Source organism: Podarcis melisellensis (assembly GCF_964234715.1).
Source record: "Podarcis melisellensis genome assembly, chromosome: 17".
In the NCBI taxonomy this organism is placed as follows: Eukaryota; Metazoa; Chordata; class Lepidosauria; order Squamata; family Lacertidae; genus Podarcis; species Podarcis melisellensis.
In genome coordinates, this window is record NC_138534.1 from 34,566,654 (window position 1) to 34,630,453 (window position 63,800).

At 47.2% G+C, this 63,800-nt stretch overlaps 1 protein-coding gene across 2 annotated transcripts; it reads left to right on the plus strand.

Moving 5' to 3' along the window:
* Positions 1-6,197: 6,197 nt before the first annotated feature.
* On the plus strand, positions 6,198-58,381 carry LOC309359883 (stimulated by retinoic acid gene 6 protein-like). 2 transcript variants are annotated; one of them, XM_081894190.1, is made up of 18 exons: positions 6,210-6,626; positions 24,653-24,761; positions 26,147-26,244; positions 27,530-27,657; positions 30,410-30,530; positions 32,204-32,249; positions 37,550-37,678; positions 38,783-38,853; positions 42,311-42,422; positions 45,213-45,369; positions 46,475-46,550; positions 48,099-48,198; positions 49,228-49,276; positions 49,383-49,500; positions 50,819-50,938; positions 53,019-53,182; positions 53,584-53,736; positions 56,976-58,381. In XM_081894190.1, exons 1-18 carry the CDS (start codon positions 6,613-6,615, stop codon positions 57,161-57,163), a joined length of 1,953 nt encoding a protein of 650 aa, XP_081750316.1. In that variant the 5' UTR covers positions 6,210-6,612; the 3' UTR covers positions 57,164-58,381. The 2 variants fall into 2 exon arrangements, with proteins under 2 accessions (XP_081750317.1, XP_081750316.1); XM_081894191.1 differs by lacking the exon at positions 53,584-53,736 and having other exon boundaries at positions 6,198-6,626.
* Positions 58,382-63,800: the final 5,419 nt, after the last annotated feature.

The window sequence follows — 63,800 nt, forward strand, 5'->3', positions numbered from 1 at the left end:
CACCCTTAAACTACAGTTCCCATGATTTTGGGGGTCTGTGTAGGCAGTGGCATAGTGTGGGTTTTTGGCACCCATAAGTGGGTGTACGTTAGTAAGCAGGGGGTGGGGCGTGGAGGGTGAACAGAGCCCTCCAGGGCCAATGACACCGGATTCTGAGAGGACACAAGAGGGTGCCCCCAGGCGCCCCATGACAGGCACCCTGTGGGGAAGCAAGTCGTACTGGGGTCGGGCCTTTGGGGCTGGAGTGGGGCCTCTGTCTCCTACATAGAGAGGAGACAGACCATGGTCCCACTTGGTTCTGGTGTGTGGGGAGCTCGGACGGCCAATGTTTGATTAATTTTTTGTGAGCCGCCTTGAGTCCCAGTTCTGGGGAGAAATCAGAAAAAAGTGGTACCTCAGGTTACAGATGCTTCAGGTTACAGACGCTTTAGGTTTCAGACTCTGCTAACCCAGAAATAGTACCTCGGGTTAAGAACTTTACCTCAGGATGAGAACCGAAATCATGGCACGGCGGCAGCAGGAGGCCCCATTAGCTAAAGTGGTACCTCCGGTTAAGAACAGTTTCAGGCTAAGAACGGACCTCCAGAACGAATTAAGTTCTTAATGACCTAATTTGTTCCACAGGTCTGTTCTTAACCTGAAACTGATCTTAACCTGAAGCACCACTTTAGCTAATGGGGCCTCCTGCTGCTCCTGCGCCGCCACTGCACAATTTCTGTTCTCATCCTGAAGCAAAGTTCTTAACCTGAAGCACTATTTCTGGGTTAGCGGAGTCTGTAACCTGAAGCGTATGTAACCTGAGGTACCACTGTAATAACAATAGCCATTGCATTCTCTTTCTATGCTAGAAAACATACCAGTGGCTACGATTGGGTGCCTTTTGCAGAGGTAGGATCTGAACCCAAACTTCCTAGTCTGGTTTAACACTCTTACGCAGTTGTAAATTTGTCTATTTCTGAAGAGCGGCTTCACTCTATTTCCGCAGGCACCACAAGTGTGTTGTTCTCCAGCATTCCTCTTGACTTTTCTGGTCCACTGTAACTCTAGCTGCTTCTTTACATTAGATGATATTTCCGTGACATTTATACAAACCTTCCTCCTGGGTGTGTTCTGCTTTTTTGTTCTGTCCTATTGAAAGGAAGAAAAGAAAGGTTGTTCTGCTGGTTGTGGGATGGCAGGGTAACCACCCTAGGAGTACAGAAACTCCAGCGGCTAATTCATACTCTATTACGCTTTAAAATCACTTTTTGCCTCTGACTCAGTCCTGTCAGCTGGTCTGTCTGTGCTATTATGTGGGCAAAATGTATTAATCATAGAATCATAGAGTTGGAAGAGACCACAAGGGCCATCGAGTCCAACCCCCTGCCAAGCAGGAAACATATAGGTATTGCCGTTGGAAATAATAGAGAAGAGTCTTTGGATAAAAGATTTATTTGTTTGTTTGTTTATTAGATTTCTTATCTGCTCTTTACCATAACATCCCAGGGGTGGGTTACAACAGCAAAATACACAATTGTAAAATAAATAAAACAGTTACAACCACAAAGCACGGAAAGTGTAAAAACAATTAGAAACCGTTTCATATACAGATTCCAAAAACAATACAAGCATTTAAATTTAGATCCAATGTTGACAGGAATCCACAGGGACCTTTAACAAGGACTAAAACAGGGAAGAAGATGAAGTCCTGACCAGAGAAGAATGTTGATGGATTATGGCGAAATGGCTAAAATGACCAGAAGAATCAGAAATCAGGAAGACCTAAATTTTAATAAGGAATGTGGAAAATTTATAACGTACCCTATTTTTCGCTCTATAGGACGCACCCGACCATAGGACGCACCTTGCTTTAGAGGGGGAGAACAAGGGGAAAAAATTCTCCTCCTCTCTGCTCAGCACCCCTTCAGCGAAGCGGCAGGAGAAACGGAACCCCTTCCATTTCTCCTCCCGCTTCACTGAAGGGGCACTGCGCAGCTCTCCCTCTCTGCTGAAGCCAGGAGAGTCTTGCTCTCCCGGCTTCAGCAAAAGGAACCTGAAGCCTCCGGAGTGCAGCGGAAACTCGTGCTATGCTCCGAAAGCTTCAGGCGGCTATCCCTGAAGCCTGGAGAGTGAGAGGCGTCAGTGCGCACTGACCCCTCTTGCTCTCCAGGCTTAAGCAAAAGAAACGTGAAGCCTCCGGAGCGCAGTGGGAGTGCTCCCTCTGCACTTTGGAGGCTTCGCGTTGCTATCGCTGAAGCCAAGGAACCTGCATTCGCTCCATAGGATGCACACACATTTCCCCTTAATTTTTGGAGGGGGAAAAGTGCGTCCTATAGAGGGGAAAATACGGTATCTTAAAGACCATTGTAAACAGCTGAAACCGTTAGTAGGATTGGAACATCACTTGTAGTTTAATGGTGAATTTTGGATACAATGGAGAGATAAAAGATTTGGATTTGTATTATGAAAGATGCAGGAGGAAATAATTAACAAGAGGACCCACAAAGGGGAGGTGGGAAGAGATTCCATGGAATCTTGTTTTTATGTTGTATGTTGGACATGTGGCTGTAAAATTTTAATCTGAAAAATCAAATAAATAAATTTTTAAAAACAAACAAACACAAAACCAGGGACTTTCAGGCTCGGATGTGATGATAATGGCCCCTCTGCAAAAGCCACCAAGCAGCACAGTCTAAATAAGCGCTAAAACACCCTGCCATGAGGGGAACGAAAGGGGAACCTGAGACGCAATATGAAACAAACCAACAACACTCAGCCCATGAACGACACAGCACACAGTCAAGAAAGCCAAAATGGCGATGAGCAAGGAGAAGGCGGAAATAAATAAAACCACTACGACCTCACAAAGCGAGCGAGCAGGCAGTACCATCGCAACCAGACCTGAAGGAACTCAAACAGAGAGCAACAGAAGCTATCTGAGGCTCCCTAATGGACTTGCTGCACCAAGGTGGAAGGATTTAAAGACCCTGCTGGAACAACAAGTCAAGGTTGAGTCTCTTACTGGCACCCTGGAGAAGAGGAAGCAGATACAGTGGTACCTCGGGTTAAGAACTTAATTCGTTCTGGAGGTCCGTTCTTAACCAGAAACTGTTCTAAACCAGAGGTACTACTTTAGCTAATGGGGCCTCCAGCTGCTGCGGTGCCGCCAAAGCACGATTTCTGTTCTCATCCTGAAGCAAAGTTCTTAACCCAAGGTACTATTTCTGGGTTAGCGGAGTCTGTAACCTGAAGCGTATGTAACGCGAGGTACCACTGTATTGACTTTCCACTCCCACCTCCACAGTTATTTAATTCAAACTCTTTTCTACTGCATTATACATATGTCTATTATCAAAATCCCTCTAATACAATTACTTTATCATTTTTCTTCTTCTGCTGCTATCTCAAATCCTGTCTACAATTTTATTTGTAGTGCTTTCCCAAATACCACTTTAGCTAATGGGGCCTCCCGCTGCCGCCGCACGATTTCTCTTCTCATCCTGAAGCAAAGTTCTTAACCCGAGGTACTATTTCTGGGTTAGCGGAGTCTGTAACCTGAAGCATCTGTAACCCGAGGTACCACTGCACAAGAGAAACAAATTAACCCCTGCCAGAAGGAAAACAAAACACACAGAAGAAACAAACTAGCAGGTCTTGAAAATTGCAACGGACATTGCAACATATATTGGGAAGCTGACCCTTACACGACCACCACATATGATAAAAGGTACCTTCCTTTTTTTAAAAAAAAAAACATTTCCAGCAGGTATTTGCACTTGTTCCATACATTTTTGCTAACTTAGTAGGAGTCAAATACCACTGGTACATCATTTTCGTATAAATTTCCTTCAGCGTACAAGTGTCTTTGTATACTCAGCTGGAAACTGCACAGAATGGCTGGAGCAGCCCAGTCAGATGGGTGGGGTACAATAAATAAACAAATAAACAAATAAATAAAATTATTATCTTTCACAACTTTTCTGGGACGCAGGTGGCGCTGTGGTCTAAACCACTGAGCCTAGGGCTTGCCAATTGGAAGGTCAGCGGTTCGAATCCCTGTGACGGGGTGAGCTCCCTTTGCTCAGTCCCAGCACCTGCCAACCTAGCAGTTTGAAAGCACATCAAACTGCAAGTAGATAAATAGGTACCACTCCAGCGGCAAGGTAAATGGCGTTTCCATGTGCTGCTCTGGTTCGCCAGAAGTGGCTTAGTCATGCTGGCCACATGACCCCGAAAACTGTCTGCAGAGAAACGTCAGCTCCCTCAGCCAGTAAAGTGAGATGAGCACCGCAACCCCAGAGTCGTTTGGGACTGGACTTAACTGTCAGGGGTCTTTTACCTTTACCTTAAGTGGTGATAGGGGTTTCAGCGAGCTACCTTGTGCAATGGCCGAAAACTCTGTTCCCAGACCGGACACTCAACGTCAGTAGCGTAGCGTGGGTTGTCAGCACCCAGGGCAAGGCAAGTAATTTGCGCCCCCTAACCCGGGGCAAGGCAAGTAATTTGCGCCCCCTAACCCCTAACCTGCCGCCGCTGCCAGCTTCTTCTTGCTGCTGCCTGGTCTGGTGTGGTTCTCTCCCGCGCTCAGCGCTGTGCTGGGCGGCCGCTGCACTGTCCCTCCCCCAGATAGTCCCTCGCTCTCTCTCCGCACCGCACGCCTGGCACCCGCCCCCTCCACAGTGGGCGGCGACCCGGTGGCTCGGATCGGATTCGCACAGCCAGCACTGCAGTGAGAGAGAGTGAGCCAGGTAGGGGCAGAGAGCTGTGAGTGCGAGCGCGCCGCCCCCAGATGTTACGCCTGGTGCGGCCGGCCCCCCCTGCACCCCCCACGCTACGCCACTGCTCAACGTGGAAGACCTGGAAAGGGGGCACACAAGATTCTGAGACTCATGCCAAAAGCTGGAATCCTTTCTTCCCTGTGGGACATCATTGCCTGCTTTCCCCGCTACAGAAAAAAAGAAAAGAAATCTGAAACAGACTCAAAAATTTAACATCTCGCATCATGTGGGCAACCCGATCATGGTCATATAGGATCTTTCACAGGAGTCCTTGAACCAGGGGGAAAAAAATCTGTGTCCTTGCACCTCAAGTCTGCAACAAGCAGGAATAAAATACAGTGGTACCTCGGGTTAAGTACTTAATTCATTCCGGAGGTCCGTACTTAACCTGAAACTGTTCTTAACCTGAAGCACCACTTTAGCTAATGGGGCCTCCCGCTGCTGCCACGTCGCCGGAGCACAATTTCTGTTCTCATCCTGAAGCAAAGTTCTTAACCTGAAGCACTATTTCTGGGTTAGCGGAGTCTGTAACCTGAAGCGTATGTAACCCGAGGTACCACTGTACTGAAGGGGCCTCCCCTTCGGCCTCATTGTAAAGAAGCAAAACAATGGGTGCACATGGAGACATATGTCATTGGGAGCAACCCTATCACAACTTGTAGCAGGTGCTATAAAACTGAAAGTCAGCCAAAAACAGCTTAGTTATTCAGGACTGCACCCCTGATGTTTGTCATTTGTTCAGCATGACTATGATTGTATATTATGTTGATTTAGCTTCCTGTATGATTTATACAGTATCAACAAGAACAAAAATCTATTGAAGATGTACATAAGGCCTTCAAGAATTTGGGGAAACCATTGATGCACAGTGGAAAGAAAGATATACTGACGCTGAAAATCTGTGTTGTGAAATTATAGCAATAGCTTGAACACTTCCGAAATCTATTCCACGACAAGGAGTACTTCTTTTCATACCACCACAACAAAAAAACTCCTGGATAATGTGCCCAATGTTTCTGTTGCTCTAAGGATCCTTCTCACACTTACGGGGAAACCACACACAGTGGGGAATGAACACAGTTTCTCAAAGCTCAGACTTGTAAAAATATAGGCTCAAAGGCGTTGCAGTACGAAAGCACGTCAATAGAAGATGCCAACTTGGCCTCCAGGAATCTGAGACAGAATTTGCAAAGGAAAAGGCATGCAAAGTGAGGTTCTGGTGTACTTGAAATCAAAACTTTTAAGAGGCTGAGACAATTCACAGGATCGTTCAAAACGATTTGTGTGCCAAACATATTCTTTTGTATTTGAAAAAAAGCACTGTACTCAAAGACTGTTAGCAATGCGAGTGTGTGGTGTGCAAGCGATTAGTCGAGGGCGCAAATAGCCAGGCACCAGCAGTGCGCAAACCTTAGAAAATATCTGTTTCTACGGGATCTTTTCCAATTCTGGCAAACAGGTTGAGAAGAAACCGAAGATGTGAGTGATGGCGACCGTTGTCTGGCCTCCAGGGGGCTTTGTGCTCGCTTATTCCGGGAGAGCCTCGCCCTGATTTTGCCCCCGGGGCATAGAAGCGCTTTATAAACAACAAGCCCTGCCAGCGCATGTGAGGAGAAGGCGGTGTCTCGCCCCAAATATGCCCGCGCCCTCCCTTCCTCCTCCCTCTGCCCCGACGTGACCCTCCCTGCGAAAAATGGAAATGAATCGGGAGGAGCCGAGAGGAGAGTAGCGCGCCAGACCCGGGAGTGCGCGCTCCTCGGGTAGAGAAGACCATCCCTCTCCTCTCCCAAACTGAGGGAGGGGGGCGGCCTGTGCGCTCCACCATCTTCCCGTTTGGAGATCTCCAAGCAGAGCCATGGAGGAGTTCTGGTAAGTCCGAGCAGCCGAGCTGTGGGGCAGGGGATTTGTGCAGGCAGGAGGGCGGAAACTGGGGTGTTTGTGTGTGTGGATGCCAGCTGCCTCGGTGCCGCTTCTTTGCCTGGCGCTGCGTTGCCCGGATCCTGCAAGAAAGCGTAAAAATCTGACGCGCGCCAGGCGAAACACTGGGAAGAAGGCAACACACGTGTTGCTGCTAAACTACGTGAAGACGGCGAGGCACGTGTTGCCATAGGAGCCAGCTCCGAGGGGCCGAGGTCACTTCAGCCTCTCCAATCAAATATATGAGCCCCCCCGCCCCCCGCCCAAGTTGCTGGGCATTGCCTTTCAAATGGTGTGTGTGGCATAGGAGCCAACTCCGAGGGGCCGGGGAGGGGTCTTGGCCGCCCCATAAAAGTTGATGGGCATTGCCATTCAAAGGCTGAGTGTCCACACCATCCTGTAATCGATTATGCAGGGTGGGGTTTACCCAGTGGCGTAGCCTGGGTTGTCAGCACCCGGGGCAAGGCAAGTAATTTGCACCCCCTAACCCGTGGATTTGCGCCCCCTAACCCTAACCCCCAGATGTTGCTCCCGGTGCGGCCGGCCCCCCTGCACCCCCCACGCTACGCCACTGGCTTTACCTGCCCCTCCCAATTTTGATTCTATTTGACACCCCTACGTGTCGCCTTCCAAACCCCGCCGCGAACCGGTTGCTGTTTAGGCGCGACCCTGCACGTGTCTTACTCAAAAGTAAGCCCCACTAACGCCAGTAGAATTTACTCCCAGGAAAAATGGGTAGTGCATCGCTGCCAAGCTGTTCTTGGTGGTGCTGGGGTGAAACCCGTGAGAAGGCTCCGGTTCCTTGTCTGGATTTTGTTTTTATTCTTGGCTTTTTTTTGAATCTCTTTGAAACTTAATCTTTGATGGAAATAGCAAAGGATGGGGCGCCACGGAGAGCGTCCACCCTTTTCTCAGAGCCGGGGTGGGTTGGGGGCTAGCCAGGTTTTTATGCCCTGGTGAAGCCTCGGGAAGGGCACCATTGAGGCTCCCAGCCTTTGTGTGTACCCAATGCCCGTGTTTTTTTTTTTTTTGCCAAACTGGGTTTTTGACCCGGGTGGAAATGAGCCTCCGTTCTCCCCTGCTAGCTGTGTTTGCAATTGACATTGCCTTCCCCAACTGCTTTTCTTTCCCGAACGAAATCTATTTATAGAAACGTTCGCACATATATGGGGATGTATGGAAAATATATTTCTCTCTCAGGCTTCTTCTGTTTAACACGGGGATATATAGGGAAGAGGTAAGGGAAAAGGAGATCTTTAGGTAAGGAACTTTTGTCATTTGGCCAGAAAGGAAACATCTTAACAGCCTAATTCTGTGTAGTTACTTCTGTAATTCCACCAGTCAACGAGTGCTTTCCAAAGGAAAGGACAAGGGGCCCCTGTTCTGTACCGCCAAGAATTTTCAGTCTGAAGTTGAACACAGAAGACTCAAGAGAGGAGAGGCAGAAATAAGCAGGAGAGGGGCATGGATTTTTAGCTCCTTTTTCTCAAACTTAAGGCAGGAGAAATCTGATGTCAATCTGTTTTCGATTCTGTCCAGTGAATGAAAATTACCGTAAGTTTTAAAGAAGGTCACACTGATAGTGGGTTGAGTCCATTATGTTTTGTTCTACTCTTCTTCTTCTTCTTCTTCTTCTTCTTCTTCTTCTTCTTCTTCTTTGGCAATCACTCGTAGCCGAGTAAGATTGTCTTCCATGAACACGGTCTTCCCAGTGAGTCCATAAGTGACTTTGGAGGCCAATTCTGGATCCACACATCCTTCCACAGTGGGTACATAGGTTTCCGTGTGGGAGTTGATCACGGTGAGGGTTTGCCAAGCGTGCCTTCCTCTTAGCACGTTTCTCCTTTTTGTCCTGAGTTTCAGCATCTTCTAAGCCCATGGCATCTTTGGTAAAGGCTGTTCTCCAATTGGAGTGTTTGCAGGCCAGGGTTCCCCGGTTGTCAGTGTTTATACTACATTTTAAAATATTTACCTTGAGAAAGTCTTTAAATCTCTTTTGTTGACCACCAGCATGACGCTTTCCATTTTTAAAACAAAAAAAATTCCTTCCAGTAGCACCTTAAAGACCAACTAAGTTAGTTCTTGGTATGAGCTTTCGTGTGCATGCACACTTCTTCAGATACACTTCAGAGTGTATCTGAAGAAGTGTGCATGCACACGAAAGCTCATACCAAGAACTAACTTAGTTGGTCTTTAAGGTGCTACTGGAAGGAAATTTTTTTGTTTTGACTATGGCAGACCAACACGGCTACCTATCTGTAACTGGAACGTTCCATTTTAAAAGTTCGTAATAGAGTAGTTGCTTTGGAAGACGATAATCAGGCTCCAGAACAACATGACCAGTCCAACGAAGTTGATGTTGAAGAATCTATAGTACCTGTTTGTCAGCATTTTCATTTATAAATTCAACCATATGTTGCAACTGGCAAACTTCTTAGTCTCGTCTGGTTGCCCCCCCCCCCCCGCATCCTGTGTTAGACAATCTATCCTTTTTTTATCCACAACTGTTTGGAGCTAAAAATAAATACAGTTAACTTTCTGCCACAATTTGTTGTTCTTTGGGAACCATCACTATTTTAATCTTATTATTTGTTAAATTTGTACAATGCCCTTCAACTGAAAATCTCAGGCAGTTCACACCACAAAGTACATAATAAAAACAAGAACAAACCAATAGCCTCCTCTCTCACAAGCACATTTAAAAGGACATAGACCGTTGATCAGCCAAAGGCTTTTTTTGAAGAGGATTCCCCCCCCCCCCGTGGTGCTATTTATTTATTTATACCCCACCCATCTGCCTGGGTTTCCCCAACCACTCTGGGTAGCTCCCAAGAGAACATTAAAAATACAATCAAACGTTAAAAACATCCCTAAGCATGATTGCCTTCAGATGTCTTCTAAAAGTCAGATAGTTGTTTATTTCCTTGACATCTGATGGGAGGGCGTTCTGCGGGGTTGGTGCCACTACCGAGAAGGCCCTCTGCTTGGTTCCCTGTAACCTCACTTCTTGCAGGAAGGGAACCACCAGAAGGCCCTCAGAGCTGGACCTCAATGTCCGGGCTGGACGATAGGGTGGGGGACGCTCCTTCAGATATACTGGGCCGAGGCCGTAATCCTGAAGGCACGAGATGAACCACCCTGGGGAGAACATTCCACAAATAGGGAGCCACTGCAAAAAAGGCCCATTCTCATGTTTCCACCCTCTGGACCTCTCATGGAGGAGACACATGAAGAAGGGCCTCAGATGATTATTCTAGGGTCTGTCTGAGTCGGTTCATATGGAGAGAGGCGGCCCTTGAGGTATTGTGGTTCTGAGCTATTTAAGGCTTCATAGGTCAAAACCCGCATTTAGAATTGGGCCCAGAAACTAATTGGCAGTCAGTGGAGTTTGGCCAGGATGGGTGTAATATGCTCAAACCATCTTGCCCTGGTGAGCAACCTGGCTGTCAAATTCTGCACCAACTGAAGTTTCCGAACCGTCTTCAGAGGCAAGCCTATGCATAACATGTAATGTAACCTAGAGATTACCAGAACATAGACAACAGAAGTTAGGCTATCCCTGTCCAGATAGGGACACAAAGCTGATGGAAGGAACACTGTGTCATTGAGGGCACCTGAGCCTCAAGTGACAGCAAAGGAGCTAGAACAGCCTTTCTCAACCTGTGGGTCCCCAGACGTTGTTGAACTACAACTCCCATCACCCCTAGCTAGCAAGGACAGAGCTCAGGGATGATGGGAGTTGTAGTCCAACAGCGTCTGGGACCCACAGGTTGAGAACCGCTGATCTAGAAGTACCACCAAGCTACAGACCCACTCCTTCAGAGTGAGTGTAACTCCATCAAGAGCAGGCAAACTCCCATCCATTTAATCTAGGGAATCACTCACTAATCATGCCTTAGTCCTATCTGGATTGTATTAAGTACAGTGGTACCTCGGGTTACATACGTTTCAGGTTACATATGCTTCAGGTTAAAGACTGTGCTAACCCACAGGTTAAGAACCTCAGGTTAAGAACTCAGGTACCTCGGGTGGCGCGGGTGGCGCTGTGGGTAAAACCTCAGTGCCTAGGACTTGCTGATCGCATGGTCGGCGGTTCGAATCCCCACAGCAGGGTGCGCTCCCGTCGTTCGGTCCCAGCGCCTGCCAACCTAGCAGTTCGAAAGCACCCCCGGGTGCAAGTAGATAAATAGGGACCGCTTACCAGCGGGAAGGTAAACGGCGTTCTGTGTGCTGCGCTGGCTCGCCAGATGCAGCTTGTCACACTGGCCACGTGACCCGGAAGTGTCTGCGGACAGCGCTGGCTCCTGGCCTATAGAGTGAGATGAGCACACAACCCTAGAGTCTGGCAAGACTGGCCCGTATGGGCAGGGGTACCTTTACCTTACCTCGGGTTAAGAACTTTGCTGTAGGATGAGAACAGAAATCGTGCTGCGGCAGCAGGAAGCCCCATTAGCTAAAGTGGCGCTTCAGGTTAAGAACAGTTTCAGATTAAGAACAGACCTCCGGAACAAATTAAGTATTTAACCCAAGGTACCACTGTACAGAAGGGACACAGGTGGCGCTGTGGGTTAAAGCCTCAGTGCCTAGGACTTGCCGATCGAAAGGTCGGCGGTTCGAATCCCTGCGGTGGGGTGCGCTCCCGCTGCTCGGTCCCAGCGCCTGCCAACCTAGCAGTTCGAAAGCACCTCCGGGTGCAAGTAGATAAATAGGGACTGCTTACCAGCGGGAAGGTAAACGGCGTTTCCGTGTGCAGCTCTGGCTCGCCAGAGCAGCGATGTCACACTGGCCATGTGACCCGGAAGTGTCTCCGGACAGCGCTGGCCCCTGGCCTCTTAAGTGAGATGGGCGCACAACCCCAGAGTCTGTCAAGACTGGCCCGTATGGGCAGGGGTACCTTTACCTTTACCTTACCACTGTACAGTCATAACCTTGGGATAAATACGCTTCAGGTTGAATGCTTTCGGGTTTTGCTCTGCAGCAACCGGGAAGTAATGGAGTGTGTTACTTCCGGGTTTAGCCGCCCGCGCATGCGCAGATGGTCAAAATGACATAATGCGCGGAAGCGACGAAACAAGACCCGCGCATGTGCAGACGTGCTGTCGCGTCTTACGTTCTGTTCGGGATGTGAACGGAGCTCTGGAATTAATCCCGTTCACATCCCGAGGTATCACTGTAGTGCGTGGACATAGCGGAGAACTTCACTATGTAACAGATTGAACTTCAGTTTGTTGACTCACATCTAGTCAAGTTATTGAGGGAAGACAACGGTCTACCACTACCATCACCTGCAGAAGAAGAGCTGTGTGTCATCAGCATATTGTTTATTGTTGTTTAGTCGTGTCCGACTCTTTGTGACCCATGGACCAGAGCACACCAGGCACTCCTGTCTTCCACTGCCTCCCGCAGTTTGGTTAAACTCATACTGGTAGCTTCGAGAACACTGTCCATGCTGATAACGTACTCCAAAACCCCACTCAGCAGTTTCATGTAGATGTTATGAGGGCTTTTGACCAGTGTGCCATGGCACCCTGGGGTGCCTTGAGTGATGGTCAGGGGTGCCGCAGGCATCCCTTACCTCTGTCCCTCAACCTTCTCTCCATCCTTTGATGCCCTCTCGCATCTCTGCCTCTCAAAGGCTTGTGTGGCTGTTTGTTGCAGCAGCCCTGGCTACAAGCTCCCCAGGCAAGTGGTACCTCTAGGGCTGGCCATGGGGTGCTGGTTTCCAGGAGTTGAGGTGGCTTCAGAATAAGCAAGCAAGTGGGTGAGGAAGCCCAGCCAGCCAGCCAGCCAGCCAGCCAGCCAGCCAGCGTGGTGTAGTGGTTAAGAGGGGTAGACTCGTAATCTGGTGAACTGAGTTCGCGTCTCCACTCCTCCACATGCAGCTGCTGGGTGACCTTGGACCAGTCACACTTCTCTGAAGTCTCTCAGCCTCACTCACCTCACAGAGTGTTTGTTGTGGGGGAGAGGAGATTGTAAGCCGCTTTGAGACTCCTTCGGGTAGCGATAAAGCGGGATATCAAATCCAAACTCTTCTTCCTCCTCCAGCCCTTGCTGTTGGGAAAGGACAGACAAGAGGGAGGCCAGACAGCCAGTAAGGCAGGTGTTGTGCTGGCCTTTCTTGCGCTTGCTATGTGTAAGGCCTGCCTGGGAGTTGAGTGCTCAGTGCTGAAGGGGAGACTTTCTGCCATGCAAGCCTGGCGGATTCCTGCAGCCGCACCTGCTGCCTCCCAAGGTAAGGTGCTGGCCTCATGTTCACCTTTGGCCAGTCTCTGTTGGGCCACTAAGGCTGGTGGGGACATCCTCTCTGCAGGCCCCTGTGGGGCAGTGTGAGGAGGCGCCTCTCTTTGGCATGGGGGGCGGGGTGGGGCAGCTCAGAGACCAGGGATGGCAGCAGCAGCTGCCCAGAGGACTCCCAAGGAGAGGGGAGAGGAGGCTGAGGGAACACTCCACAAGGGAGGGTGTTTGAAAAAGGGCAAGAGGCTGCCAGCTCTGCTGGCAAGGGGTGACATAACTGGGCACCTGAGCCCCACAGGGGTGCCGCAGAAAGAATGAACAGTTGGTCAAGGGAGCCGTGGACTCAAAAACATTGAAAGCCTCAGTTAAGCCTTGAGGATCCCCACACAGAAGGCTCCATGGGGCCAAAAAGTACTCCCCAAGCACCACCTGCTGGACACACCCATCCAAGTAGTACAGTGGTACCTCAGGTTAAGTACTTAATTCGTTCCGGAGGTCTGTTCTTAACCTGAAACTGTTCTTAACCTGAAGCACCACTTTAGCTAATGGGGCCTCCAGCTGCTGCCGCCGCGCCGCCGGAGCACAATTTCTGTTCTCATCCTGAAGCAAAGTTCTTAACCTGAAGCACTATTTCTGGGTTAGCGGAGTCTGTAACCTGAAGCGTATGTAACCTGAGGTACCACTGTACTCAAATCGCCACAAATGTCTAGTTGCCATTTTGGGGCAAGACGGTTCTAAAGTCTTATTTTCCAAAGGATGGACTGACTGTGACTGATTCTCAGTTAAACATCTGGCTAGTTCAGATGGCAACCTTGAGCCAGGTTAAGAACCTTGAGAACTTAAAGAAGAAAAGTCATTTTATCGACTAACAGTGCTGCAGACCTATAGGTGTTTTTTTTTAAGCAAATAGCTTATACGGTGGGCTTCTCTAGACCATCAGCAACCTTAGAAAATGAGTGCCAGAGATACAGTCCATACCTGCAGGAAGGGGCTGGTCTCACAACTGCATTAGATACTGTTGAATGTGAAATGTGGTTTCCAGGTCTTCAGAGGGGTTTTTTTCTGAGACACGTCTGGGAGAAAGCTTTTCCGATTCAGCCTGGGGCTCCCATTGGACCGCTGCACCACAAAGACAATCTCAGCCTCATTGAGCAAAGCCTGTCTTAAACTAATTTACCACTAGCGCTCACTCCAGTAAAATTAACCCATCCCTATCACCTGAGTGCAGGAAGGGATGCTCAGAATGAGGATCCTACCTCCACATGTGGTGGTTTTGCCCTGTTTCTCAAGCTTTGATCATATTTCTAAAATACCGTATTTTTCGCTCTATAGGACGCACTTTTCCCCTTCCAAAAATTAAGGGCAAATGTGTGTGCATCCTATGGAGCGAATGCAGGCTCCTTGGCTTCAGCGATAGCAACACGAAGCCTCCGAAGTGCAGAGAGAGCACTCCCTCTGCGCTCCTTGGCTTCGCGTTGCTTTTGCTGAAGCTGCCTGAAGCCTCCGGGAGCTTCAGGCAGCTATCCCCATGCCTTCGGAGCACAGCGGGAGTTCCCGCCATGCTCTGAAGGCTTGCAGATAGCCGTCTGAAGCCTGGAGAGAGAGAGGGGTTGGTGCACACCGATCCCTCTTGCTCTCCAGGCTTCATTTCGCTGGAGAGGCGCTGCAGTTTCCCCTCTCTGCGCAGCGCCCCTTCAGCGAAGCGGGAGGAGAAATGGAAGGGGCTCTGTTTCTCCTGCCGCTTTGCTGAAGGGGCGCTGCGCAGAGAGGGGGAGAATTTTTTCCCCTGTTCTCCCCCTCTAAAACAAGGTGCGTCCTATGGTCCGGTGCGTCCTATAGAGCAAAAAATACGGTATGTAACCAGATCATCCTGTAAGCAGCTCCTTTGGCTCTTCCTTGCCCCCAAACTCCTTCTTGGAAATCTCATTAGTTTCCTCTTGGCTGCAGGCAGCAAAAGGTCCTCTGTTTTTCTTTTATTGAAAATTGGCACAAGCAAGTTTGACATCTCAGTTTCATGGAAAAATTAATGCACGAAACGTGGAAAATACATCTAATAGATTTAGACATGATATGGTTTTCATTCCTAACTTTCATAACTTTTGAGAATTCACAACCCACCCTGGATTTTGGAAGGAGCTGTATTAGATTGTTGTTTTTTACTTTTGGCTTGATTTTAATGCTCGTCAATTGTTTCCAGTCATGTATTTTAACAATTATACATTAGAGATCTGAAACTGTGTGTTTTGTTACGGTTCTCCATTGTGCTGCAATTTGCAAAACAGAACAAAAAGAGAGCGATGGTGGGATAAGCTCCCCTGCATGTTCTTTTAAGAAAAATAGTTGAGAAAACCAGTCTGGTTCCCGCCTCTTATAAACAGTATTTCTAGCTACATAAGAATCTCATACTACTGTAATTCAAAATAAAGTCCCTTTGCGCTAAATACGTGCATTGGGTTGCTGCCCAAAGTTGCGAGTTTTTCATTTTATATTGCGTACAATGACAGTAGTGAATGCCTGATTCCAGTTCTGGATTGATAACAGTTCTTGGTGGGTTTTCTTACTGCAACAGAGTGCAGTGCCAGTGAGAGATTTCCTCCCATTAACAATAGCAGGAAGAAGAAGGAAAGCCAGTTCTGACCGGGGTCATGCCAGTAGTGTAGACTTCCTCATTTGGCAGACTTCCTCCATCTGCCTCCAGTCGCCTCCTGCTACAGCAGCTACCTACAGGAAAAGCCACCATGCAGGACCAAATATCAGGGCTGGTTTCACCCTCCATGTTCCTGAAGTAAGCGCCAAAATAGCCCACTCAGTATGTCTGAGAATCTAGAACAGAGGTTGCGTCTCGAGGTCCGCAAGCCACCCCAAATAAACTCACACTTCACACATCAATTTTTGTTTAAGGTTTTTAGCATGATTTTGGCCACAACTTTATTTAAATACACACATGTGAGTGGTTGCTTAGGCATTGGTTATGACTATCTGTCCTTGCCCAAGGGACAGAACTGACTTCCGGATTCCAGCGGAAGCCAGTCAGGGAAAACAATATTGGGGAGAAATGAAGTTGGGCATCAGACCCTCACTTCTCACCTGCATGCTCCCGGGGGCTTGCACGGCCCAAGTCTGATGTCAGGGACTTGGACGAAAGAATGGCAAGCCCCTGGATTCCTTTAACGGAATTCCCTTGCAGCACCACCATTGGAGGGGTAGGCACTTACCCCTCCACCAACGAATTTTAACCAATGCCTAACCGGCAACCTTACAAGTTGTGACGATTTGCAAAAACCAAATGGCAAAATGGCACCAGCCAATCAGCCAAATGGACAAAATTCCTACCAGGCCCCTGCCTCAAAAGCAGGTGACCCCATGACAGGCATAGCAAGGTCAAAGCAAAGAATTTCCCCAATTCAGGGAGGGTGGGCGGGTGACCCGGTGCATGCATCCCAAGAGGACGCCCAAGGCTACGTGTCCAGTATTTAAAACCTTTGACCCCTCCTTCAAATTGGCAACATCAAAATCTCCCCAGAGACTCGAATTATCCAATCACTGCCTGCTGGCCCCCACCGAAACCAGTGGCGTAGTGTGGGGTTGCAGGGGGGCCTGGCCGCACCAGGCGCAACATCTGGGGGTTAGGGGGCGCAAATCCACGGGTTAGGGGGTGCAAATTACTTGCCTTGCCCCGGGTGCTGACAACCCACGCTACGCCACTGACCGCAACACGTGCTCTCTGTTAGGGAGAACATGCTTTCCCAAACCTTTTCAGGTCCCCATCTCCTTGGTTCCAAAAGCTCATCCCCACTGCCCTCTATCCCATAATAAGCATTGTTCAGAACATGGCCCACTAAGGAAGAGAGATAAAATTCAAAACAGCAACAATTAATTGCACGTTCATTCAAAATCCCATTAAAACTATCAGTCAACAACGAGACTTCCGGGTTTCGGCACACACACACAAAAAAGAGACGTCCAATCTCAGGGTTGTGGGTTCGAGTTCCAGCACCAGGCAAAAGTTTCCTGCATTGCAGAAGGTTGGACTGGATGACTCTACAATTCTATGTTTCTATGAAAACCGATGAACTTGATCTGGTGGTGCCAGCTTTTCAGTCACTTATTGTGCTGGTCCTGAGGGTTAACCATGCAGTGAGGTCCGAGTCCAGTCCGAGTTCAAGGGTGTGGCATGGAGGCTGCCCGTCAAAGCTGAAGCTGCGTTCAAGGCAGGGAGTCGGGTGAGGCCAGGAACTCTGGCAGAAGAGCAGGACAGGGTGCAGGCAGGAACAGGCTACCAACAATGTTGCTCCCGCAACCTGGGACTGGGCTGGCTGGCTTTTATCTGCCCCGAGGCATAGGGTGGCCCCGGTCCACAGGTGCCTCACCTCTCCTGGCCTGGAGGCGAGCCCTCGTCCTGCGGGAACTTACCGTAGTTCCCTCCGCCTCTCTGCCCTGAGCCTCTGCAGCTCAGGAGAGGCTGGAGGGTTACCGGACCCAGAGGCAACCTCAGCTTCCCCTGACAGGGCTGACAGTGGAGCACCTGCAGGCAATGGGTCCTCCATCACCCCAGGAGCCAGAGCAGACTCAGCTGGTGCCTGCACCTGAGGATCCAGCGCAGGTGAGGACCCTTCAGGCTCAAGCCCCAGCCCTGGCTCAGCTGGTTCTGGAGGCGGGGACTCCTGTGCAGGCTGAGATTCCTGAGGTTCAGCCTCCAAGTCCGAATCCCAGGCCATCACACTTATGCCTCAGTACCTCACTGCTCTCCTGCCTCTAAGCACTCCCCACTAGGCAATCCCACTGCCCCCCCAGGGCTCAGTACTTCCCACTTTGGGAACCACTGGCCTAAAAGCATATGAGGCACTGCCACTCTCTTTGAGGACATCCGTGTTGGTCCCCATAGAGACACTCCGACATGGAATAACAACATTGCAACAATGGAGTTTGTTTTTTATATTTATATTTAATGTAGATATATATAATCCCCAGCCCTGGATTTCAAAGAGTTCTTATTTGATTTCAAACAGGCAGGACGCCAGGAGGATGAACAGCTGAGTCCACTAGTTTTTGCAGTCTGTCCTGTCTGATACAGTATTGACTGAGACACTAAGAGCCGAGAGAGTTCAAATCTGAAAATAAAGGAAGCTAAGCCAGCAGGAAGGTGCAAAAAGACACACAGGGCCACAGAGACAACCTTTTCTAAGCTAGTGTTTGCTTGTACACAGTGGGTTGGCATGTGTGGTGATTATTAGTCATCACCACCCAGGGTTAGCAAATAAGGCATAGCATCTAATTTCAGCAAAGCACGGGATGAGATCTCCCACGATATCCTTGTTGACAACATGGTAAAAATGTTGGCTGGTCAATGTTACTGTTAGGTGGCTCAGAAATAAAAAAACTTTTGTGTGTGGAGCTGTGGTCTAAACCACGGAGCCTCTTGGGCTTGCCGATCACAAGGTCGGTGGTTTGAACCCCCACGATGGGGTGAGCTTCCATTGCTCTGTCCCAGCTCCTGCCAACCTAGCAGTCCGAAAGCACACCAGTGCAAGTAGATAAATAGGTACCACTGTGGTGGGAAGGTAAAACGGCGTTTCCATGCGCTCTGGTTTCTGTCACGGTGTTCTGTCGTGCCAGAAGTGGTTTAGTCATGCTGGCCACATGACCCGGAAAGCTGTCTGTGGACAAATGCCGGCTCCCTTGGCCTGAAAGAGAGATGAGTGCCACAACCTCATAGTTGCCTTTGACTGGATTTAACCATCCAGGGATCCTTTACCTTTTTACCTTTATTACCTTAGGTGGACCCACAACCCCAATGAGGGAGCCCTTGCGGCAAGACTGCGCCTTACAACCTCTGCTTGTTATCATTTTTGCAGGAAGTAGAGGGCAAACTTATCAGATTTGAAGATAACATAGTGGTGCGAGGGACAAGATACAATCAAACACACACACACACACACACACACACACACACACACACACACTTCTGAATTTTTACAAATTAACTTCAAATTAAATAGTTACATTATTTCATATATTGACTTTCCACTCCCACCTCCACAGTTATTTAATTCAAACTCTTTTCTACTGCACTATATATAAAATTCTCGTCTATTATCAAAATCCCTCTAATACAATTACTTTATCATTTTTCTTCTGCTGCTGCTATCTCGAATCCTGTCTGTGATTTCATTTGTAGTTCTTTCCCAAATGGTCCAACAAAAGGTCTCCGTTCTTCTGTAAAAAGTTCATCATTTTGATCTCTTAACATTGCTGTCAACTTTGCGTAGTCCATAACTTTTAAAAGCCATTCCTCCTTCGTTGGAATCGTCTCTTCTTTCTACTTCTGTGCATATAGAGTTCTAGAATCAGCATTGCCTTGAAAGGCTGATGCACTAGGCCAAAATAGAACAAGGTGGGTTTCAACACAGAGAAAAGCAAAGTCCTGGATTTTGACACACACACACACACACACACAAGCATAAGTCTAAGATGGGGAAAATAGGGCTTGGCAGCAGCAGATATGAAATAGTGAATTAGTAGAACACAAGCTGAACATGAGCCAACAGTGTGCTAACAATGCTAATGCAGTCTTTGGCTGCTTGTCAAGCTGCATATGTACTACGGCACCTGGGAGGCACATTTTAAGGACGACATTGATCAATGTCTAGAGGAGATGTCAGGCTTTCGGGAAAGGGATCCCTCCCTCGGTGGCAGTAATTAAGCAGATCAAATGAAAGGAGCATTCTTACCAGTTAGTTTCTTTAATAATCACAGCAGGAGACAAAAGAAGAAGAGGAGTTTGGATTTGATATCCCGCTTTATCACTACCCAAAGGAGTCTCAAAGCGGCTAACATTCTCCTTTCCCTTCCTCCTCCACAACAAACACTCTGTGAGGTGAGTGGGGCTGAGAGACTTCAGAGAAGTGTGACTAGCCCAAGGTTACCCAGCAGCTGCATGTGGAAGAGTGGGGAAGCGAACCCGGTTCCCCAGATTACTAGTCCACCGCTCTTAACCACTACACCACACTGGCTCCTAACGAATGCATAGCTCTCTAGAAATGGTGTTGCTCCCAGTAAAGGCTCACCCCCTCCATCCCCATTTATCTATGTCACTCCCACGTCGGGTAATCCGAACTTTTTTCTGCTGAACTCTCTGTTCTGTTACTCTCAAAGCCTGTCTAGTCTTAGGCGAAGGCAGGCCAGGAATGCTGTCCAAGGACACTGAATCTGCCAGCTGTCTCTCTCCTGGTGTTTCCTCTTCTAGCTGTTCCTCTCCCAGTATTTCCCAGCTTTCCCCCTCTGGACTATGCCCCTCTGCAAACCACTGTTCTAAGTCAATACTGGTCTCCTGCCCTTGGGAAGGTTCAGGAGAACGGGCGGCAGCGGCTCCCATCATTCCTCCTCAGTCCAGCCTCTTACAGGAGAGGAACTAGAATGGTGAGGTGTATGAAAACATTGGGAGAACGTTCCTTACAGTGAAGCAGACTGCCTGGGGAGCTGATGAGCTCTTCGCTAGAGTTTTAAAGGCAGAGGCTGGGTCACTGTCTGTCATAGATACTGTCATCGCAGATCCTGCGTTGTAGATCCTACATTAACAAAGGGGTTGCAATAGATGATCTCCAAGATCCCTTCCAACACTGTGATTCTATGAGATGAGGAGAAGCGGACACGGAGCAATGGATCCAAACTACAAGAAAGAAGATTCCACCTAAACATTAGGAAGAACTTCCTGACAGTAAGAGCTGTTTGACAGTGGAATTTGCTGCCAAGGAGTGTGGTGGAGTCTCCTTCTTTGGAGGTCTTTAAGCAGAGGCTTGACAACCATATGTCAGGAGTGCTCTGATGGTGTTTCCTGCTTGGCAGGGGGTTGGACTCGATGGCCCTTGTGGTCTCTTCCAACTCTATGATTCTATGATTTTATGATTCTATGATTCATCTTGGTAGAACTCATCAGGTGAGGAAGGGAGAAGCATATGTTGCATCAGCTTCAACCGGATCACACATTACAGCATTTTTAGGCAGCATTTGCAAGTGGCCAGATGCAAAGGAGAATAAGGCTATTGTATGTACAGGTGAATGGACAGGTAGGAAAGTAATAATTTACTTGTGTAGCTATATATACCTGCATCAAACAGAAAGCAAAAAAGACCATTCAGAACTTTTCTTAATTACTTTTTTATTCAAAATTAAAAGAAAACATATTATCCAGAAACATATCATCCTTATTTCCCCCCTTTTTTTCCTCCCTCCCCCCTCCCCCCACAGAACCCACCCACCCCCACCCTCAGTTCCAGTCTTTGATTTCTCTAAAAATGCTGTTTTCTGCATGTTACACAGTTGCATAGATCCTCAAACCATTTAAGTAATAATTATCAATAAAAAGTTTGTGAATGTTTATTCAAAACCAGCCAAGGAGTCCAGTTCGCTTTGTTGCGTCTTCAAATACTTTGTAAAGGGTTCCCATTCATCTTTAAAGTCACAGTTATCCTTGTCCCGTAGCTTGTATGTCAGTTTTGCCAGTTCTGCATTAGACCATTCAGACCTGAGCCACAAATTTAGCTCTTGACTTCTTGGCAGTGCAGATAAATATGCAAAGGAGCATCTTTTTCATTATCAAACAGCAAGAAACATACAAACTCACCAGGTGTATCAGAGTTCTTCTTGCAGCTAAAGTTGGAACAAATGTTTTTCACGGGGATCTTTATAAAATGGACATTGAGTAATATAATGGTCAGTATAATCTGTGACAGTTTTGCAAAATATGCAAAGACAAGACACCGTTCCAAGGGTAATTTCTTATAACGGCCATCTGAAAAGGCAGAGAGCATGACATTAAGTCTTAATTCTGCAAAAGCGTTTCTACATGGAGCTGAGGTTGTTAGCTCCAGATATGAGACACAGGGAATTTCAGCAGCTGTCGTTTCATGTCACTGTGACATGACAAGTCTGTGCATACTGGCATGTCTTCTACGTGTCTATGCAAAGTACACAAGCCCTCCCCTCGTTTGCATATAACTTCATTTATGTCCTGGCTGAATTGTCAACATTCATCATGGTCTGGAAGATGTCAGGAGCAGGCATTTCCTGGGTCATGGGCATGGGAGTCCAGGTTGGGTGCTTATGAGTCCATCTTGTAGGATGAAGAGCAGTTGCTGGCTCTCAACCCCATAGGGAGGAGCGGCAAAGATACCATCTACCACCAGGCCTGAAGATCTTGACTATGAGAAGCAGGAACCAGGCATTTCTTTCCCCTAATGGCCCCCCGCTGCCAGAGCACCTTTAGCAGGCCATGTGACTTTCAAGAAAACTGCATACCCTCCAACATTCTGCTGAAGAAAATTGGGATGTGAGTCTTTTGGTGCTGTGTTTGCGTGGGAGTCAGCCGACACTTGCAAGAGTGCTGCCAAACACACACTTCTTCTTTGGCAATCACTTGTAGCCAAGTAAGATTGTCTTTCATGAACATAGTTTTAACAGTGAGTCTGTAAGTGACTGTGGAGGCCAATTCTGGATCCACACGTCCTTCCACAGTGGGGATGTAGGTTTCCGGGTGGGAGCTGATCACGGTGTGGATTTGCCAAACGTGCCTTCCTCTTAGCATGTTTCTCCCTTTCTTCCTGAGTTTGAGCATCTTCAAAGCCCATGACACCTTTGGTAAAGGCTGTTCTCCAACTGGAGCGCTTGCAGGCCAAGATTCCACAATTGTCGGTGACCTTTAAAGCCCTAAACGGCCTTGGTCCAGTATATCTGAAGGAGCGTCTCCTCCCCCATTGTTCTGCCCGGACACTGAGGTCCAGCTCCGAGGGCCTTCTGGCGGTTCCCTCACTCGAGAGGCCAAGTTACAGGGAACCAGGCAGAGGGCCTTCTCGGTAGTGGCGCCCGCCCTGTGGAACGCCCTCCCATCAGATGTCAAAGCGATAAACAACTACCTGACATTCAGAAGACATCTGAAGGCAGCCCTGTTCAGGGAAGTTTTTAATATGTGACATTTTAGTGTATATTTCATCTTTGTTGGAAGCCACCCAGAGTGGCTGGGGAAACCCAGCCAGATGGGCGGGGTACAAATAAATTATTATTATTATTATTACTACTACTACTACATTTTTTAAGATTTGCCTTGAGAGAGACTTTAAACCTCTTTTGTTGACCACCAGCATGACGCTTTCCATTTTTAAGTTTGGAATAGAGTAGTTGCTTTGAAAGACGATAGGCATCTGAACAACATGACCAGTCCAACGAAGTAGATGTTGAAGAATCCTTGCTTTGACACTGGAGGAACACACACCTGAGCAGAGGCCTGGAGGAGCAGTTCCCTCTTTGCCACTGCTCAATGATGCTGCTCCTGATCAATGAGTCAGTTGGGAAAATCACCCACTTGCAGCCAATTGAGAAACAGCTGAGCTATGGCAAAGAGAGCTCAGCAGTGCTTTTGGGAATCGCTGTTTAAGGGTGTTCCAGGGTCATTGAGGTGCTGGCTCCTGATTAAGCCAGCTTCCCTGACCCTCCTTTTTCCTAATGGGAAAGGCAAGGGAAGTCTTTTAAGTTGCTCCAGGGATTTTTGGGAGGAGTAGGTTGAAAGTCTCACGACCCGCTTCTGATGATTCCCGAGTGCTGCAATGTACGCTGAGCACTCTGGAAGGCAAGCGGCAATCTCTGTCAAGCGCTTCCTCCCTTGTGGTGGTGGTGTGTGTGTGTGTGTGTGTTGCAGTTGTGTATCTGAAGGGCTGATTTGACACAACTGGGTGGGCCTGAGCCAGCCTACGGGCTGCCAGTTCCCCACCTCTGCTCCAGAGAAGTAATTCCCAACACTTGTGCCAACGCTAGCATGCTTGTTGTTGTTTAGTCATTTAGTTGTGTCCGACTCTTCAAGACCCCCTGGACCAGAGCACGCCAGGCACTTCTGTCTTCCACTGCCTTCCGCAGTTTGGTCAAACTCATGCTGGTAGCTTTGAGAACACTCCCCAACCATCTCCATCCTCTGTCGTCCCCTTCTCCTTGTGCCCTCCATCTTTCCCAGCATCAGGGTCTTTTCCAGGGAGTCTTCTCTTCTCATGAGGTGGCCAAAGTATTGGAGCCTCAGCTTCACGATCTGTCCTTCCAGTGAGCACTCAGGGCTGATTTCCTTCAGAATGGATAGGTTTGATCTTCTTGCAGTCCATGGGACTCTGAAGAGTTTCCTCCAGCACCAGAATTCAAAAGCATCGATTCTTCGGCGATCAGCCTTCTTTATGGTCCAGCTCTCACTTCCATACAAGGGAACTAAGTGTCTGCTGTGGGAAACAAATGCAGAAGAGACTGCCCACTGCTTTGCTTTCCCCTCTGCTGTGGTCAGAATATTCTGACTCATCTTTGTGTGGTTTAAACATGTCGCTTCTCTCCTCATGCAGAGAAGCAGTAGAATTCCCTATCCCTCAGAGGATGGTGCCCTCCATATTTCTGTTCGAGCTGATATGGGCGTATCTAGAAGAGTGACACATGTAGGAGCATAGTGGGGTGGGGGGCGGTACTCTGAAGGTGAGAAATCTTTATTCATATACATCCCCAAAATTAAATGCTTTTGATTGTGAGCATTGGCATGCTTCCAGTTTTATTTTATTTTTTAATTATTTAAAAAAAATGTATCTTGGCTATCAAACTTTGGGGAATATGGCTGTAGACATTGCCAGCATATAGAAGATCAGAGCTTTGCAAGCAGGCTTAAGATGCTGAACTCTGTAGATCATCTAACATACCTGCTATTTACCATTGTGTTTCTTGTACAGGAGAACAGGTTTCCTAAATGATTCTTTTGAAGATATGGACAACTCAAATTCCTCTTGTGAGGATTCAGTAGAAACGGAGGCATTTATACATTTGTCTCTTCCTCCAGCAGTAAGTAGGCCAATTATCGTACTTTCTTGAGTTATGACTGATGAAATACAGAGCTACAGTACTCTCCTTCCTCAGATACTGAGGCTGCCATTAGATAGGAAGGAGAGTGGCTGTGTATAATACTGAAAAATGCACAAAATGGAATACTGATCTCATATATTACTCTTGGGTTCTGCACTGGACACTAACGTGCACACGCAGACATAATTACTTTGGCATTGGTACCCTTGCTTAATTTGGGGAATTTGGCAGAGGCTGATCTTAAGTGCGCTTGCTGCAGAGAGCCAGAACTAAAAACATAGGGAGAGCTCTGCAGTATAAAGAGCTTACAACCTACCTACTCTCAGCTCCTGGAAGCATCATAGTAAAGGGGCCTTGCCCCTGTACTATGATGCTTCCAGGAGTGAACATGAACCACTGGTACCAAATTGGATGGGAAAAAGCCTTACTAGAGAAGCTAACTGTCAGGGAACTGCCATCAGCTCAGGAGGGAGAGGGGAAAAGCCAGATGGATTACAGAGAGCCCCCAAAGATTGTGGGAAGCAGCTCCTTCACAGCGGAGGAGAGTAACCACGCCTCCAGTGGAGAGGAGCTTCACGACTCGGAGGAGGAGAGGCGGTGCCAGGATACCTTGCCTGGGCAAAGCGGGGAGGAGAGAGGTCCTCCGTTACCCACGTCCTCCTTGCGCAGTAAGCTTTCGCGCCGAGAGGGGAGGTGCAGACTGGGCGTCAAAAAACTACTTTGCTGGGGAAGGTTTAAGGACCGCCCACTCACGGATTCTGCCAGTGAATGAGCCAGCCACGGGAGAGTGGCGCTCTGGACAGATAAAGTTTATTTTGGCGTCAAAAGCAAGGCTTCGCAGCTGAGCACTGGGGCATTTGCCTGCTTGCTCTCGAGCAACCCCTTGGAACCGTAACACTAACTAACAAACTGAAAGCAACATGGGGACAAATACTGTATATAAGCCGCACCTTTAAAATTGGGGGGTGGGGTGGGAGAAAAAAGTCAATACCCGAATATAAGCCGCTCCCTTAAATTTCTGCAGCCACTCACATCCGTTCCATTTTATTGTATGTCTGTTTCAGCAGCGATATCATAAAAGCCAATTTTTGTAAGGTTGCGAATTTAAGCCACACTTTAATTGGGGGCGGGAAATGAGGCTTATATTCAGGCCAATACTGTAAAAGAGGACGCCTTCATCCCAGTGTGGCTCCCTTTTATTACACACACAGCCCAACAAGACAACAACAAGAACCCACCGGCAGCGTACGAATCAATGTGGCTAACTTGACCCAACAGTCACACACTTCCAAGACATGGATGGGAAAAGATCAAAGATCAAAGGTTGCCTTCACTCCCTCATGACTGATCTTTTGTATCGGCAGGTCTTCATCATTATAGTGCTGTCCTGTCTTGAAAAAAGAATAAAAAGATGTTGTATAGATGAAAAAATTCCTCTACATGGACACTGTGGGATTATGGCGTAAGTTGAAGAATAACTTTCCTCCTGTGGCTACAAGTGTTTTCTGAAAAAGACAAATACGCCAGTGCAACAAATGCCATTCCTTCATGAAAGCAGGTCGCCTTTCTGAATCTGTCTTGCAGGAGGCATAAATTCAAGTATTTACCGTATTTTTTGCTCCATAAGACGCATCTTTTTCTTCCTAAAAAGTAAGGGGGAAATGTCTGTGTGTCTTATGGAGTGAATGTGTGGTCCCTGGAGCCGAACTGCGCAGGGGCAAAAAGCAGATCATGCTTTTTTTTTTTGAAAGAGGGACGGGGGTGTTGAAACAAAGCCGCTGATCGTTTGCAGATCAGGGAGAGAGATAAGGGACGCTAGAGATAAAGGAGGCTGCCTGGGAGTGGGGAGGTAAAGACAGCAAACTTGCAAAGGGGGGAAACAGGAAGACTAAAGCAATAAGGAGAGAAATTAGAAGAAAAGGAGGAGCAAAAAACTGCTCCAGCTAAGGAAAAGACACTAAGGCAAACAAGAGGGAAGGGAGTGTTGAAAGGAAACAGCTGATCAGTGGGATCGGAAGAGAGATGAGGGATGCTAGTGGAGGCTGCCTGGGAGGGGGGAGGTAAAAGCTCATGGATCCTCAGGATTTTTACATTGGGTCACCCCAAATTCACCATCAGATCACATAGCATGTCCATGGCTATAGCCTGCACCAAAAAAATCACGCACCCACTGTTGCCTGGGGCCACAATGGTGCAAAAACGTGGTTACAAAGCACGGATCCACATGGATCCTCAGGATTTTTGCATTGGGCTACCCCAAACTCACCATCAGATCACATGTCTGTGGACACAGCATACATCCACTGTTTCGTTCAGAATATTTTTTTCTTGTTTTCCTGCTCTAAAAACTAGGTGCGTCTTATGGAGCGAAAAATACGGTACATCTGGGATAAAAAAAGAGAATAAATTACTCCTCTTGTATTGGGCAAGGAAGATCTTCCATGTTGGCACTAGATGGAGCTTTTCATAGGTCACAACCACAACATACATTTAAAGCTCTCTCCAAATCAGGCAATACCTTTATGTATTAGGACCAACCAAAGTGTCACAAGATGGTGAACTGAACAGTCCCTGTTATTATTTTTCTCTAAGCTGAAATTGATGGGTGGTTGATTTCACACCTACATTTTTTGACTCTTTGAAAGTGGGAGCTGTAGCACATAAGGTTTCAGCTCTGTAATGGCTTCCCAGTTGCTTCCCAGAATCCTAAGATTTATTTCTTTTCTTCTTCTTTCCACACCTCACAGGCCCTTTGATATCCTTGCTTTCAGCAACCGATGGTCACTTGGATTTGCATTTGGAATTATTGCTGATAAAGTGATGTACCTGTTTACCTCAGACCACTTCATTTCGTTATTTCCGAGGTGGGCTAAAGGTAAAACACGTGGGAAAGAAGCAACAGGGAGGCCTGGGGATGGAACAATACCATGAGCCTCTGACGTTTTTCAGTTTATCCATACTAATCTGCTCATTGCCCTGATACTAGCCAGAACCTGAGCTTTTGGGCTCATCTGTGAGTTCAGTTTTGTATTCAGGATTCTGATCTCAGTCTTGCATTTGTTAACATAAGTGGAATAAAGAGGGAAGATCGGAAGGTGAGGTGAGGTGAGGTGTTTTTAACTTCCCTTGCATATGTCAAATTCTTCTGGCTGATGTCTTTCTTCCACCAAGATCATTTTTCTTTCCTGCTGATCTCTGTTCCAGGTTTAGAGCTCTGTTTATTGGGACTAGGGATCTTAAAAAATAATTGGGGGGGGGGGGGAATTGGCTGTGTGGAAGAATTAAGCACTCTCTTTCCTACCTGCTGATTTCCTTCTGCAAATGCTGCCTCAGCTGAGCTCCACTGACAATTCAAGTGGAATGTAGGGACTGTGAATGCCATATTTCCCTTGTAAGGTCTAGTCTTCTCCCAAACTTGGGTCCCCAGATAATGTTGGACTCAATTTCAGGGGCCTTGCGCCGTTTGCCAGCACCTAGTGTCAGGAACGTGGCTCAACTGAGTGGAGGGGAAGAGTCAGACTCAGAAATTGAACCAAGTGAGAGAGAAGACGGCTCTACAGACGAAAGCTGGCTGACAGAGCCAGGAAGGGGGAGCTCCACCCCCTTTCACAAAGAAGTCACAGACATTAGCTCTCAAGTGGGGGGAGAGCTAGTCAGAGGGTTGCTAGGCAACCAGCAGAGAGGCAGAGGACGGAGAGTGTGTCTAGTGGAAGCGGGGAGGGGGAAGTCCAACCTCTCAGTCCCCGTTCTCAGAGACCGGACAACAGAAGGGAAAGAGGGGAAGGGCGGGAATCTGGCGTCCTTCCTGCTGTGAGAGGGGCGGAGATTCAGACTAACCAACTCCTTCAATGAGAGCAGGCTAGAAGCCGTGCTCTGGATGTGTTTTTTGTAAATAGAAGTACCATAAAACTGCCAGGGAGTCATTAATTCTTATCAAGGCTTGCTTGCCTGTCTGCGATCATTACACCTGGGGCGGGTGCGGAACATGCGCATCCAGCCCTCACTGCCGAGCGGGCGCTTATGGGTGCAGAGTGGGAAGTGCAGAGGGTGATGATCACCCCTCCATGCTTCCCTGCCCCCGTGGCCGATGGGCTTGTGTGTCAGGCGGGGGCAGGGTGCAATGGGTGATCTTCACCCTTTGTGCTTTTGAACCCCTGCCACTGTCAGGGCATGATGTGTGTGTGTGTGTGCCTGGTTTGCCCCCCTGATTGTGCACCCTGGGCAACGCTCCTCCGGTACCACCTACACTACACCACAGGTCAGTTCCCATTATCCCTATCCACTGCTCTATGCTAGTTGGGGCTGATGGGAGTTGGAGACGGCTGGATAGAAAAAACGCAGAAAAAGCCCTGCTGAATAAGGTCAATCACCTGTTTAATTATCACAGCAGGGTTGGCCCACCTATGAGGAAGTCCAAGAGTTGGTGCCCCTACAGGCGCCCTGCTCACCTCACTAGCAGCAAAGAAGCAGTGGTGGTGTCAGCAGTGGTAGCTCCTGATGAAATCTCATGAGAACTGGCTGAAATTTCACCAAAGTTTCTATTAAAGTTTATTAAGGGTGGTGCTGTGGTCTAAACCACTGAGCCTAGGGCTTGCCGATCGAAAGGTCGGCGCTTTGAATCCCCGTGACGGGGTGCGCTCCCGTTGTTCGGTCCCAGTTCCTGTCAACCTAGCAGTTCGAAAGCATATCAAAGTGCAAGTAGATAAATAGGTACCACTCTGGTGGGAAGGTAATTGGCGTTTCCATGCGCTGCTCTGGTTCGTCAGAAGCTTTGTCATGCTGGCCACATGACCTGGGAAAACTGTCTGTGGACAAACGCTGCTCCCTCGGCCAGTAAAGCGAGACGAGCACCGCAACCCCAGAGTCGTTCGTGACTGGACTTAACGGTCGGGGGTCCCTTACCTTTTATAGAGAAAAGTACAAAACCGAATATATTGCCCCTTTTATGTCCAAACTGAGACTTGGATTGAGAGGCAATAAAAACATAAAAAGGGGTGGGGACAGAAAGGAATACAGAAAAAGAAAGAAAGAAAGAAAGAAAGAAAGAAAGAAAGAAAGAAAGAAAGAAAGAAAGAAAGAAAGAAGTTAAAAGAGAAAGATAGACCAATAAGCTGTGTTAAAGATTGGAAACCTCTCATAGACTTTTTGCTTGAAAAATAAAAAGAAATAATGTTATTTGGATTTGAGGATTCAAGGTCATGTTGGTTTATAGAAAGTGGCTTTGTTGTGTGTTATTGGACTGGACAAAGTGAATTTTTATATGACAGATAGATGAAGAATCGGAAGTTCTTACTTTCTGGATCTTATTGTTCTAAATGTCACAGAAATCCCTTGAAACCTCGCCAGATATTGTTTGCTCCATGAGAGCTCTCAAGAGCTCACCGGAACTCACTTTCTTCACATTTCAGGCATCTCAAGGCCAAGTCTGACTCCTAAAACACATTAAATGCATCAGATTCCCATTCACAGAGATCCTAAATATTCCTCCAACCTAGCAACTGTGAGAATACATCCAACTTTTACCAGTGATTAGGGTACCCCCCCAAGTGACCGAGAGCAGCTGTGAGAAATGCTAGACCTCCATTTGGAGTAACTATGGTTTCTAAAACGATCCTATCTTTCTGCAGTTTTTGTGGTTCTAATCCATGCCGTCGAAGTGGGCATCTCTATGTACCCCTTCTTTGCCTGCCTTTCAACAAGTTACGTGATTACCGGAGCTATACTGGGATTCCTTTACACTGCAGCTTGGTGAGCAGAGCCAATAATAATAATAATAATAATAATAATAATAATAATAATAATAATAATTTTTTATTTATACCCCACCCTCCCCAGCCAAGGCCGGGCTCAGAGCGGCTTACAAGCAATAATAAAAACAAGATGAATGATTACAACTTAAAAACAAAAATAAAAAATACAACATTAAAATAATGGAACATTAAAATACTAAAATGTAGCCTCATCGCAGGAGAAGGAAAAGAAAAAAGAAAGAGAGGGAGGGAGCCAGAATTGAAATGCCCTGGCTCTGGTTGAAGCCAATCTAACTTCCTTAGGGCCCGGGACCACTAGGGTGTTGCTATTTATGGACCTTGAGGCTCTCCGTGGGGCATACCAGGAGAGGGGGTCCCGTAGGTACGATATACTTGTCTGAGCGCTATTGCTGGGGGTGTTGGGGCGAGAGACAACTTGCCATTAGAGAACCTCATGAAGGGCATTTGTGGAAGCATGCGACGACCATTGCTAGAGAGCAAATAGATTTAAATGATCCAGGGTTCCTAATATTGTCTAGATCAGGGATAGCCATCATGGTGCACTCTAGACATTGTTGGATTCAACTCCCATCAGCTGCATCCACCATGGCTCAAGGGTCGGGAATGGTAGGGTAAACAAAGCTAATCTTGCAACCAACTTGTTCAGCTGGTTATAGAATCATAGGATTATAGAACTGCAGAGTTGGAAGGGACCATGTGGTCATCTAGTCCAACCCCCTTCCAATGCAGGAATCTTTTGCCCAATGTGGGGTTCGCACCCACATCCCTGAGATCAAGAGTCTCATGCTCTGCCATCTGCTTACGACTTTACTTTTTGTATATTAATTTTGTCAGTAACGCTGCCTCCCATTCCCCCCCCTCAACCAGTCTGTTCTGGCTGGGGAGTTTTATTCAGTCCCTAATTTTGTGACTTTCGCATTGCTGGTGAAGACCTTCCTTGTAAAACATAGACAGTATACTGTATTTTTCGCTCTATAAGACGCACTTCCCCCCTCCAAAAATTAAGGGGAAATGTGTGTGCGTCTTATGGAGCAAATGCAGGCTCCTTGGCTTCAGCGATAGCAATGCAAAGCCTCCGAAGCGCAGAGGGAGAGCTCCCCCCACGCTCCGGAGGCTTCGCGTTGCTTTCGCTGAAGCCGCCTGAAGCCCCCGGAGCGCAGCGGGAACTCCCGCTGTGCTCCAGGGGCTTCAGGCTGCTATCCGCACGCCTTCAGAGCACAGCAGGAGTTCCCGCTGCAGATAGCTGCCTGGAGAGGGAGAGGGGTCGGTGCACACCGATCCCACTTGCTCTCCAGGCTTCGCTTCACTGGAGAGGCGCTGCGCAGTTTTCCCTCTCTGCGCAGCGCCCCTTCAGCGAAGTGGGAGGAGAAATGGAATGGGCTCCATTTCTCCTGCCTCTTCGCTAAAGGGGCGCTGAGCAGAGAGGGGGAAATTCCCCTCCCCCGTTCTCCCCCTCCTATGGTCCGGTGCGTCCTATAGAGCAAAAAATACGGTACTTTCTGTATGGATGGGGGACCCATGCGAATCCAATATATGGACTGTGGTAGATGGGAGTTTGCCTCAAAAGTTTGGCTGAACAAACAGTACATATATTTTGACTACAGACAGCATCTTAGGATCCCTGTAACTCCAGTGTTGTTGTTTTTAAAGGATGTTCATCTCGGTGGTAGACTATTTCTTGTGTCCTGACAACAACGTAAGTGCTCATCTCTCTTATTTGTCTACCTGATGGGGCTAGAAACTGAATGGGGGAGCCTCCTCTGAAATAGCCAGCATGATGCTGTGGAACTTCCATCCCAAAATCAGCATAGCTGAAGTGTTGGTGCTGACCTTTAAAGCCCAGTATACCTGAAGGAGCATCTCCACCCCCATTGTTCAGACTGAGATCCAGCTCCAAGGGCCTTCTGGTGGTTCCCTCACTGTGAGAAGTGATGCTCCAGAGAACCAGGTAGAGGGCCTTCTCGGTAGTGGCACCCACTCTGTGGAATACCCTCCCACCAGATGTCAAGGAAATAAACAACTATCTGACTTTTAGAAGACATCTGAAGGCAGCTCTGTTTAGGCAAGTTTTTAATGTTTGAGATTTTATTATATTTTTATATTTTGCTGTTATTACCTGGATGGGAATTGGTCAGGACAAAACATCAGTGAGGCTGGGGCTGCACAGGTGTATTAGTAGAGTCCTGCTGGGGCAGCTGTAGAGCACTCACCTTGCCACTCCCCCACCCAGATCAGCTTAGTGACACTGCCTCAGCATCTGTGTAAATGACCTTACGGCCTACAGAGGAAAGCTGTGGTAGAAATCTAAGGCCTGTGAAAGAACCACCACTGTGTGTGAGAGAACAAGCGCCATGGATGATTCCTTCAGTCCAGAAATTAGATGCCTCCAAAACTTTTGGGAAGGGAGAAGAATGGAGACACGAGTCAGGTCCTCAGAACCATGGACAGGGCACAAGAAAGCAGGGCCCAAACTAGAGGGCTTTCAACAGAGGACACCCTGCCCTGAAGTCACCGAGAAGGAATGGAAATGCTTATGGCCCTCAGAGTATTCTCAGGCTTCTCTGGAGCTACCAGGGAGCTTTTGCATCCAAGCCATGTGGCTATGCTGCTGAACTGCAGCCCTGCCTGAAAAGAATTCAGAAATCAAGGCCCATGGGGTGGCAGTGCTCATCTCGCTTTATTGGCCGAGGGAGCCGGCGTACAGATTCCGGGTCATGTGGCCAGCATGACTAAGCCGCTTCTGGCGAACCAGAGCAGCGCACGGAAATGCCGTTTACCTTCCCGCCGGAGCGGAACCTATTTATCTACAATGTTGGAGGGTATGCAATCTATTTCTCCCCTGCAAATGCTCTCCAGGAATTAGCCAGACTGGGGGAGAAATAGATGAGTTGGCGCATTTGTTAGGACGAATCAGTGGATGAGCTTAAACAGTTACCTCCCACTGATGATTGTAACAGGGAGAGCTGGAGGCAGGTTTGAGACTCCCTGCTTTTCAAAGCAACGCTTTCCGTCCCTCCTGTCCTCTTCTTATTTAAAGGGAACCCTGACCATTAGGTCCAGTCGTGGCCGACTCTGGGGTTGTGGCGCTCATCTCGTTTTATTGGCCAAGGGAGCCGGCGTACAGCTTTTGGGTCATGGAGCCAGCATGACTAAGCCAAAGCAAACCAGAGCAGCGCACGGAAACGCCGTTTACCTTCCCGCCGGAGTGGTACCTATTTATCTACTTGCACTTTGACGTGCTTTCGAACTGCTAGGTGGGCAGGAGCAGGGACCGAGCAACAGGAGCTCACCCCATCATGGGGATTTGAACTGCCGACCTTCTGATCGGCAAGTCCTAGGCTCTGTGGTTTAACCCACAGCGCCACCCACGTCCCTTTTTTATATAGGATACATGGCTGTGAAATAGGCAGAAGGGGGCATGGTTTGATTTGGGACTGGCTCACTGTACAGGACCTACAAGGGGCATCTACAACGAAATGTTGCAGTGTGTTCTGCTTGTCAGGATTCCAGCCCTGCTTTCTTCTAGTACACGCCATTCCATTTCTGCTCCTCCTGACCTCATGGCTACTGAAAATACGCAGTTCGTATTGGGCCTGGTGGCTTGCCTCCTTAAAACGTCCTCCATAGCAACTTACACTTCTGCAAGCATTGTGGCTTTCCTGTGCACCCTCCTATCTCCTCCTTCTTTCTCCCTAATACCATTTTGGCAATAATAATAATAATAATAATAATAATAATAATAATAATAATAATTTATTTGTACCCCGCCCATCTGGCGGGGTTTCCCCAGCCACTCTGGGCGACTTCCAACAAAGACAAAAAATACACTAAAATGTCACACATTAAAAACTACCCTGAACAGGGCTGCCTTCAGATGTCTTCTGAATGTTAGGTAGTTGTTTATCTCTTTGACATCTGATGGGAGGGTGTTCCACAGGGCAGGTGCCACTACCGAGAAGGCCCTCTGCCTGGTTCCCTGTAACTTGGCTTCTTGCAGCGAGGGAACCGCCAGAAGGCCCTCGGCGCTGGACCTCAGTGTCCGGGCAGAACGATGGAGGTGGAGACACTTCTTCAGGTATACTAGACCAAAGCCGTTTAGGGTTTTAAAGGTCAGCACCAACACTTTGAATTGTGCTCAGAAACGTACTCGGTTGTGCTTGGAATTGGTTGATGACATGAGCAGGAGATAGTTAGCGGTGTTAGTGCATGTGATGTGTGGCTGTGTCAAGGGTGAATGCTGATTGGATGCTGTCGGCGAGCGTTGAGAGTATTGGTTGCTTCTGAGTCACGTGCGATAGGAAGCGTATCTCATGCAGTCCCCCCTAAAAGCTAAACAATTATTGACACCCCACTGAAAAAGGTCAACAACTCTGGGCAACCTCCCCTCATTATCTTTCAGTATATTTATTTGTATGTGCGCATGCAGACAATCATTATTATCCCACTTTAAGTTTCCGCGTTGGCACTTTGTGATAAATTAGTGGGTTTTGGGTTGCGGTTTGGGCACTTGATTTCTAAAAGGTTTGCCACCACTGCCTTAGGGGCTAGGGCCCGGGTCTCAGGAGGTTTTAGTCTCTCACCGAAGGATTCACTAACAAGGGTAGGGTTACAGATATGGTGCAGGTGGAACAAACTAAGCCCATACTCAACCCCTGTGTGTGTGTGTGTGTGTGTGTGTGTGTGTATATATATATATATATATATATATGCAGGTTTTGGTGTCCTCGGGTGTCTTCCCGTGTAAAAGTTGGGGTGTCTAGGCGACGTTTCGACGAGGTCTCACTCGTCATCTTCAGGCTGGTGCTTTCGGCTTCTTGTTACTGGAACAGAGCAGGATCTCAGTGTTTGAGTTCCTATAAATACTGTTGAGGGGGTGTGGTGTATAGCCTCCAATGTTCTGGGCAGAGAGGAAGTTCCCAGGCTAGTGTGCCTTTTCTTCTTTTGTTCCTTAATTACTTGAGGGATATCTTGAGTGATTTCTTGAGTGATATCCTGAGTACCACTTAGGTGGGTCATTAGGTGTGGATTAGTTGCTAAAGTCTTTGTGTCTTGACCTCTTGAACTTTGTGAAGAGTTTTTCTGAGAAGATGGCTGTACTGCACTTAGTTGTGCTCTGGCTTGCCTTCGTGTATAGGGGCGAGCTGTGGTTTTGTGGCCTGTGTCAGCCAGATCTGTGTAGGGATTGCAGGGGGGTGCAGCATCCGGAGGTGCCACCATGGTTTGGCTACTGGATGGTGTCTGTAATTTATCTGTGGAGAGGGTCTGGGTTTGGGTCTGGTGTGGTTGATTGGTGATGGCGTTCTGTGTGCCTCTGGATCTGGTGTCAGTTTTGGCATGGCCCTCCTTCCTTATATCAAGGGCACTACAGATAAAATTAGCAAAATCCTCCATAAACACAATATCAAAACAGCCTTTTGCACCAACCAAAAAATAGCCAATATCCTCAGAAACCCCAAGGATAAAATCCAGTTGGAAAACCAAGGGGTCTATGAAATACCCTGCAAAGTCTGCCCAGCCATGTACATTGGACAAACAAACAGACGAATAAATGCACGTATCGCAGAACACAAGAATGCCGTCAAAAAAGAAGAAAAAACTTCCTCTCTTTTCCAACACATGAAAGAAACAGGACACGAAATTAATTTTGCAGATTCCAAATTGCTCTTTAACATGGAACATCACCACAAGAGAATAATCATGGAAGCCATCGAGATAGAGAAACACCCTCACAACATGAACAAGCGTGACGACACATCCCGCTTGCCAGACATCTGGAAATTAGCCCTCCCCACAAAAACTGACACCAGATCCAGAGGCACACAGAACGCCATCACCAATCAACCACACCAGACCCAAACCCAGACCCTCTCCACAGATAAATTACAGACACCATCCAGTAGCCAAACCATGGTGGCACCTCCGGATGCTGCACCCCCCTGCAATCCCTACACAGATCTGGCTGACACAGGCCACAAAACCACAGCTCGCCCCTATACACGAAGCCAAGCCAGAGCACAACTAAGTGCAGTACAGCCATCTTCTCAGAAAAACTCTTCACAAAGTTCAAGAGGTCAAGACACAAAGACTTTAGCAACTAATCCACACCTAATGACCCACCTAAGTGGTACTCAGGATATCACTCAAGAAATCACTCAAGATATCCCTCAAGTAATTAAGGAACAAAAGAAGAAAAGGCACACTAGCCTGGGAACTTCCTCTCTGCCCAGAACATTGGAGGCTATACACCACACCCCCTCAACAGTATTTATAGGAACTCAAACACTGAGATCCTGCTCTGTTCCAGTAACAAGAAGCCGAAAGCACCAGCCTGAAGATGACGAGTGAGACCTCGTCGAAACGTCGCCTAGACACCCCAACTTTTACACGGGAAGACACCCGAGGACACCAAAACCTGCATTCCTGTACCCGTGAAAATCTACGAAAGCAAATATATATATATATATATATATATATATATATATATATATATATATGGATGTGGGTGGCGATGTGGGTTAAACCACAGAGCCTAGGACTTGCCGATCAGAAGGTCGGCGGTTTGAATCGCTGTGAGCGAGTGAGCTCCCGTTGTTTGGTCCCTGCTCCTGCCAACCTAGCAGTTTAAAAGCACAAAGTGCAAGTAGATAAATAGGTACTGCTCCGGTGGGAAGGTAAACAGTATTTCCGTGTGCTGCTCTGGTTCGCCATAAGCGGCTTTGTCATGCTGGCCACATGACCCGGAAGCTGTCTGCGGACAAACGTCGGCTCCCTCAGCCAATAAAGTGATACACACACACACACACACACACACACCACACACACAGGCTCCAGTATTTAGGAAGTCAACCCAAATGGCAGAGTGCATTGATCTTAGTTATGATCTTGATTCTGCCCTTCAGGACAAGACAGGCTTAATAACTTAAGCTGAGCTTTCAGGGTATATGACAGGTGGTGTAATGTTTGCCTTTGGTAATTCTGCTTTTTTTTTTTGCCTAGTTTTTGGGTGAATATGACAACCTCATAAAGGGCTGGCCTTCCTTGCTGTGCTATCTTTTCCTTCTAGGCCAATTTGTTCACATTTTTGTGAAAGCCATAATAGTCCGTTGTCGGCGTGACTCCGTAAATGTGAGTATTTTGTGATAATCACATTTTCCTATTGTAATTATTTTGAAAACAAAAACATTTCTCCTGCCTTCTGAATTCTGTACATTGCTGAAAATGGCAGTTAACTGTGCCATGAAATAAGTACAGCTCTAGCAATGTTTTACATTTTACATTTGCTTATTTTGACCATTCTCTATTTAAATTCAGCATTATTAGTACAATGGTAACTCGGGTTACATGACCTGGAAGTTGTACGCTGGTTCCCTCGGCCAATAAAGCAAGATGAGCGCCGTAACCCCAGAGTCAGTCACGACTGGACCTAATGGTCAGGGATCCCTTTACCTAACTCGGGTTACAGACGCTTCAGGTTACAGACGCTTTGGGTTACAAACTCCGTTAACCAGGAAGTGGTTGCTCCAGGTTAAGAACTTTGCCCCAGGATAAGAACGGCAATAGCGGCAGCAGGAGGCCCCATTAGTGAAAGCACGCCTCAGGTTAAGAACAGTTTCAAGTTAAGAAACCATTCTTAACCTGAGGTACCACTTTAGCTAATGGGGCCTCCTGCTTCCACCGCACCGCCAGCACGCGATTTCTGTTCTCATCCTGAGGTAAACTTCTTAACCCGAGGTACTACTTCTGGGTTAGCGGAGTCTGTAACCCGAAGTGTTTGTGACCCGAGGTACCACTGCACATTTCTGAAGGCGTGTGCCACTCCCACCATGATTGGCTGTCTAAACTTCCAAGCTGCGAATCATAACTCAGAGTTTAAGGGCCAATGGCAGAGGCCCAAATCCTGAAATGTTCTGTGATTGGATAACGTGCATCGAATCAGAACACAGGAGCTCAGAATCCTTAGTCCACACTCAAGCTCAGGCAAACAAAGACCACTGAATACATAACAATTGGTATTGCTAAACTACAATACCCATAAGCCCCAGCAAACATTGCCACAGGCTAAGGATGGTGGGAGCTGTAGTTTAGCAACATTTGGTGGGCCAGAGCTCTGGCACACCTGCTGTATTGGATTCAGCCCAAGAATAGCACATCTGTAATTACAGAATCCCGCAACTCTTAAATGAAATTCTTGGAATCATACATAACTCTTTCCTTCTGCTTCCTACCCAGGAGGAGACTTCTTTTGTGGAAACGCATCAGATACTGTATGTCCAGCAATTGCTGAGGAAACCGTTACTGGAGTGAGGAATCGTTCTGTTTTGGGGTCATTTCCCCTTTTGAACTAAAGAAAAATGTTCATGCCAGATTTGATGATAATCCCCATCTGAGCAAACTCTCTCTCCAGCTGGGAGGAGTGATCAAACTCCTTCAAAAATTAAGCAGTTGAGTGAAGGAGCTGCCATGGCTTTTCAATAATGGGCCAGTTCCACATGCTCTGAAGAAGCAATGCAGGAAAAGTTGGGTAGAAACAAGCTCAAACCTTTTGTTTCCCCGTGCCACTCTCACTGTCCGTCATTCTCAGATTTATGTTTGCTGACTTACGGCTACCCTTATATCTGCCACCTACCGTATTTTTTGCCCCATAGGGTGCACAGGCCCATAGGGCGCACCTAGTTTTTTGGGGGGGAAATAAAGAAAAAAATTTATTTTCCCCCCAGGTGCGGAGCTGGGGCGGGGGAAGCCCGAGCTTCCCCCGACCCCAGCCCCCAGAACAGGCTGCTATCCGCAAGCCCGAACCCTGGGGCGTGCTAAGCTCAGCGCCCCCCAGGCTTCTGGGTGCAGACAGCTCTCCGCAAGCTGTGGGAGAGCTGCGTGACTTTGCACAGCTCTCCCACGGCTTGCGGAGAGCTGCCCGAAGCCCGAAGCCAGGGGTGTGCTGAGCTCAGTGCGCCCCAGGCTTCTGGGTGCAGGCGAAGTCGCACAGCTCTCCCACGGCTTGCGGATAGCTTCCTGAAGCCTGGAGAGCGAGAAGGATCGGTGCGCACCGACCCCTCTCGCTCTCCAGGCTTCAGCGAAAGCCTGCATTCGCCCCATAGGACGCACACACATTTCCCCTTCATTTTTGGAGAGGAAAAAGTGCGTCCTATAGGGCGAAAAATACGGTACCTATACAGGAGACACCAGTAAGGCCCAGATCACACCCTGAAAAAACATATGGATGAGAGTCTTCCTCTGGGCATTTGAACGTTTGCTAAGTGTTGGGGACTGGGCAGAGGGGGAATGGTGGAGACCGCCTCCCCACCCTGACCCTTCCAGGGAGGAGGGAGAGGAGGACAGTTCAGAATTATAACAGGGGTTTGAGGGAAGTCATGGCTCAGAGGCAGATGAGGGGAAAAGTTGGGAAATACAGTGGTACCTCGGGTTACATTTGCTTCAGGTTACATAGGCTTCAGGTTACAGACTCCGCAAACCCAGAAATAGTACCTCGGGTTAAGAACTTTGCTTCAGGATGAGAACAGAAATTGTGTGATGGAGGCACGGCAGCAGCGGGAGACCCCATTAGCTAAAGTGGTGCTTCAGGTTAAGAACAGTTTCAGGTTAAGAACGGACCTTTGGAACGAATTAAGTACATAACCAGAGGTACCACTGTAATGGGAGAGGAGGAGGAGGAAGCAGTAGCAGCAGGGGGGCGGGCGACAATTGACACAGTGTCTTTAGAAAGCATTCCAGACCCCCCCCTCCTAGAACCCGGCGAGCCTTGAAAGTAGGAGAGCAAAGAGCTCAAAAGCAGAGGGCGCATAGCAGCACCCGTAGTAGAGACCAATGAGGTAGTGGGAGAGACGGAGGGCGGAGAGTTACTTGGGACAATGCCATTATCCAAGAGGCTGGGTTCTATAGCCTCTCTCTGTAAATATTGAATAAAAAGAGGGTGGTAAGAAACTGTGCTGATCCCATGGGTTACCCGAGAGGCGAGGTCCAAGTCTGGTCTGTGGTCAAAGATGCAATGTGGAGGCAGTCCGTAATAGCTGAAGCTGGGTGCAGGACAGGGAGTCGGGTGAAGTCAGGAACAGGCATGCAAGCAGGGAGCCAGGGCGGGTCAGGAGCTCTGGCAGAAGAGCAGGTCAGGGTGTAGGCAGGAACAGGCTACCAACAATGTTGCTCCCGCAACCTGGGACTGGGCTGGCCGGCTTTTATCTGTCCCGAGGCATAGGGCGGCCCCGATCCTCTGGTGCCTCACCTCTCCTGGCCTGGAGGCAAGCACTCCTCCTGCAGGAACTTAGTTCCCTCTGCCTCTCTGCCCTCAGCGTCTGCAGCTCAGGAGAGGCTGGAGGGTTACCGGACCCAGAGGCAACCTCAGCTTCCCCTGACGGGGCTGAGAGTGGAACACCTGCAGGCAATGGGTCCTCCATCACCTAAGGAGCCAGAGCAGACTCAGCTGGAGCCTGCACCTGAGGATCCAGCATAGATGAGGACCCTTCAGGCTCATGCCCCAGCCCCGGCTCAGCTGGTTCTGGAGGCGGGGAATCCTGTGCAGGCTGGGATTCCTCAGGTTCAGCATCCGAGTCTGAATCTCAGGCCATCACACCAACATTCCCTTGTCTTTGTACATTCCTGGCAACCAGCCGGGAGTCGCTGAGTAAGCCGCCTGACACTAAGAGAGGAAAGGGACTCCCACTAGCATTCAGAACATTCTGGAAGGCAGAGGAGGCTGATCATCCTTTTGCCTTTTCTAAGTCATCACTCATTTCATACAATATACCTATATTCAGTAAGGATTTGTCAGCAGGGTGGCTGTGTGCCTCTGGCCTCTTGCAGTGATCATGTACCAGACAGAGATAGGGGTTTGGGGAGTAAAGCAACAATATTTGAAATACGTTATGCAAACCGGGGGTGGGGGTGGCGATAGACAACAAGGGAAGCCTTTTTCCCCTCACTGAGGAGTGTCCTTTTAGTAAAGTACACTGCTTCCTGCTTTCATATCAGTATGAGCTAGCATGCATGTTTTCTTCTTGGCTCCATGGAAAACAAATACAGTGGCCCCTCGGTTTTCGAACGTAATCCATTCCGGAATACTGTTCGACTTCCAAAATGTTCGAAAACCGAAGCAGCTACTTCTGGAAGCATTTATTCATGGAAAACTCAATACGGAAGCCGCGTGGCACATTCGACTTCCAAAAAGCGTTCGAAAACTGAAGCAGTTACTTCCGGGTTTTCGGCGTTTGAAAACCGAAACGTTTGAACTTCTGAGACGTTCGAAAACCGAGGTACCACTGTATGTACAACCATTTTGTTTGACGTGAGTAATAAACCACACATTTTCCTTACTCTTCCCACCAACAGTCTTGCCAGACCAGTGGCGTAGCGTGGGGGGTGCAGGGGGGCCTGCCGCACCGGGCGCAACATCTGGGGGGGCACGCTCGCACTCGCAGCTCTCTGCCCCTACCTGGCTCACTCAGGGTTAGGGGGCGCAAATTACTTGCCTTGCCCTGAGTGCTGACAACCCACGCTACGCCACTGTGCCAGACTACTTAGTTCTGCAGTAAGTTTACCAAACTCCAACAAGGGGGACATGGTGGGCAGTTTGGTCCGAACACACCAGTGAACCCATTCTAGCAACCCTGCAAATTTCCCTGCCCAGTACAAACCTTGTCCCTCACACTTCTGGTACACAGCAGTGTTGTCAGGGTGTGTTTGTGTGTGTGTGTGCTCACCTCTGCTCCTCCTCACCGGCCACACCTGCATTTTGTGTACTAACAGGCCAACTCAGAAATCCTGGATCAGGAGGAAGATGTATCAATGGGACCCTTACTTTCGATTCCCAAGCAGAATGATTGCCACTGCTGTCCTTCTCTTTGTCTCCCTTTATACAGTAAGTAAAGGAGCTGCATGACCTCGTTCCCTGAGATGGCAAAGCGTAGCTGCTGCTCTTAAATTCTTCAGTAGCTGTGCTAGAGCCTAGTCTCCATGTGTTGGAGACCAGATTAAATAATGGATGTCTGCAGGGCCAGATTTAGGTTTGATGAGGCCCTAAGCTACTGAAGGTAATGGGGCCCTTTATATGTCCAGCTGTCTTTTGTCTACAACAAATTGTCATTTTTGTGTTGAATATATGCTATATGGTAATTTATGGACCTAATAGGTATCTAAAGCCATTTGCACAAAAAAAATAGCAGCCTACAGAGCCTACACAACACAAAACACTGTTGCTGTATGTAGGTTTTATTTTATTTGGCTTTTAAAATCTTATATTCTGGAAATGTGCATCCAGGTTTTTTTCCCTTTAAATTTTTTGGAGGCCCTAATCTATAGCTTGTTTAAGGGGGAGCAGGTGGTGCTGTGGGTTAAACCACAGAGCCTAGGACTTGCCGATCAGAAGGTTGGTGGTTCGAATCCCCACGACGGGGTAAGCACCTGTTGTTCGGTCCCTGCTCCTGCCAACCTAGCAGTTCGAAAGCACGTCAAACTGCAAGTAGATAAATAGGTACCACTGCGGCGGGAAGGTAAACGGCGTTTCCGTGCGCTGCTCTGGTTCGCCAGAAGTGTCTTAGTCATGCTGGCCACATGACCCGGAAGCTGTATGCCGGCTCCCTCAGCCAGTAAAGCGAGATGAGTGCCGCAACCCCAGAGTCGGTCACGACTGGACCTAATGGTCAGGGGTCCTTTTAAGCTATAGCTTGTTTGGCTTATACGTAAATCTGGCACTGAAACTACGAGTGGTAGTGGGGATATGCCTGGTGCCAGTCTAGTCTTTTTTAAAAAATAGATTGGCATAAACACATAAAGAATACAATAAAAATGATGGATATTGTGAATAAAAATAAAAGTGAAAGTAGAAAAATTAAAACTTAATTAAAAATTAAAAAAGAGTCAGATAAGGGCTAATCCCCCCCTTAAGAAACTACTGAAAAGACAGTGCTGTATTCAATTGTTGCGTATGAGAAGAAAAGTAAAAGGTAAAGGGACCCCTGACCATTAGGTCCATTCGTGACCGACTCTGGGGTTGGGGCGCTCATCTCGCTTTATTGGCCGAGGGAGCCGGTGTACAGCTTCCGGGTCATGTGGCCAGCATGACTAAGCCACTTCTGGCGAACCAGAGCAGTGCACAGAAACGCTGTTTACCTTCCCGCCGGAGTGGTACCTATTTATCTACTTGCACTTTGACTTGCTTTCGAACTGCTAGGTTGGCAGGGGTAGGGACCGAGCAACGGGAGCTCACCCTGTCACAGAGATTTGAACCTCCGACCTTCTGATCGGCAAGTCCTAGGCTCTGTGGTTTAACCCACAGCGCCACCCGCGTCCCAATGAGAAGAAAAGGGTGGGTCAATTCTAAGGGCAGGGGTGTGTGCCTGGTGCCAGCCTAGACTTCAACTTATTCTAGATTCCTAACAATGGCTGCCTTTGCACATAACCAGAAGCCATGGTTTTTAGTGCTATGTGGCTGAGCTGCAGTGATTCTGAGCAAAGAGTTGGGCTCGCATGCTCTTCCCACCCTCTCCTCGTCACATTTGGATGGAAGGAAGATTTCTGCAATATTTTGCTTCCCTTTCAAAGAATATCAGTCTGTTGTGATGTACCAACCAGGGATCCTGGCTTGAAACAGGCTCTGGTTTGTTAAACAAACCAGCTGTGTAATTCCATAGTTTGAAGTTGGTCTGTTTTGAAACATGTTGTGGGAATGTGTCCATGTAGCACTAAAGCATGGCTTGACATTATAAGGAATTGCAGTAGGTGCATCCAAAATAAATAAATCATTGTTTTAATAGCTCCTTTTCCTTTCCTTCTCAAGTCAGTTGAGAAACATTAAATCACAGTCCTAGGCTGGATCTAGACACATCAAAAAATGTTTCAGGAAAATGTGTTGTAAAGCTCATAATGGAAAATCACATTGCTGGAGGATGCCATCTGGTGTCAGTGTTATAACGCATTTAAAACACCTCCCCCCCCATTTACTTTACTAATGTAGCTGAGTCCCTAGTGACATTAATTGTACAAGTTAAAGACCACCCTTTATATCATTCAGCAGAGAGACATAATGATTTCTGAATAGTTTCTTGGTCGTTTGTCATTTCTAGGTACAGTTGTACCTTGGAAGTTGAACGGAATACGTTCTGGCAGTCCATTTGACTTCCAAAACGTTCAGGAACCAAAACATAGCTTCTGATTGGCTGCAGGAAGTTCCTGCAGCCAACCGGAAGCTGCGGAATCCCCGTCGGATGTTTGGCTTCCAAAGAATGTTCACAAACCAGAACACTCACTTCCGGGTTTGCGGTGTTTGGGAGCCAAAACGTTCAACTCACAAGGCGTTCTGGATGCAAGGTATGACTGTATATTAATAACCAGTTACAGTGGTACCTCGGGTTACAGACGCTTCAGGTTACAGACTCCGCTAACCCAGAAATAGTACCTCGGGTTAAGAACTTTGCTTCAGGATGAGAACAGAAATCGTGCAGCAGTGGCAGCAGGAGGCCCCATTAGCTAAAGTGGTACCTCAGGTTAAGAACAGTTTCAGGTTAAGAATGGACCTCCAGAATGAATCAAGTTCTTAACCTGAGGTACAACTGTATTATTTTTATTTCAAAAAAGCATAATATGTTGTTTTATCCTATCATTTTTCTTTTGAGATAGCCACTGTTGTCTTCATCTTCTGTGTATCCTCCAGTTTATTGTAGGTGAATTTATTGTAGGCAAGTTTATTTCCGACACGCTAAAAAATCTTAAAATATTGCTAGACCATCTGCTTCAATCTTCTCCTGGCAAATCAGAAGAAACCATGGCCTTTTCCAAGTCTTTTGGAGAATTCAATACCGTTACAGAAGGTAGGAGGAAAGTTTTGCATCCTAAATCTAACTATTGTATTATTTGGAGGAGTATCTGCTGGGGGTAGATGGACAGAGGGTATTATATGAATCAGAAGAATCTTTATTTGCATCAGCCACTAGCCATAACAACAAAACAAAAAAAACAAAAAAAACAAAACAAAACAAAACAAAACAAAACGTACTGAAGATAGAGGTAAAAACTTAACTATACAAAATACCGTATTTTTCGCTCTATAAGACGCACCAGACCACAAGACGCACCTAGTTTTTGGAGGAGGAAAACAAGAAAAAAAAAATTCTGAATCTCAGAAGCCAGAACAGCAAGAGGGATCGCTGCGCAGTGAAAGCAGCAATCCCTCTTCCTGTTCTGGCTTCTGGGATAGCTGCGCAGCCTGCATTCACTCCATAAGACGCACACACATTTCCCCTTACTTTTTAGGAGGGAAAAAGTGAGTCTCATAGAGCAGAAAATACGGTACATTTTGGAGGTTTCAATCAATAACCAAATAATAGATCTTATTCTAATTGACCCTGCTAAAAACCTTGCAGTTTTTGCTGTCGCCTGATCATCTTGATCTGCTAAAAAAAAGGTCACAGTAGCTGAGCGACCCAGCAGGGACAATAGTAGAGGGGTAATAACTTCAGCCATGATTTGGCTGATGGCTCTGAGTTTCTCATCTCTGCTCATGAGCATCGTGGTGCTCTGCTCTGAGAGGGGTGTTCCATGTTCAGAAGTTCAGGTTTCTTCTCTGGATGTTGACAAACCCTAGCGCTTTAGCATGGCCAGATCTCAGCGTAAAAAGTTTTCATGTGGTGTATCCATTTAAGTTTTGCCCTTCCAAATCTACCCTGAGCAGTTCACAAGCGAAGAACCAAGCAGAGGTTTAAAGCAAGGATACATGTTTATCCCTATACGATTAAAAGGCAGATGTTGTAGCACATCAGAGTTTCAGTACAGTACAGATGTTTAGAAGATCAGTGATAAGCCCATGTTTTGCATTGTTTGTTTTTAAACTGAAAGTGTTTCTGGCATGGCTAAGTCAGTTCATCATTGGAAAAGACAGAATATTGTATGGATTGTGTCTTTTTGCTTATTTCACAGCTGTTTGGATTTGCACAACTGCTGCTTCCTCTGTCATGAGTGTTGCTTACGTACTGTTAATGTTAGCCTGCTACAGGTATGGATAAGCTGTGGATATCCTAGGGCAAAAATAATACTGGCAATTGCCTTATCAGGATTTGGGAACGTCCACTGGGCTTGCCCACTTGCACACAGACATTCCCTCTTCCCTTTCAGGTTTGATGATAACTGTGGTTAGCATGGTTTTCATATGGGCATTTTCGCCGGCGACAAACCACAGTTGACAGTGTGGGGTAATACTGAGCTTGCTATACTGTGGTCTGGGCAAACTGGGTTAACGAAAATGCCAATGGAGACATAATACTAACTGAAGTCATCTGTGGCACTGCTGGATCAGCACTCAGTGAAACCGGGTGTTTTCTCCAACCCTGTGGGCCAAGACCTTTGCTAGATCCACAAATGGAGAATGCTTTTTCATGTGGTCTTCCCGTGAAACTGCTCCACTATTTCCCTGACAAAGCAGCAGCAGCAGTAATAATAATAATAATAATAATAATAATAATAATAATAATAATAATAATTTATTTATACCCTGCCCATCTGGCTGGGTTTCCCCAGCCACTCTGGGCGGCTCCCAATCAAGTGTTAAAAATAGCAAGACAAGTGTTTTAAAAAGCAAGACTTCGTGGTACAGTCATACCTTGGGATGAATACGCTTCAGCTTAAATACTTTTGGGTTGCGCTCCGCTCGGGTTTCGCTGCTCGCGCATGCGCTCAAAATTATGTCACGTGCATGCGCGCAAGCGGGGAAACGCGACCCGCGCGCACGCAGACGCGCAGTCACATCTTACGTTCGCTTCAGGATGCGAACGGGGCTCCGGAACGGATCACGTTCGCATCCAGATGTACCACTGTACTGTCATAAGCTGATGAAGTTGGAGGGAAACTGTGGAGGGTTTTTATACGCAACAATAAATAACTTTTTTTTAAGGTGAACTTGAAGTGATTACTTCTGGGGAGTCTGCAACTGAGTTTCTCTTGAGGTGGTGGCATAGATGCCAACTCCCTGGGGTCCTAGGTGCCCGAAACCCACAAAATTGCCCATGAAGGAGCTAGGCACCCACAAATTTTGGTGCCAGGGCCATGCACGCTGAATGGCACCCTTGGCCCCGGGGACCCACGGTTGCGGGGGCAAGTTGGCACTTCTGGCTGGTGGTGGCGACACACAAATTTCCTTCTTCTGTGTGATAGATTCTTAGGGGAGAAGTAGCCAATGTGTTGCCCTACAGATGCCGTGGGACTACAATTCCCATCAGTCTAAACCAGCATGTCCAATGGTCAGGGATGATGGGTATTGTAGTCTAGCAATATCAGGAGGGCACCACACTGCTCCTGATTTTAGGTATCTGGCTACTGATGCTAAAATCGAAACTTTCCCCTTCTTGTGTCGTACAGATGTTAGAGGAGGTGTGAAGGTAGCCTTCCCTAACCTGGTTGCTTCCAGATGTTGTCGGACTACAATTCCTATCATCCCTGACCATTGGGCATGCTGGCTGGGGATGATGGGACCTGCTTTTCAAAAGATCCAGATGTCACCTACTAGAGCAATGTCTCCAAACATTTTAAAAAACTCTTTCCTCACTAGAAAACACATAAAGCTGCTGCGGGCAGGCAAGAAGAGCTACTTTCTGACGGAATCGGAATCGGAATCGGAATCGGAAACTGTGCCATCTACTCAATGTGTGGTGAGTTTTTACTCCTAACCTCTTATTTTCACCCCTATATAGGAGTTTTCATTCCTATATCTGAAGGAGCATCTCCACCCCCATTATTCAGCCTGGACACTGAGGTCCAGCTCCGAGGGCCTTTTGGCGGTTCCCTCACTGTGAGAAGTGAGGTTTCAGGAAACAGGCAGAGGGCCTTTTCAGTGGTGGTGCCCACCCTGTGGAATGCCCTCCCATCAGATGTCAAGGAAATAAACTACAGTGGTGCCCCGCAAGACGAACGCCTCGCAAGACGGAAAACCCGCTAGACGAAAGGGTTTTCCGTTTTGGAGGCGCTTCGCAAAACGAATTTCCCTATGGGGTTGCTTCGCAAGACGAAAAAATCTTGCGTCCCCCCGCGGGTTTTTTTCCGCTTTTTCCGCCCTTTTCTTAAACCGCTAAGCCGCTTATCAGCTGTTCCGCTGATAAGCCGCTTAACAGCTGATCGCTGGAAGCCGCTTGACAGCTGTAGCGCTAATCCGCTAAGCTGTCAATGGGCTTGCTTCGCAAGACGAAAAAACCGCTAGACGAAGAGAATCGCGGAACGGATTCTTTTCGTCTAGTGAGGCACCACTGTATATGACTTTTAGTAGACATCTGAAGGCAGCTTTGTATTGGGAAATTGTTAATGTTTGATGTTTTACAGTTTTAATGTGCTGTAAGCTGCCCAGAGTGGCTGGGGAAACCTAGTCAGATATGCGTGGTATAAATATAATAATAATAATAATAATAATAATCATCATCATCATCATCATCATCATCATCATCATCATCATCATCCCCTTAAAAGTCCCTGCATGGATGTGGTGGACCTGGACACTCTTTCAGTCAAAAGTGGAGGTGGAGACGCTCCTTCAGGTATAGGGCTTTAAAGATCAGCACCAACACTTGGAACTGTGCTCAGAAACACAATTTATATATTTATATTATTTATATTTTTTGCTTCCAAATTGTGTTTGTGGCATTCCTGCATAAACAAACCATCCTTTCCTTTTGTCTTTACATCAACAGCTAGCACTGGGAAGATTCACTGCTTACCAAATCGCATACATAATATGGGGTATGTGATAACTTGTCTCTCGGGCCTTTGGCATAAGTTCATAGGGGGCTGGTGTTACCATCCCTCTCCCCCGATTCCACGTTGACAACTTTTATCTTCCATCCAGGATACCTGATCATGCATCTGATGCAATTTGTCGCTGGGATGATTCTTGTGTATGTGATTATTTTGCCCATGGTACATGGTGAATGGGCCAAACTTCTGGACAAGTGGGGAACTGTGATGTAAGTGTCAGTTTTCAGAAGGATAGCTCTCTTTTCTTAAAAATAATAACGGCTTTTTATAATTTGTAAACGAAAAAAAAGAAAAAGGCTAACATCTTTTGTTAATGATTACTTTATAGTATATATTACAGTCATACCTCGGAAGTCAAATGCCTTGTGAGTCGAATGTTTTGGCGCCTGAATGCCTCAAACCCAGAAGTGAGAGTTCTGGTTTGCAAATGTTCTTTGTAACCTGAGCATCTGACGTGGGTTCCGTGGGTTCCTGCAGCCAATCAGAAGCCGCAATTTGGTTTTAGAATGTTTTGGAAGTCGAACGGCCTTCCAGAACATATTCTGTTCGACTTCTGAGGTACGATTGTATTTTATATAAAGCGCTTTAAAGCGCTTGAAGGTTTTAACAGCTAAGCACTGTATAGATTCCACTAAACAAATAAAGATATTTTTTTTAATTCACTGATGAGGGATTGAGGATTGGAGTGATTGTTCTGTGGCATAGGAGCCAGTTCCTAGGGTCTGAGGTCCCTTTGCTCCCCTCCCATAAAATATTTGAGGGAGTCGGGTCCCCCAAAGTTAATGGGCATGTGTTGCATCTTGTGATCAATTGGGGGGGCATGCAGCAAACCCATTGAAGTTAATGGGCATGCTTATCTTAGGTCAGGCAGGTCCAAAGTCCATCTCAGGGGCCTAATCCAGCCTGCCGGTCGGTTAAATCCGCCTCCTGTGGCAGTTTACTTCCAGGGGTAAAATCCTAAAAAAAACCTCAGCAACTTCAATCCTAAAAAAAAAAGGTCAACAACCCTGGCTCTTTGGTTGGCCCTCACAGCCTTTCACTTCATCAGATCTGGCCCTCTTTGAAAAAAGTTTGTACACCACTATCTTAGGTTCATTCATTTCAAGTAGGGAGCGGGTGGAGCTGTGGTCTAAACCACTGAGCCTCTTGGCCTTGCGAATCAGAAGGTCGGCAGTTCGAATCTGCGATGGAGTGAGCTCCCATTGCTCTGTCCCAGCTCCTGCCAACCTAGCAGTTCTAAAGTATGCCGGTGCAAGTAGATAAATAGGTACCGCTGCGGCGGGAAGGTAAATGGTGTTTCTGTACGCTCTGGTTTTCATCACGGTGTCCCGTTGTGCCAGAAGCAGTTTAGTCATGCTGGCCACATGACCTGGAAAGCTATCTGTGGACAAACTGTCCAGGGGGTCCTTTTACATTCATTTCAGCTGGTCTGAGTAGAACTTACCTGAAAACAACTCTTTATCTCCACTTCCTTGCAGTGGTTATAATATTCTTAAAATAGTTTCATCTTCCTTTTCTGCCTCACAGTCTTTCATTTGTCCTCGTCATGCTTTTGAGGAGACTGGAGTTGTTTGCAGGCTCTCGAGTCTTTCTTCAGCCGAAGATTTCACCAAAAGACGATCAGAGACCTCTGGCACTTGACAACAGGTTGGTATCAGGGAGTGAGACTATTCCTGGACTTCAGTTCCTTGAATAAAGGTATTCCATTAGGGCACCTAGGAAAATCACGCAAGATGGGAAGGTGGGAAGTCTCCCTCAGAAGGTTGTGAACTTTCCTTCCTTGGAGGGTTTTAATCAGAGATTGGATGGTCATCATGTGTAATGGTGATAAGGGGTTGCTCGTGCGTAAGTTACCGCCACTGCTGGGCCCGTTTGCCTGGTTTAACCTGTCCTGGCTGACAGCCCTTCACTCCGTGGCTGTTCAGTCGCTAGCAGAATCCGTCAATGGGCGTTTTTTGAACCTCTTCCAGCAAAGAAGTTGTTTGACGCCCAGTCTCCTCCTACTCTCCCTGCGCGGTAGTCTTCTGCGCCAGGGAGGGAGTGGGCAGAGGAGTGCCTGTGCTCTCCTCACTGTTTTCGGGTGAAGAGTCTTGGAGACCTCTCTCCGAATTCCCCATCTGCCCCCCTTCTCTACTGGTGTTGCGCTGATTCCCTTCCCCAGCTGATGAGCTCCCTCTCTCCTTGCTGGCCCCCTCTCTAGCATCGCTTGGGAGTCTTGCCTCCACCTCTGACTCTGATGTCAGTTCCCTGACATCATGGATGCTTTTTTTTTTTTTGAGATTCCTGCATTGCAGGGGGTTGGACTAGATGACTCCTGGGTCCATACTTCCAACGCTACAATTCTATGATTGTATGAGCTATCCCTGCAGCATGTTATATTTATAAAAAGGCTACCACTGATTATCTGTTTCTTCATTCGTTTTTTTTTTAATGGTGATGAGACTCTTGCTTTCTCCCTTCCTGCAATCTGAAATGTTCCCTCTGCCACAAGATTCTTCTGAACATGTCAATCAGCTCCAAGTTGCAAATCCTTCGAGTCCCTAAACAAACCTTGTTTGACACCGACAGTCCATAGTCTTTTTCAGAACCAGAATTTACCTTTAAACCCGTGTTGCAAAATGGCGCCCACCTTTAATTTTTAAAATCGTATATGACTTTCTGTCTCCTCCCTGTCATCAGATTTCTTGTCTCTGCCTATCCTTTCATATTCTGGTCTGCCTATAAAGGTACCCCTGCCCATACGGGCCAGTCTTGACAGACTCTGGGGTTGTGCGCCCATCTCACTTAAGAGGCCAGGGGCCAGCGCTGTCCGGAGACACTTCCGGGTCACATGGCCAGTGTGACATCGCTGCTCTGGCGAGCCAGAGCTGCACACGGAAACGCCATTTACCTTCCCGCTGGTAAGCGGTCCCTATTTATCTACTTGCACCCGGAGGTGCTTTCGAACTGCTAGGTTGGCAGGCGCTGGGACCGAGCAGCGGGAGCACACCCCGCAGCAGGGATTCGAACCGCTGACCTTTCGATCAGCAAGTCCTAGGCGCTGAGGCTTTAACCCACAGCGCCACCTGTGTCCCTGTATTCCTTATTAAAAACCAATAAACCAGGCATAGTGCTCTTCAGATACTGTTGTACTACAATTCCCATCATCTCTGACCACTGACTATGCTGACTGAGGCTGATGGGAGTTGCTAGTCCAATAATGTCTACTTTGACTCCCTCTGCTGCAAACAAAGGGAATGGCAATGGTTTTGCTTGTGTAATTCAAGTCAAAGTGCTACCCTCTTGTATTCCAAGAGAGATGATTAATGGGGTGAAATCACTTATGTCTATTTCCCGTTATTTACATGCATTTGTATATCTGTATTTTCTTGGAAGCAACAAGCTATTTCTGACACCTTCTTTTTGTCCAGGATTAATGCAGTAAAGCTTTTTCAACCGTTCAACAAGTACAGTTATTCAAATTCAACAACTTTAATTATATAGTACTGTATGGCCTTTATTTCCTTAAGCTACGTGCAGGAACCATCACTAAGCATTTCTGAATATTGTAGCAAACTCAGTGCAACAGCACTGTCTTCACATTCAGACTTGGAGAATACAGTATTTATGCTTTGGTCTGAGCTATGTTTGCTGTAGTTTGAAAGTGAATACACCTGGTCCTGCCTCCAGTTTTTTTCTGTGGGGGTGACTGTGGAACTGTTCAGCTGAGACATCTCTTCCTTTTCAGGAAAGCCTTTGTAAACTTCAGCTACTTTTTATTCTTCCATTCGGTGGTGGTGGGTTTCTTTTCCTGCCTCATGAGAGTGTTACGCAGCACTGTCCTGGGAGCCTTCCTGATTGGACGATTGGACAGGCCAGTGATGCCAAAGGGCTTTGAAGGCTGTGATAAAGGTAAGCACCCCGAGAGAAGGATGCTCTCTATGCTGGGAAGTTCTCAAAACATGGAACTTGGAACATGGAAGTTCTCACCCTGGGCCAGCAGGGGGATACTGTAGATAGTTATGCAAATAAGGGATCGAAAGTGACGTTCAGTGATTGGATAGTTTTAGAAAATTGTTACAGTTACGTTGTACTGGAGCTCTATATAAGCAGGCTGGCTGAACCCTTCAGTTCAGTTCTGTTCTGGCCTCTGAATAAACAAGAGCTCTTTGAAGAATCGCTGGGTCATCTGTTATGTTCACCCGCAACTTAACAGAACCGATCTACCTTTCCAATGCATCGTGGCTTCATTCTTGTGGGGATGGAAGGGTGCGTTTGGCATCAACAGGTGAATGGTGTTTATTTCACTGTAGCACACAAGTCTTGGGTTGCAATGCTATTGATGGACCACTACCACTCGAACCCCATCCTTGTCTGCTTCTGCCACATCCTGGATACCAAAATCAGACAGAGACAATGGCAAAAAGTCAATGGACCCACCGAAAACACGGACATGCGGGAAATAGGTAAACTATCAGAAATGCTGGGAGTCAATTTAACAAAGCTTATATGTTTGTGTGTCTCTAACTGTTTGTTTGATATACTGCCCTTCACCCAAGGATGACAGGGCAGTTTACAGTACAGTCAAACCTCGGTTTCCGAACGCCTCTGTTATTGTACGTTTCGGCTTCCGAATGCCAAAAACCCAGAAGTAAATCCTCCGTTTTTCGAATGATTTTCGGAAGCCGAATGTGCTACATGGCTTCCATTTTGAGTTTCCCCATTGTACTGAGGCTTCCGCTTTCAGTTTTCGGTTGTCAAACATTTCGGAAGTCGAGCACCCTTCCGGGGCAGATTACATTCTAAAACCAAGCTTTGACTGTATTAAAAATATGTAACATAGTAACAAGCAAAACAATAACACACACACACACACACACACACATACTCCATAGTTTAAAAGGGCATTGATTAATTAGCCAAAGGCCTGGGAGATGAGAAAGCTTTTGCCTGGCACCTAAAGATATGTTTCGCAAATTGTAACTCTGCAGTTGTGAGGATGGCTCGAAATATTGCTGCCACCAAGGAACTGAAAAAACGTACACATTAAAAACTGTTTGTCCTGGATGTTTTCTAATTCTTAAAAACCCAAGCCCTTCTTCCCAAGAACAGAAAGTTCAGAAACTCAAAATTTGTTCTGGGCTAGCACAGGCCAATGGGACATGCGTGGCGCTGTGGGTTAAACCACAGAGCCTAGGGCTTGCTGATCAGAAGTTCGGCAGTTCGAATCCCCGCAATGGGCTGAGCTCCCGTTGCTCGGTCCCTGCTCCTGCCAACCTAGCAGTTCGAAAGCACATCAAAGTGCCAGTAGATAAATAGGTACCGCTTAGGTGGGAAGGTAAACAGCATTTCCGTGTGCTGTTCTGGTTTACCAGAAGCAGCTTAGTCATGCTGGCCACATGACCCGGAAGCTGTACGCTGGCTCCCTCGTACAATAAAGCGAGATGAGCGCCGCAACCCCAGAGTCGGCCACGACTGGACCAAATGGTCAGGGGTCCCTTTACCTTTACTTAGCAAGGGACAAACAAAAAAGACATGTGCCCCACTTATTCTTAGGATTGCCAACATTTTCATCAGCCCACTGCTCCTGGGCCTTGTAACAGCAGTTGGATGTGAGGACATTATCAGCGTCTGTGCTTCCGCTACTGATTTCTGCTGAGCAAGCTGCTTTTAAGGGCATAAGAGCCGGCCAGTCCCACCCCCCAGCCAGTTGGCAACACTACATATTCTTTGAAAACTCCATTCACTCACAGCAGCACTGGTCACATTCCATTCTAGGGTTTTGTTTTGTTTTGAAAGTCTCTGCTATCCCAGCTGTACAATTCGCTGTCCAAACACTGAATGTTATAAGTACTGTATGTGATTGAGTTTGACAGGTTGGCTAGTTGGTCCAACCAGGGCCAACCCACCCACGAGGCAGCAGATCCCAATTATTCTTCCCTTGTTCATGATGTAGATCTCCAATCACCTCTTGTTTCCTAACGGGGAGGGAGGCACCACTTTGTGGTTTGCTTCAGGAGCTGGCCCTAGGTCCAACCTAGGTAAAGGTAAAGGGGTAAAGGGACCCTTGACCATTAGGTCCAGTCATGGCCGACTCTGGGGTTGTGGCGCTCATCTCGCTTTATTGGCCGAGGGAGCCGGTGTACAGCTTCCGGGTCATGTGACCAGCATGACTAATCCGCTTCTGGCGAACCAGAGCAGCGCACGGAAACAACGTTTACCTTCCCGCTGGAGCGGTACCTATTTATCTACTTGCACTTTGACATGCTTTCGAACTGCTAGGTTGGCAGGAGCAGGGACTGAGCAACAGGAGCTCACCCCGTTGTGGGGATTCGAACTGCCGACCTTCTGATCGGCAAGTCCTAGGCTCTGTGGTTTAACCCACAGCACCACCCGTGTCCCTAGGTCCAACCTACCTGACACCAATTTCAAATGTCTTTTGTGGTTGTAATGAAGGGCCATTAAAATGTTGTTCTCTATATGATCCCAAAAACTCTTTGAGGCATTTTCTCCTCTCTCATATGTTATCCCAAAACCCCTCCCTTAAGGGGGGGAGGTTTTTACACCAACCAGAAGGCTTTTTCTTGTTGCTTAGATGTTACAGTGAAAATAGGCCACTCTCAGGAATGTCTGTCAGAGATAAAGAGCAAGGTTGAATGGATGTTATTGTAGCCCCAGAGGGAGGGAGGCTGAAACAGGAGGAAGGAGGGACTGGAAATAAAGCTAAATTCTATACCATTTCCCGTAAATCACGTGTTTTCTGGGAAATCAAATGATCATCCGTCCCAGAGGGTATAAAAAAGGCTGGCAATGAGCATTAGCTTGTCTGTACCATTTTTGTCATGGCAAAATAAATAATTATTTTACAGCAGTCAATTGACTCTTTGAAAGCGACTTCTGAGTGCTCCAAGGGAAAGGAACAAAAGGAAAGGTCTTTCAGTACAGTCATTAGTCTGCCCCAGGGTGGGTTACGACAATTAGAAGCCTAATTTTTAAAAAGGATTAACATTCAAGAGAATAGGGCTGGTCCCAAGATATGTATTTCAGGTATCAAAGGCCAGGGTAAAGAGGTTCGTTTTAAGCCTCTGATGAGAGTGGCTTAATGAAAGTGCCAGACACACATCTGTGGGAAGGGAATTCTACAACTTTGGGGCTGCTACAGTGAATGCCTACTCCAGGGCTGCCATCCCATAAACAGCTGAGAGTGATGGAACTGCCAGGAGGGTCCCCTCCGCTGATTTTGACCTCCATGATGTTCTGGAGGGAAGGAGGTGGTCTTGCAGATATTTGGGGCCTAAGTTACTTTGAGCTTTAAACACTAACGTGAGCACCTAGAGTTGTACCTACAGCTGCTAAGCTACAGGCAACCAGGCAGAGGGCCTTCTCGGTAGTGGCGCCCGCCCTGTGGAACGCCCTCCCATCAGATGTCAAAGCGATAAACAACTACCTGACATTCAGAAGACATCTTAAGGCAGCCCTGTTCAGGGAAGTTTTTAATGTGTGACATTTTAGTGTATTTTTGGTCTCTGTGGAAGCCTCCCAGAGTGGCTGGGGAAACCCAGCCAGATGGGCAGGGTACAAATAATAAATTATTATTATTATTATTACCTGGAAACAAAATGGAAGCCTTATAAATAAAGTATAGAGGTTGTGGTGCATGCATGTTGCTGATGTTTTAAAATTTAATTGTCAGTCTTGTTATTAGCTCCCAGGGTATCAGGCAGAGCCAGGAAAAGATGGCTGTTGCTTTACACGCTTTTGAAGAACCCCGGTCTCCTGCAATTCCGGAAGCGAAGACTAGGATCTAATCCTGTGGATTTTACACAGCCCTGTGCTGTCCCTCCAGGCGATCATTCTACAGACCAATTGGTGCGTTGGGATCAGCATGTTTAATATGTGGACTCTACGTGGACTGTAGAGATGCCGTTCCTGATGGTGCAACGACAAAAGTGGCTCAAGTTATACTTGCTGAGAGTTGCATTTATTGACAGCTTGTTCCATAGTGCTTTCTAAAAAGATAACCTGTTGTATTTCCACCACATTATGTGTCATGCCTTCCCTACACATGAACGCCTGGTTTGCCTGCCTGCCGCAATCGTTAATAAACTATACACAAGCCATTGGCTCTAGGAAGATTTAGGTAATCTCTTTGAAGACCACACAAGCATGCACTTTTGTGTGTGTGCTGTGCCTACAATTATTTGACACTTTCCGCCCTGGCTAGACCCAGGGCTGTGCAAACCTGGTAATGGGTCCAGGCTGGACAGAAAATGTAGGCCCCATTTCAAACTGATCGTGTTGTGCATAAAAAGGTAAAGGTAAAGGGACCCCTGACCATTAGGTCCAGTCGTGACCGATTCTGGGGTTGCGGTGCTCATCTCACTCTATTGGCCGAGGGAGCTGGCGTTTGTCCGCAGACAGCTTCCGGGTCATGTGGCCGGCATGACTAAGCCGCTTCTGGAGAACCAGAGCAGCACACAGAAACACCGTTTACCTTCCCGCCGGAGCGGTACCTATTTATCTACTTGCACTTTGACGTGCTTTTGAACTGCTAGGTTGGCAGGAGCTGGGACCGAGGAACAGGAGCTCACCCCGTTGCGAGGATTCGAACCGCCGACCTTCTGATCAACAAGTCCTAGACTCTGTGGTTTAACCCACAGCGCCAACAAGTAACAGAACAGAACAAATACTCAAAGTCGGCCTCCTCAGAATCGTAGGCCTGTGCCAATTACTCTCCATCCCTGCTCCTCGCTCTGTTCTGGCCTGCTCAGATCACAGGGAGATAGAAAGAAAGCACATCTGAGGTGGGAAATCAAAGTAGAGTCAGTGACACTGGTTTAATAAAAACGAGTTTTTGTTTTTTCCCCATGTTGCCAAATTGGAATCCTGAGTTTCCAAACGAGTGACTTGAGCTGGTGTGTGCATGATTCCAAAACTGCTTTCAGATGATTTGTTCTCGAGGTTCCTTCATTAGTTCTACTCGCTGAAAGTTTTCTTTAAAAATGTTTGACGTTTTACTATGTTTTTATATGTGTTGTAAGCTGCCCAGAGTGACTGGCAAAACCCTGCCAGATGGGCTGGGTATAAATAATAAAATTATTATTATTATTATTATTATTATTATTATTATTATTATTATTAAGCAGCTGCTTCCAAATCTGGTTGTACTATACACTTACTTGCCTTTTCTTGCTGTGTCTTCCATTGAAATTGATTCTCAGTTCATGTTGCTATGTTTACTGCTGACAGGTGGGGAAATAATTTGGGGTGTTCCATTAGGACTTTCTTATTCTGCGTTCTCGATGTTGTTGGACTACAACTCCCATAGCCCAGACCACCAGCCATTCTGGCTGTGGCTGATGGGAAATGGAGTCCAACAACACCTATAGGGGCAGAGGTTCCCCATCCTTCACATCACATGTATGCACTTTTATCAGTGTATTATTCTTATGTATGGTAGGGGAGCTCATGGTTCTTCAGATGTTGGTGGACCACAGCCAGTACTGGATTTATGTACAGGCCAAGTAGGCTGAAGCCTAAATCTAGGGGGCCTCGCCAGCCTGCCCTCTCCCCAGTGCTGCAGTCTCCCCTCTCCCAAAATTACAAATCCAAGACTTCATGCAAGGGCAAGGCAACTCAGGCCCAGCAACTATTAGACTCAGGGCTAGCTAGTGGGGCCCAATTTGAAGCAGTGGGGCGCAACTTGAATTTGTTTTTTGTAGGGCCCCAGTTCACAGCCAAAGTCTGCAAAACCTTGTAGATATAAATAAAATCCATCTAGATTGCCCTGGTGTAGGGGCCCCCTTAGGAGTGGCCTGCGGGGCCCAATTTGGCCCAGTTGCTCCAATTGCCTTAAGGTCAGCCCTGATGTGACTGTGCAGGGGTTGGACTGACAAGCCCTGCACCTTCTAGGTCCCTCGTCTCACTATTCAGAGTACAGACTCAAGGACTTGTTATGGAAATAAAGAGGGGGCACTTATTGGAAAATTAGTTTTGTTACTTCTTCCGCCAAACCCTGAGACAATGAGGCAATCCACCTTTTAATCACAGTCGCATAAGCACTACACTACAGCATGGCCATAAACTTGTACATTCAACTGCTGAAATATACACCCAATATGTAGCAATGCAGATTTATGTTACTGCTTTATGAATGAATACTGTGTTTTATGAATGGATTCTGTATTTTGTGAATCATGTAAGAGCCACCAATAGGAAGCTCTAGAATCTGACAGCTAACCAATTGGGTACTACCAAACAGTGACCCCTATTGCTGAAAGCGGGTAACTAGCAGGGAATGCTTCAGCTCAGCCTTTGCACTGTTGACTAAACATCCCCTGCTGTGCAGATAATGGAGAAAGCTCAAAAACTGTATCCTGTAAAGGTGGCGTTTCCCCTTCGCATTAACACTCCGGCACAGTCAGCACTGGTATTTACAGTCTTTATTACATACATACAAGAAACAGCTACAGTTCAGAATTACGTGTCCAAACCCGTTGAGTCAGATTTGGGGAGTGGCTTCCTATGATTCCCGTGCCAACAAAGTAGGCGTGGGAATTGTGTGAGATGTCTTTGATCCTTACGTTTCATTTCCCTCCTTGTCTGTGCTGATTTGAAAGCCCCCTCCCTTCCTGAGTCGGAGCTTTATTCCCGAGCCTCTGGGTGGTTGAAGGGCTCTTCAGCACCCCTGAGCTTCTGCGCTCCCTGGCTACTCTCTGCCCCATCTTCCGCTTCCTCTGTCTCTGGGTGGTTGTGGGGCTCTTCAACATCCCTGAGCCCTTGTTCTGCCTCTTCTGTCCATTGCTTCTCCGAATCATCCCTGACATCTCCTTTCTGGCATTCTGGTCAACTCAGTTAGGCTGGTGTAAACCCTGGTGTAAATAGCAGCAAATAAAATCCGCTCGTACGTCAGCAACTGATAAGACTTGTCAACCAGTTCTTCCAAAGTCTTCCTAAATTATAAAGCTCCAAAATGTAGGCCAAAAGAGAGCAGGTCTGGGAAAAGTGAGGCATACAATGGGCACCACCAGTGAAAAGGCCCTGCTCCATGTAGCTCCTGCCTTGTCATTTGATAGGGTGCCCACTTGCCCTCCTTCTTGACATGGAATGCTCTCTATTGGAGTTTCCAGGTCCAGTATAAAGACCATAAGAAGGGAAAGCAGGGAACTTGAAGTTCCCAACAGCTGTTAATCAAGCAAGCAAGCAAGCAAGCAAGCAAGCAAGCAAGCAAGCAAGCACACAGGTCACCTTTGTCACAGTCAAGATGCCTATGTCCTGGCCAGGCCTGCACCCAACCTTGTTTTTGTACAATCTTGTTTGTCCTCTGTAACCAAAATTATATTATCAACATATACAAGCAGAAAAGTTGTTTTCCTTCATTTGCAAGGAATCGTACAAAAAAAAGTGGCACTAATAAAGAAAAGTTCCAAGGTGGCAACAGAAAGCAAACTAAACATGCATTTGCAGTTCATCAAAACTATCCAGCAATATGAAGTTATAGGAAAACTGGTGCTATTAACAGTAATCCTTCTAGTTGGTTAATTGGTTTGGCTGTGAGTTGGTTAATTGGTGAGCTATGAGATTCAGGTGAGGGTGAGATGCCTTGTCCATCCCAGCAGGTATATAAAAGGACGACCCAGCCTTTTGGAGGAAGGGGAAAAGGAGTGTTACACATGTTTCCTGAAGCACACATGTTATTGATAGCCATGATATATGGTAAACGTAAAGACTATGGGGTTGCAGTGCTCATCTCGCTATCAGGCCGAGGGAGCCAGTGTTTGTTCACAGACAGCTTTCTGGGTCATGTTTCCAGCATGACTAAACTGCTTCTGGCGCAACGGGACACCGTGACGGAAACGAGCACACGGAAACACCGTTTACCTTCCCGCCACAGTGGTACCTATTGATTTATTTGCACTGGCATGCTTTCTCACTTCTAGGTTGGCAGGAGCTGGAACAGAGGAACTGGAGCTCACCCTGCTGCGGGGATTTGAACCGCCAACCTTCTGATCGGCGAGCCCAAGAGGCTTGGTGGATTAGACCACAGCTCCACCCTGATCCTATGATATATGATATATAGATGCAGATGCAACACCAGTGAATATCTTTCTTGGCAATTTGGGCTGGACATTTTAGGTGTAAAAGGGAAGTGTGCCTCCAATTTGTTTTGGGGTTTGTGGAGAGGGACAACGAAAAAGTATTGTTGCATCTTAAAGCACTTAAGAAAGCTATTATGGCATAAACTATCATGGATTAAAATCCCAGATAGACTGAAAATTTAAAACAGCCTCAAAGCTTCATTTACACTATCAGCAACCTTGATACCCAGGCAAAATGTCCTTTGCGGCTGCTTAGCGACTGCATATCAGAAAGGATATGTTTGTGTGGACCTTTCTTCCTACACAGGCTAAGAACAAAGAAGCAGGGTAGGAGCGAGGTGTAATGATCATGCTGGAGCCATGATGCAAGCCGTTTGGACTTTGCTACTTAACACTGGGCCTACATAGTGGATCTTCTCATGCATGTGAAGAGGGCAATATGGAGACCAACCTGGATTTTGGCAATGGATAATGCTGCTTTGTGATCTCTGTTGTTGTTTAGTCATTTAGTCGTGTCCGACTCTTCGTGACCCCATGGACCAGAGCATGCCAGGCACTCCTGTCTTCCACTGCCTCCCGCAGTTTGGTCAAACTCATGCTGGTAGCTTCGAGAACACTGTCCAACCATCTTGAACTCTGTCGTTCCCTTCTCCTTGTGCCCTCAATCGTTCCCAACATCAGGGTCTTTTCCAGGGAGTCTTCTCTTCTCATGAGGTGGCCAAAGCATTGGAGCCTCAGCTTCAGGACCTGTCCTTCCTGTGAGCACTCAGGGCTGATTTCCTTAAGAATGGATGCGTTTGATCTTCTTGCAGTCCATGGGACTCTCAAGAGTCTCCTCCAGCACCATATTTCAAAAGCATCAATTCTTTGGCGATCAGCCTTCTTTATGGTCCAGCTCTCACTTCCATACATCACTTTAACTATACAGACCTTTGTTGGCAAGGTGATGTCTCTACTTTTTAAGATGCTGTCTAGGTTTGTCATTGCTTTTCTCCCAAGAAGCTGGCGTCTTTTAATTTAGTGGCTGCTGTGACCATCTGCGATCTCTATAAAAGCTTTTATTTCTCTGTTCCAATCCAGAGAAGGCAACACTCCAAAACACATGTCTGTAGCACCGTTCTCTCTTCTGCCTAGCCTTCTCCCTATTTCAGATGTCTAGCCAAGCTCCTTTACATTTGTGACTATCAGGCTTCATTAACGTGTGACTCCAAAATTCCGGATCCACCCCCCCAAAAAAAATCTGACGCAAAAGTTTTGTGCTAGTTTTGTGTCATTTTGTTCTGCAAAACCTACATTTTGTGCCCCCCCCCAAACCGAGTACAGTGGTACCTGGGTTCCCAAACTTAATCCATTCCGGAAGTCTGTTCCAAAACCTAAGCGTTCCAAAACCAAGGCTCGTTTTCGCATAGAAAGTAATGCAAAATGGATTAATCTGTTCCAGACTTTTAAAAACAATCCCTAAACCAGCAATTAAACATGAGTTTTACTATATAATGAGACCATTGATCCATAAAATGAAAGCAATAAACCATGTACTGTACTATAAAATGAATAAAACAGTATTGTAGATGATAAAAATTAAAATTATTATTTTTTCTTACGTGCACTGATGGTAGTCATTGTTTGGATGGGGGGATTTTATCCATTTCTGCAGTCACATAATCAGTAGCTGAACTGGGTTCCACACAGTCACAAAAACAAGTCACAAAAACGAAGTCACAAGTCACAGTCACATGTCAGTCCCATAAAACAAAGAACAAATCACAGTCAAAAAAAGAAAAAGCCATACAAACAACACACACACACACACACACACACACACACACACACACAAATAGCAAAAACAAAAGCTCCAAATATCACTTCTGTGTTGCATGGGTGCTCCGGACTCAACAGCTGACAGACTCAACAGGAAGCCTCTGATTAGCAGTGGGGGACTCAATTTACAAACGGAACACGCTCAACAGGAAGCGGAACATGTTCAGCTTCCAAGGCAAAGTTCACAAACCAAAACACCTGCTTCCGGGTTTGCAGTGTTCTATTTCCAAGTTGTTCATAAACTAAGCTGTTCTAAAACCGAGCTACCACTGTATTGACAAAGCAAATCGGGGTCCCAGGTTAATGCCCCAAATTCCAAACTTGTCCCAAAGTTTTGTGGTAGTTCCGTGCCACAAACTCCATGTTTTGTGCTGCCCCACCAAGTGAGAAATTGATACTCAAACCGGGGTCACAAGTAAAGGGCCCCAACCCCAACCTCGTCCTACTGACTCCGAACCAATGCCAAAGTGGTGCACTAGTTTTGTGCCATTTTGTGCCACAAACCCCACTTTCTGTACAGTCCCCCAAACTGAGCATTCGAAACTCAAACTGGGAGCCATAGGGATACTCCCAAACTCAACCTTGTCTGATTGCCAACATGGAGTGCTTTCTGG

Coding starts and splice junctions, on each gene's coding strand:
- LOC309359883 (XM_081894190.1), top strand. Junction 42,423..45,212: donor TCTTTGTCTCCCTTTATACA/GTAAGTAAAGGA, acceptor TGTATCCTCCAG/TTTATTGTAGGTGAATTTAT. Junction 45,370..46,474: donor ATTCAATACCGTTACAGAAG/GTAGGAGGAAAG, acceptor CTTATTTCACAG/CTGTTTGGATTTGCACAACT.